The 72,089-nt window shown below is 47.2% G+C and overlaps 1 protein-coding gene and 1 long non-coding RNA gene across 2 annotated transcripts; one reads left to right on the forward strand and one right to left on the reverse strand.

Annotated features, from left to right (window-relative positions):
* Positions 1-3,392: 3,392 nt before the first annotated feature.
* On the reverse strand, positions 3,393-50,326 carry LOC148453619 (uncharacterized). Its single transcript, XR_015874890.1, has 5 exons — positions 50,288-50,326; positions 41,393-41,516; positions 7,415-7,486; positions 7,139-7,316; positions 3,393-3,464 (listed from the first exon to the last, which is right to left on the reverse strand). It is a non-coding gene; the product is annotated as an uncharacterized LOC148453619 (long non-coding RNA).
* Positions 50,327-67,482: 17,156 nt separating this feature from the next.
* Positions 67,483-71,217, forward strand: LOC148453620 (ciliary microtubule-associated protein 2-like). The gene is made up of 5 exons (XM_088461911.1): positions 67,483-67,564; positions 68,060-68,223; positions 68,986-69,121; positions 69,188-69,335; positions 71,201-71,217. Exons 2-5 carry the CDS (start codon positions 68,171-68,173, stop codon positions 71,215-71,217), a joined length of 354 nt encoding a protein of 117 aa, XP_088318037.1. The 5' UTR covers positions 67,483-67,564; positions 68,060-68,170.
* Positions 71,218-72,089: the final 872 nt, after the last annotated feature.

Consider the following 72,089-nt stretch of genomic DNA (forward strand, 5'->3'; position numbering starts at 1 on the left):
TTTCTCCATCCACTGACTTTAGCTTTGTCCCTCACTATTCTATCTTCTCCATCCATCGACTTCAGCTTTCCTCCTCGCTATTCTACCTTCTCCATCCATCAACTTTGTCCCTCACTATTCTACCTTCTCCATCAATCGACTTCAGCTTTGTCCCTCACTATTCTACCTTCTCCATCAATCGACTTCAGCTTTGTCCTTCACTATTATTCTACTTTCTCCATCCATCGACTTCATCCTTCACATTTCTACTTTCTCCAACCCATCAACCTTAGTTTTGTCACTTAGGATTTTACCTTCTCCAACCCATCATCATCACCTTTGCCTCTTACGATTCTACCTTCTTCAACCCATAGACTCCATCAACCTTAATTTTGTCCCTCGCGATTCTACCTACTCCAACCCATCAACTTCAACATTGTCCCTCACAATTCTACCTTCTCCAACCCATCAACTTCATCCCTCGCAATTCTTTCTCCATACCAACAACTTCAGTTTTGTTGCTCACGATTCTACTAATTTTTCTGAAAACTTCTAAAACAAATTATAAATAACCAATACTTAAAATAAATTGTTTTTGCAGCAGTCACCTACAAGCAACTGTAGCAGCTATTTTGTCAACCGATACACAAGAACGCCGTTACGGAACCAGCGACACCACTGAGGAACTTCACAGCTATCCCGTATTGTACCTGTAACACTCTTTTGGTAGTGTCTACAAAGCACCACGCAATGACCCACAGATAGCACTACATGTAAGGAATGAGACTGTGCTTTTGTGCACAAGTTACTCTATGCTATAATCCTATCTCGCTGCGGATCTCACCTTTTCTGCAGGGTCTGTGCTCGCTTTGTCAAACTTTGAGGGTTTAGGAGCCACGATGGATAGCAGCTGAAAGAAACCAAAGTCAAGTAATCGTTATCACGAGATATAGGTCGCTTCCAGGTATTTTCAAATCAGAGGCCCTGCGCATTTTCAAGAAATCACACACTACAATTATCGGGGCGTTTAGTGGATATCGGGTGGGTCGCTCCGATAATTGCATTCTAGGGTGTAGAAGTTAATTTTATTTATTTTAAGTTAAAAAAAAAAAAAGTATCAAAATCTGCACTAATGGTTGTTTTGATGCCATCTAGTGGTCAGTGTTAGAAAATGCCAAGTCCAGACAAGAGATAACAGGCCTGATTCATTACGGATCGCAATATTGCGCACTCATGCATGCAGTTCAACTGCGATAACATGCAAATCCATTGCAATCGCAATGCAAACTCAGCACTATATAAGGACGCCAACTTTACATTGCACACATGCGTAATACTTAGCAGAATAGCGAAACCATCGGTACAATCGAGTACCATCGCAGACTCATGCACATTTGAACAAGCCCTGACCTTACTCAGAAATTGCTAACAACCACGCACACTTTGAGACCATGTATGGTAATGGACAATTTATGCACGCCCCTGCAACGGCGTGCGAACTGGCACACCTGCGTTTCCCTGACCACCACCCCCAGTCACCACCCAGAAACGGTGCTTCCTGTCAGTCTGCGTAGCCTCTGCGATCGCAGTCCCGATCACAAAAGCTAGTTTGCGCACTGCAAAGCATATGCATGCGCGGACGCAACAATCAGGCGACTGCGTGCGTAATCGCCGTTGCGTACGGTAATGAATCAGGCCCAATGTTGGGTTTGTATCATGGAGATGACCAATCCAAGCGCATTCCGTATCTGAAACCCCTAATCCTGGTTTCCCCGGTTAAAATTTTTTAATTCTGTTACCTACACATCTCAATTCATATGTTCAGACAATAGTAGCCGTTTAGCATGTATGGTACACAATACACGTACAGGACCAGAAAGCCGTTTAGCATGTATGGTATACAATACACGTGCAGGACCAGATAGCAGTTTAGCATGTATGGTATACAATACACGTGCAGGACCAGATAGCAGTTTAGCATGTATGGTATACAATACACGTGCAGGACCAGATAGCTGTTTAACATGTATGGTATACGATACACGTGCAGGATCAGATAGCAGTTTAGCATGTATGGTATACAATACACGTGAAGGACCAGATAGCATTTTAGCAGGTATGGTATACAATACACGTGGAAGACCAGATAGTTTAGCATGTATGGTATACAATACACGTGCAGGACCAGATAGCCATTTAGCATGTATGGTGTACAATACACGTGCAGGACCAGATAGCCATTTAGTATGCATGGTGTACAATACACGTGCAGGACCATATAGCCATTTAGCATGTATGGTATACAATACACTTGCAGGACCAGATAGCAGTTTAGCATGTATGGTATACAATACACGTGCAGGACCAGATAGCAGTTTAGCATGTATGGCATACAATACACTTGCAGGATCAGATAGCCGTTTAGCATGTATGGTGTACAATACACGTGCAGGACCAGATAGCAGTTTAGCATGTATGGCATTCAATACACGTGCAGGACCAGATAGCAGTTTAGCATGTATGGTATACAATACACGTGCAGGACCAGATTTTGGGAGTAGCCTCAGTCACATTCATTTCATCCTTGACCCTTCTCTCACTGGTTGTGAGCCACAGAAAGAGTACAGGGTGGGACACACTCCCACCTATAATGGTAGGACCATTTACCATGTATATAATTTAAAAGACTATTTCTGTGCAAACTATCACTCATTAACGTGTGGAGGCAGCTAGGTTACAACTATTTATTTTATGTACTTCCCACCAGTGTTCCTCTCACGGCCAGGTCTGTTACGCATTATTTTATGTACTTCCCACCAGTGTTCCTCTCACGGCCAGGTCTTTTACACATTATTTTATGTACTTCCCACCAGTGTTCCTCTCACGGCCAGGTCTGTTACGCATTATTTTATGTACTACCCACCAGTGTTCCTCTCACGGCCAGGTATGTTACGCATTATTTTATGTACTTCCCACCAGTGTTCCTCTCACGGCCAGGTCTGTTACGCATTATTTTATGTACTTCCCACCAGTGTCCCTCTCACGGCCAGGTCTGTTACGCATTATTTTATGTACTTCCCACCAGTGTTCCTCTCACGGCCAGGTCTGTTACACATTATTCTATGTACTTCCCACCAGTGTTCCTCTCACGGCCAGGTCTGTTACACATTACTTTATGTACTTCCCACCAGTGTTCCTCTCACGGCCAGGTCTGTTACACATTATTTTATGTACTTCCCACCAGTGTTCCTCTCACGGCCAGGTCTGTTACGTATGCACAGCAACCCAACAAAATATAGAGCTCCCTTGCTCAGGGACGAATAACTAATACGCCATTTGATACAATGATCTCTCAGCATTTGGCGCTTTCTCACCCGTAGGGCAGCCGATAAACTCTGGATGACGAAGACGACGGGAATTCCAGCATTTTTAATGGCCTCCACAGCTTCATCGTGTCTGGTTTCTCTCAGATCTACACCCGACACCTGGAAATTATATTCAGAGGCAAATTATACACCTCAAATACAGGTTCTGTGTCACTATTCTATCATAGGAAACATTTTTAACAACTGAAACACATAATCAGTTTTATTGCAAATTTAGTAATGTACAAATTAGTACCAACATTTAAAACAATGCAACTGGAAGGGGGGAATGATCTACATAATGGCCAGACAGGGAGTACAATAATAAAATGCAATAATTCTAGATACCATAGCTTAAACTAATATTTAAATTCACTAGTTGATAACGAAGGCAGAGGTTTTACGGTACTCTGTGTTCGTGGGATGCAATTCCCACACTTGTCTGGGGTAAAAGAATGGTGAGAATGGTAACATGATGGTAACAGGATGGTTGTAATGGTAACAGAATGGGTAAAATGGTAACAGAATAGTTAGATTGGTAACAGAATGGTTAGAATGGTAACAGAATGGTGAGAATGGTAACAGAATGGTTAGATTGGTAACAGAATGGTGAGACTGGTAACAGAATGGTTAGAATGGTAACAGAATGGTTAGAATGGTAACAGAATGGTTAGAATGGTAACAGAATGGTTAGCACCTGTAAGTAACACCAGCGGCGATAGAGGCAGATAATTTATGTAATTGCAACTATTATCCAACAACTTGGTTACCTCTCCTACGGTCTCTGCTATGACTATGCTAGATACTAACAATACAATTATGTCATACAGAAGATTATGGAGATCGTCACAAATATTGGGGGTTGCAAAAAAAAGCTTTGAAGGGCCGCAGCAGACTAAAAGAGCCCTGTATCAGAACATAAGTCATCCGACAGGTCCTTATACTCCTGGCAAGAGACACATGAAGAACATTGAACCTGGTAAACGTCTCAATTGACATATGTAATACTTTAATATTTACAGATATTTTCAAACTTCGCTGCTAAGCAGATGCATGTAACCACACCCTATAGAGTCCTGCACTACACGATTAAGCTTCCTTGCAATGCAAGATGCTACCTAAATGAAGTTTGTATATTCATCATATTCTAAAAGGTCCTCCCACAAGTCAAAAATATATTGTTGGGTTATTGGGCTTCGCTTCTGACTAATTTTTCCCTATTGTTTGTGCGCACTTGTGTGCCTATGGTCGGGGGATTAGATCATAGGCTCCACAAATTGTACTGTACAAATGGTTAGATTGAAAAATACAGAAACTGTACAGGAACAAATCTTTAATGCCTTGAAACTTAGGGTAAGTTGGTAACTATGCCATGGAAGTCCCAGGGGTGAGGAACCGGTAGGCGTCCAGCTCAGTGGAATAAGACGGGAAGGCGACGTCACCAGGAGGAACAAAATTTACAGAACTGTTCCACAAACTATTAGTCCCATGGTGCATTTACAGTGCATCCGGAAAGTATTCACCACGCTTCACTTTTTCCACATTTTGTTACATTACAGCCTTATTCCAAAATGGAATAAATTCATTTTTGTCCTCAAAATTCTACACACAATACCCCATAATGACAACATGTAAAAAGTTTTTCGAGATTTTTGCAAATTTATTTAAAATAAAAAAAACTAAGAAATCACATGTACATAAGTATTCACAACCATTGCTCAATACTTTGTTGATGCACCTTTGGTAGCAATTACAGCCTCAAGTCTTTTTTGAATATGATGCCGCAAGCTTGGCAACCTAACTTTGGGCAGTTTCGCCCATTCCTCTTTGCAGCACCTCTCAAGCTCCATCAGGTTGGATGGGAAGCGTCAGTGCACAGCCATTTTCAGATCTCTCCAGAGATGTTCAATCGGATTCAAGTCTGGGCTCTGGATGGGCCACTCAAGGACATTCACAGAGTTGTCCTGAAGCCACTCCTTTGATATCTTGGCTGTGTGCTTAGGGTCGTTGTCCTGCTGAAAGATGAATCGTCGTCCCAGTCTGAGGTCAAGAGCGCTCTGAAGCAGGTTTTCATCCAGGATGTCTCTGTACATTGCTGCATTCATCTTTCCCTCTATCCTGACTAGTCTCCGAGTTCCTGCTGCTGAAAAACATCCCCACAGCATGATGCTGCCACCACCATCCTTCACTGTAGTGATGGTATTGGCCTGGAGATGAGCAGTGCCTGGTTTCCTCCAAACATAACGCCTGGCATTCATGCCAAAGAGTACAATCTTTGTGTCTCATGGTCTGAGAGTCCTTCAGGTGCATTTTGGCAAACTCCAGGCGGGCTGCCATGTGCTTTTTACTAAGGAGTGGCTTCCGTCTGGCCACTCTACCATGTAAGCCTGATTGGTGGATTGCTGCAGAGATGGTTGTCCTTCTGGAAGGTTCTCCTCTCTCCATAGAGGAATGCTGTAGCTCTGACAGAGTGACCATCGGGTTCTTGGTCACCTCCCTGACTAGGGAGGTGACCAAGATCCCCCGATCCCCCGATCGCTCAGTTTAGACGACCGGCCAACTATAGGAAGAGTTCTTGTGGCTCCGAACTTCTTCTTTTTATGGATGATGGAGGCCACTGCTCATTGGGACCTTCAAAGCAGCAAATATTTTTCTGTACCCTTCCCCAGATTTTTGCCTCGAGACAATCCTGTCTCGGAGGTCTACAGACAATTCCTTGGACTTCATGCTTGGTTTGTGCTCTGACATGCACTGTCAAGTGTGGGACCTTATATAGACAGGTGTATGCCTTTCAAAATCATGTCCAATCAACTGAATTTACCACAGGTGGACTCCAATTAAGCTGTAGGAACATCTCAAGGATGATCAGTGGAAACAGGGTGCACTTGAGCTCAATTTTGAGCTTCATGGCAAAGGCTGTGAATACTTATGTACATGTGATTTCTTATGGAGCATACACATGGTCAGATTTGTCAGATCTGTCAGATGAACGATTGAACGATTTTTGACCGCATTAAAATGAATGGAATCGTCCAAGTCTGACTGCAAACACATCAGATGTCAGATATAGTTATCTGACCATCGGGAACGCGCATCATTCAAATCGTTCATCTGACAGATATGTCAGATTTTCCTTCAGATATGACCGATTGAACGATTTTTTAAATCATTATCGTTCAGATCTGAAGAAAAGTCTGACCGTGTGTATGCTCCATCAGTGTTTTTTTTTTAATGAAATTTGCAAAAAAATCTCAAAAAAACTTATTGCACGTTGTCATTATGGGGTATTGTGTGTAGAATTTTGAGGACAAAAATTAATTTATTCCATTTTGGGATAAGGGTGAACATAACAAAATGTGGAAAAAGTGAAGCGTTGTGAATACTTTCCGGATGAACTGTAGCTGTAAGTTTTGAACATTTCAATTTTGGAATTTACTCTTAAATTCTCTTATTCCCAATCCAACCACATCACCCGGTAGAATGAAATGATCGTGGCAGTTCTGCAAACCATACTGCAAATTTACAAATACAGTGCAGAATTGAAAAGGAAAAAGCTGGATAATGGGGCAATTCAATTAGCGGCCTGGCCGTGAAGTGCTGTCCAGGAAAGTTACATCGCGACCAGCAACATCGCTAGTTTCTCCTTGCACCCCATAGAAAACTAGCGATGCTCAGCCTACCCTAATAGGCAAATAGGAGCGCAGCCAAACATTGCGGGATGTGTACAGCGGCACAGCGTCTCCAATTCAATTGGTCGGTAAGACTGTATTGTTTGTATTTGCTATTACACTTACTTCTAGAATTTTATCTCCAGTCTTCAAGGCATTGGTTCTCCCCGCGGGACTGTCTTCCAGGACCTGCTTAATAAAAATCCCTTTCAGCTCCTCCCCATTTTTGAGGCGTTTTATAACGGTTTGCCCACCAACAATGCTGATTCCAAGGGAAACTTCAGGCTCTCTCCAAATTTCTACCCTGAAAGGAGATCAGAAAACAGGAGATGGTTGGACAACAGTAATGCAGTTATTGGAAGTGGTTAAAGACAGGGACGCACACTGACAGCTATGACATACACACGTGGGGCGCTCCAGTGGCTGAGTGTTGGGGTCTCCTCTCCTTCCCCTTCTTCCCGTTCAGGTAGTTTCCTATAGATAGAATAAAAGTGACAAATGTAATACAGAGTACAAGACAGCAGTGCATCTTACTGCAAATGCCATTACTGCCATGCAAGTACCATGTACCAGTACATCCATGCCCTGCACCTGGGGCGAAGCTGGGAAGATAGAGAGCACTGGGCATCACAGGAATTTTTTGAAGTGGCCACTAACTGACTTCCATCGTTTTGTGCTGTTCTGCATAGCACGGCTATAGGCTACATGAGCTATCGTATACTACTGGAAAAGAAGGATACAACCGTATATACTCGAGTATAAGCCGACTTTTTCAGCACATTTTTTGTGCTGAAAAAGTACCCCCTCGGCTTATACTCGAGTGAAGTGTAGCGCTGACCGGACGGAGTTCGGTAAGTGCTACACACTGCCAAACACACAGCCACCGGAGCCGGCAGCTGCGTGTTTGGTGTAATCAGCAGCGGCTGAGAGTCTGTCAGACTCTCAGTGGCTGCTGCTGCTCCCACTGCGGGAGCCATCTTCCGGCTCCCGCAGTGGGTAATGGGAGACACGTCGTCATGACGACGTCTCTACCATGCAAAGCGGCCGGAGGAGTGGATAGCGGCGGGACCAGGAGCGGGAGTTTCAGGTAAGTGATTTTTTTTTTTAATTCTTATCACGTCTCTCTCTATTGGGGGGGGGACTACAGGGGGCACTACCAGGGGGCGATTACTACAGGGGGCACTACCAGGGGGCGATTACTACAGGGGGCACTACAAGGGGGCGATTACTACAGGGGGCACTACCAGGGGGCGATTACTACAGGGGGCACTAAAAGGGGGGATTACCACTGGGGGCACTACAAGGGGGGGATTACTACAGGGGGCACTATAAGGGGTGATTACCACTGGGGGTACTGCCAGGGGGGGATTACTACTGGGGGCACTAAAAGGGGGGGATTACCACTGGAGGCACTGAAAGGGGGGATTACTACTGGGTGCACTACCAGGAGGGATTACTACTGGGGGCACAACCAGGGGGAATTACTATAGGGGGCACTACCAGCTGTTGCCATTTCCCACACTAGGCTTATACTTGAGTCAATAAGTTTTCCCAGTTTTTTGGGGTAAAAGTAGGTACCTCGGCTTATATTCGGGTCGGCTTATACTCGGCGTATATACGGTAATACAACATTAAAGGCACTGTACCATCATTAACGTAATGTCCAGACAAGTTATTATCCTGCTTTAAAGAGACACAGAGGAGAACACATTTGGTGCTTCTTACAAAGTTCGTACAGTGAATATAATGGAGAAAATAACTTCATATTAACTGCTGGCTCGTAAAATAAGTTATTAGACTTCCAATGAAAACCTGGGAAGAGTAACTGTGCAGCCTTTGGCTAATCACTATTGGTACCTGCGATATGGGACCGTTAAAGTGCCCCCCCTTCGTCTACACACAGTGAAGACCGACAATTTTGGGGCAATATTCATCACCGAGGCAATAGGCAAAAAAGTGCCTTGTGCCTCAGTGATGTCACTGATCATTAGGAAATAGCTAAATCAAATATGGGCTCTTCATGCAAAATGTTCCAGGCGCCCTGCAAGTGTGTAAGCGACATTAAAAAATGCACAGTACAGGCAACATTATTAACCATGACAAGGAATTAACGCTGCTACTACAGAAAAAAAAACTTCCAAAATACTAACAGGAAGCAAAATTACAACAAAACTCTACATCTATCTATGTTAAACAAAATTGAATCAAAGACGCAGTCTCACAGCTTTAACATTTAATGCGATCATGCCCAATATATTATTAAGTGTGACACCTACTGTATTTGCCTGAATGTATAACCGTTTATTAGATATCTAGATAGAGCCAGGAGCAATACAGGTTGAGTCTCCCATATCCAAAATGCTTGGGACCAGGGGTATTTTGGATATCGGAACATTCTGTATTTTGGAATAATTGCATGCCATATTAAAATATCTTAGCTATAGGGCCCAAATCTAAACACAGAATGCATTTATGATTTATATACACCTTATACACACAGCCTGAAGGTCATTTTATACCATATTTTCAATAATTTTGTGGCTCAAACAAAGTTTGTGTACATACATGAAATTTATTTATGTGTCATATACACCTTATACACACAGCCTATTGGTCAATTTATACTTTATTTTTAATAATTTTGTGCCTTAAACAAAGTTTGTGTGCATTGAACCATCAAAAATCAAAGTTTTCACTATCTCAGTCATGCTTAAAATATTCCGTATTTCGGAATATTTGGATATGGGATACTCAGCCTGTATCAGAAATGCATTCTAGAGAAGGCAAGGCAGACAGCACCACCTAGAGGAGACTAAAGAGCCAACAAATTACAACTAAGGCCCGTATTCAATTTGAGGTGAAAAGTCCAGACTTTTCGCCTGCTGGACTTTTCGCCTCCTTCACCTGTTTTCCAGGCAGAAAAGTATTGCGCGCGTGCCCACTATTCCCCGTATTCAAAGGACGCGAAAACGAGACCCGGCAAAACTGGGAGCGGCAAAAAAAATGGGAATTTTCGGGAAAACATCCTTGGACCCACCTAAAGATGAAGACATGGGGGTTCACTATGGGTACCCCCGTTTTTGCCTGCTGAAGGGAAGTCGGGTTTTTAAATAGCCGCGGCAGGTGCATAAATGCGGCTTTGAAGAAGGTGATAGAGAAGAGGATTTAGCAATTTTTTTTTGGGAAAAAATAACTATGCCCATCAAATTTGGGGTACATGAAAATGGGTGCAAGCATATTTTTAACTCCCTAAAATGATTTTTTAAACATTCTTCAATAATATACCTGCCGCTACCACCCGCAATGCAGAAAACACCTTCCGCATATAAGGGAACCCTTGTGGATTTATTATCGCTATTTTAGAAGTGTGTTCCCTATTTTTTTACAACCAAAATTAAAAGTTCATTTTTTGGGGTGCCCCTTTTTTTTTTTTATTTTACATACATTAATTTGAGGGGCCATTCCCAGTGGTGCAGGCTATTTTTTTTTTAAAGCCTGCACCCCTAAACCCCAATTCTGCACTTTTTTTCACCAGCTAAAGGAAGGAGAAAACTTATCCCTGTTTTTTTACAAAGACTTTTCGCACCTAAGAAAAGTCTTTGAAATTGAATACAGGGATAATGCAAACAGGCGAAAATGATAACGGGTTTTCGCCTCAAATTGAATATGGCCCTAAATGTGCAACTTTTTTAAAAAAATGTTTCATTTCAGTAACTCTCCAATAGTCATTTTGCTGCAAATGGAGTACCCTCATTTTAAAGTAGGTGGACAAAGATTGGTACAGTAATTTTAATAAAGGAAATTCTGTTTGAACTAATAATGATGCACAGTGATTCAGTAAAAGTTGATGCAGTAATGTAGGGAGGAAAAATAAAGATTACACTGAAAGGATGAATAGTTAACGTGCCCTATTTATACCAACTGTGCATACTGTACTTAGGGGCAGATTAATACTACATCACGCCATAGACCCAAAGCCAAATATTTATTTTATGCCTGATAACCCCCTACTTTACACCATTTATTCTGTATGACGCACAATAAGCCTCATGCTTCCAGTATTTGCTGCTGCATCTCCCCAAGTTCATTGTAATATTCTGCACACCAAGATCATTTACATTACTCTGGCAGTCTGAATGGGTCCGGACATTGTGTACAGCAAGTTCCACTGACAGGCGTCACTTGGAGACGTGTTGGGGGTGCTGTCCCTCCAGGAAGGCACCTGAGCAGGATATTTATTTGGATACGTGAGTGCCGGGGTTTGCCAAAAAGTCTATTATATATATATATATATGTATATATATAAAAATTATCGGCACTCACCAGGTAAAGAGGCATAGAAAGGTTTAATTTACCATTAAAACAATAAGGTGCATAAGATCAGTCGACGTTTCGATCCCATTTAAGGATCTTTATCGAGACATAACAGCAGTTCCCAATAGCAAGACAGCCAAGTGCAAAGTCTATATATAATATATTTTTATATATATACATATCTTGGAGCTGTGGCTGTACATTGTTGATATGTCTGATTGTCGCTATCGTTGATATGTGCTATTGGCTTGAAAAAGGTCTGGATATGACCGAAACGTCGCTATGCTATTTCAACTTTTTGATAATATTGGAAAAAATCATCTTTTTGCTACATCTGACTGGTGAGTGCCTCCATTGGGATATAGATATATATATACACACACACATATATACACATATATATACACACATATACATATATACACACACATATATATATATACACACATATATATATATATATATACATATACACACATATACATATATACACACACACATATATACACATATATATACACACATATACATATATACACACATATACATATATACACACACACACCTGTGAATGTTCAATACAGCTCTTTATCACAAATATACATTTAAATTCCGGCAGGACCATTGTACGCGGACCCAAAAAGGGATGGGGCTTCAGAGGGTGGGTGTGGCTATTGTGCACTAGGGTGAATAAGAGGCACAGACAGTGTAATGGTTAGCGTTACTGCCTCACAGCACTGAGGTCATGGGTTCGATTCCCACTACAGCCCTAACTGTGTGGAGTTTGTATATTCTCCCTGTGCTTGTCTGGGTTTCCTCCGGGTACTCTGCTTTCCTCCCACATTCCAAAAATATACTGGTAGGTTAATTGGTTCCCAACAAAAAATTAATTCTAGTGTGTATATGTGTGTGTACATGTGATAGGGAAAATAGAGTGTAAGCTCCACTGGGGCTGGAAATAAATAAATAAATAAAATAAATAAATGGTTTCCACAGATTATTTTGTCCTGATTTCTCCTGGATAAATGTTAGGAAGTATGACATAAGGCAAGCTGTACCTTCGGTAGGGATTTCCATTGAATGCAATAGTGAGGGGGTATATTGTGCTTGTGTGGGCGCTTCCAGGGTCAGAGCAAGCCTAAACTATGACTGTGATGAGTATCCCTAGTATAAAACTCACAGGAAGGTCAATACTGGCAATGAAAGGGTGTCATCCCATTGAGTGCTCTGCCATCAATAGCTGAAGGTTTTGAACTATAGTCGGACAACAATTTATGGCTGAAACATCAATAGTTCGCAGCCACGCATGCGCAAGCCTCTGAAACCAATGGTAAAACTAGGGGTGTTAAAATGGTAATTGAAGGCTCCATAGCAAGAGTTTGTAAGGGGCCCTTTGTACCACCCAATGGTGAAAAATATATAACACACTTAACTTTGAGAAGGAAGATGAGCCCCCCTCAGCTCTGGGCCCCACTGCAGCTGCATCCTTTACACCTATGGTAGTTACGCCCATGGGTAAAACCATCTACCTTTGCCAGCTAACCATTGATGGTCAACCCTAATTTTTGCCACCTACATAGGAGACCCATGGGATTTCAGGTACCTTTACCATAAGGGTCTTGTGTTATTTATGGTCCAATTCCAGAATTTAAGCAAAGGCTTTGTTCTGTCTCTTTCTGTGTGATCGATCAGGATCTACGAGATCTGCTTCACTTTCCTGCCAGCCCTGATTATCACCTTCACCAGTCCACTATCTGCTCCCAAGGGAGATTACTACAATAGGGGCTAGAACAGGGCAGCCAGTCCGCTAATAAACTGCACTAGAAAAACATTGGCCCTCATTCAGAGGCGGTCACAAGAAGCGATCGCTCTCTCTGAATGAGGGTGGCCGCTTCCCTTTTTTTTTTAGTGTGGCCTCCTGGTCGCTAGCTAAGCTGTGGGTTACCACCCACAGCTTAGCAACCGACCAGGGTGATGGTCGCGATGGTGAACACCATCGCGACCTGCAACGAGACCCTAAGGTTGGGTCTTGGCAAACGCAAGCCCCAGGGAGCTTCCTGCTCTGATTGAGGTCAGTGCGGCCGCCCACAAAACGGCAGGAGTCCCTTAAGGAACGCCTCCATTTGTGAAATAACCCCTCGCCCCCAAAAAACAGGGTGAGCTGTCGATCAACATCGACAGCCGCCCCTTTTGTAGAGAGCTCCGGAGTGAGAGAGATTCTCTCTCGCTCCGGGGCTTGCGCACGCACAGCGCCGCACATGCTGCGCATGCGCAGGGCTAACCATCGACCAGGTTGCGAGCGCATCGGTGCTTGCGACCGGGTCTGAATGAGACCCATTGTTTCTTATTGTCAATAACAACTTTTTTTTTTTTTTCAACAGTTTCTAAAATTGGCCCCTACAGTGTATCACCGGTATAGGGGCATATTCAATTAGATGCAAAAAGTCCCGTACTTTTCGCTGACATCACTGGTTTTCAGTGCGAAGAAGTATCGTGCTCGTCCCCGTTTATCCCCGTAATCAAAAAGAAATCAGCGAAAACGGGACCCGGCGAAACTGTAACATGCGAAAAGTGCTGTCAGATTTGGGGAAATCAGCCTGACACCCCCCAAAAGATGCATCGACATTGGGGATCACTATAGATACCCCCGAATAGCTCTGCTGAAGGTATTTGGGGTTCTTAAATGGTCTCAATAGCTGCTATTTAGTGTCTTTGCATTAGTGGTGAAGAAAATTATTTAGCAGGTTTTTTTGGTGAAAATAAGTAGTCCCAGCAAATTTGGGGTACATGAAAATGGGTGCTAGCATATTTTAAAGTTGCTAAAGTGAACTTTTAATAAACGTAAAAAATCCACCTGCCGCGACCACCTGCAAACTTAAGAACACCTGGGGCATACTTGGGGACCCCCTGGAGTCTATTTTGCTAGTTATTAAGTTTGTAACTCAACTTTGGACTTTTTCGCCCCCAAAATGAAAACACTTTTTTGGGGTGATCTAAAGTATTTTTTAAACTTTTTTTACGCAGTTTACCTTTGGGGGACTGTCCCAAGGGTGCAGGGAGGTTTTCCGAGGTTTGCACCCCAAAACCCCAATTCTGTACTTTTTTTTGACACCTATTCATAGGCAAAACTTTTCACAGGTTCAAATACATTGGAGTTTCCGCACCGGTGAAAAAGTCTCCAAAATTGAATACGGAGGAAACTTTTCGCATGGCGAAATGTCACTCGCGATGCAGTTTTCTGCGAAAAAGTTTTTCGCACCTAAGTGAATATGGCCTATAGAATGGTCGATGTAACCTCCATAGCTGCATCAGTCATGTACCCAGCATCCCAATGCACCCGATTTAGGGGACTGTCCCGCACATCAGGACTATTGTCCCAATTCCAGGAGAACTGTGCCCCACTAATGGATTCCCCTCAATGCTGTGTGTGTGAGGGACAGGTGGGTGGGCACAGCAAGGGTGTTTGTAGAGCAGTATAGAGAGGACTGGGAGTGACCCAGCACTTTGGAAACTCTGGGTATACCCAAGGGGCACATGGCCCTGTTCTATTCTCACACATGGTCCTGAATACTATAATATATAATCTGTGAGGATCTGCCACCTCTTTATCTGGCCTAAGTTGTGTTTTTTCTGTCATTTATGTACCTTGCAATGCCCAAATAATTCTCCCCCCACCTTCCCCCCAAAAATTATATTACAAAAATCATATAACTAGGCCATTCCTTCAAGCTATTGTATGAAGAGGCGATGATCACAAAGAAGGCAGTACAGCAGCAGGATTTACTGTAAACTGAGCATAGGGAAGAGAAGGCAAACAATGGCACCTCTCCTGAACGAGAGCTCAGCAAGCAGATTATACTAGCACCAACAGAAGTTGTTCAATAGCATGAATAATTATTATTATTATTAATCATTTCAGTTTATATTAGACAAATTATAGGGTTACAGTTCTTTTAAATATTTTTCTTACGGATACAACTTTGGTAAAATAGACGACAGCTCATTAATTCTCAGCTTGGAGGTTTGTCCTACACGCTCATGCTGTAAGCAGATCTACTTGTGTCACTCAGAGTCTTCAGATGCCCTCCTGATTAGGTCATAACAAAATAAAATAAAATTCTACCCAAGGGAGATGAGAGAGCATAAAACTCGATTGGCAAAAAAGACGTTAATGGCACTGCACGATACCCTTCTGAAACCGAATTTATCATTCCATTACCGAGTCAGAAGTAGGGAGCTCATTATATCGTAATAAAATTATACACCTTCTGAAATGTTGTTAACGAAAACACAATAATGTTTTATGTGCCATCCTTACAAAAGCCAAATAGATCAAGCCTCGGAAACCCTTGCCGCTCTGTTGCCTCTTCTAGATCGTCAAATGATTGATCAGACTTCAACAGAATACGCATAAATATACCGGCACCTCCAGATTTTATACCCAGTTTTTAAACTGAGAATATGCCAAGTTTAATTTCAGTCCAAAAAAAGAGTAATAAAAGTACAGAAGCCTTTGGCCCATTTTTATTAATGATGGAGGAGAGACAAATATACAGTTACAGAAATTGGCTATTAATGGTTGGTGTAAGGTTCTATACCAGGGGTCTTCAACCTTGGCCCTCCAGCTGCTGTGGAACTACACATCCCAGCATGCACTGCCATAGTTTTAGCATGCTGTTATATCAAAAAGGTGGCAGTGCATGCTGGGATGTGTAGTTCCACAGCAGCTGGAGGGCCAAGGTTGAAGACCCCTTTTCTATACTATATTACTGGGTACTTTGCACTGAAATTTGTCTTTTTGTGATCAGTCTACAACAGAGGTTTTCAAACAGTTCCCGATTTCCAGGTCACCCAGCAGGTGCACAGGTGTACTCATTACTCACTGACACACTTTAAACGAGCCACAGTTGGAGCTAATTATTTCACTTGTGATTCTGTCAGGAGACCTGGCAAACATGACCCGTTTGGGGTCCTGAGGACCGAGTTTGAGAACCTGTGCTCTACAAAGATGATGTTCAAACAATTGCTTGAAGAGCCTTCAAAATACTACAAAACTTCTCCTACTAATAAAGTGTGTTTCAATGTTTTTATTTGGATGACACGTCAGGCCTGAGCCAAGTCTGTCCCTTACAGCCAATATAAAAAGGCTTCAGGGAGATAGATGTGTTCTCCTAAATCTATCCTCAATACGCCATGCAGCGCGACATGCCTGACGTGAGGGAGCCGTCAGGTCCTGTGCAGCACTGGTCGCATCGGTAGTCTTTTTGTGCCGAAAATGCAGATCCTACAATGTGACCCCTTCCACCTGGTACAAAAAGCTCTGCTCCTGGATTTCTCTCTTAATTGATGACTGCAGCTACTTGTGGTGAAACACCTGCCTCATCTTTTAGCTAGCTCTACACAGGTGTCTGTAATCATTAATTAAGAGAGAAATCCAGGAGCAGAGCATTTGTACCGGGTGGAAGGGGTCATGTTGGAGGGTAGGAAAATGCATCTAAGGGCCGTATTCAATTAGGCTGCGAAAAACCCGTTATTGGCGATACTTTATCACCGATGACGTCATTTTCTCAGTTTTCACTTTTCCCCGTATTCAATTTCAAAGACTTTTCACAGGTGCGAAAAGTCTTTGGCAAAATCTAGGGATAAGTTTTCACAATAGAATAGGTGGCGAAAAAAAGTACAGAATCGGGGTTTTGGGGTACAAACTAAAAAAAAGTACCCTGCACCCCTTGCACTGTCCCCCCAAAAGTATTCTGTGTAAAAAAAAAAAAAAAAGAGTTCCACAGGACAGGACACTCCACAAAATGCAAAATGTATTTATTTTTGGGAGCAAAAAATAAAAATTGGGGTGACAAACCTTTTAAACTAGCAAAATAGACTGTGCGGGGGTCCCTAAGTTTGCCCCAGGTGTTTTTTGATTGCGGTTTGTTGCGGCAGGTGGATTTTTTCACTTTAGGGACTTAAAAATATGCTTGCATCCATTTTCATGTACCCCAAATTTGATGGGACTAGTTATTTTTCCCAAAAAATGTTTGTCAAAGACGCATAAAAGCACCTGTAGAGACCGTTTAAAGACCCCACATACCTTTAGCAGGGCTATTCGGGGGTACTCATAGTGAACCCACATGTCAGAGCATCTTTTGGAGGGTGTCAGGCTGATTTCCCCTAAAATGACAGCACTTATCGCAGATTTCCTTTTCGCCGGGTCCCGTTTTCGCCAAAATGCAACGGAATACGAGGAATCGCGTGGACGAGCGCGATAACTTTTCACTTCCAAAACCTCCTTTGGCTCCGAAAAGACCGGCAACTGACTTTTCGCCTCAAATTGAATATGGCCCTAAGTCGCAATGCAATGTCACTAGGAAGCACCAGGAGACTGTGCTGATTAATATAATATGTGACACTTGTATATCTGTGTCTGCGACTGAGAATGTAAACGGTGCTTGGCGTGGGAAAAATCAGTGGTCGCTGCATTGTCGCACTTTGCGCGCTGATTGAGACAGCCAGTCGCACACAGAAATACAAGTGTCACATATCAGACTAATCAGCACACTGTCTCCTGGTGCACCCTAGTCGCATCGCATTGCGACTTAAGGTGCCCACACACATACCGATGTCCTCACGATACGATTTTATGGCCAATTTCCTCATGAACTTTCACGGAAGCTCCCTTGCCGTCGTGATCACTATTTTGGAAAGAAGACACCCAATCTGTGTTGCGATCTCACGATCTATCGGATCGTACACATCGTGAGATTGGCCATAACAAATCGTGAGTTAAAAAAAAAAAAAAAAACAGGCTCTTGACTATTAGTGGGAAATTTAAATAGCCATAACAATGGGAGGGGCTATCTAGGGAGTATAAAAAGCAGGCATCCTTTAAACTCTGTGTACATTCTGCTCTGCTACTAGATGAGGCTAGGTGTATTCCTGCTGAATCCTGTACATTGCTACTGTGCTCTTTGTATTTGGCTTGCCTTTTATAAAGGTTATTCTACCTGCAAGTGTGAGGTACCTACCTGCATTCTAACCTGTTCCTGAATTCTGTACTGATGCATCCCTATCGGTATAGAGTGTTGGTCGCTGAAGCTGGCGTCCTGGAGATTAGGAAGAGGGCCCAGCGAAGAAGGACGAGAGCATGCTGGACCAAGGAGTGGCTGCTACAAAGGGATACCCGCTCTCACATGTCCCTTCTGATGGAAATCAAGGAGAATAACCCGGACGACTATCGGAACTACCTGCGCATGGATGACGCCAGCTTCCAAGAATTGCTGCATCTGGTGACCCCCCACATCCAGAGACAGGACACAAGGTGGCGGAGGGCAATCCCTGCTGAAGACAGACTGGTGGCTACCCTAAGGTACCTGGCTACAGGAAGATCACTGGAAGACCTAAGTTTGGGACACTCATCTCACCTCAGTCTTTGGGCGTCATCATTCCGGAGACCTGCAAAGCCATCGTAAAAGTGCTACAGTACCAGTATTGCAAGGTAAGTTAAAAAAAAACACCACACATTGGTTTCTTGTGCAAAGAATAATTTTTATTTTTATTTTTTACTCAACATAAAGCAAAAAATTGCCTTCTTTTAGTACAATGTGCACTGACCTGCAGGCAACTGAAAGTGTGCACTAAACTGTGTGCAATATACTTTTTTTGTAGCAAGTTCACAAAAGAACATTATCACCAAATTTTATGAATCCCAATAGGTAGCCGGCTGTATGTGATAGGGTGGGTCAGACGCCAGTTTGAACAGGCCAATACACATATGGCACAAGTGTACATTGTGGCCCCAGCTTCCAGCAATGTGTACTTGTGCCATGTGCGTAGTGACCTTGTCCAAATAGCGTCATCACCACCCTATCCCATGCAGCAAGCACCTATTAGAATTCAGAAAATTTGGTGACATTAAAAGCAAGACAGAAAAAACAACCAAATTACTTATCAAATAAATTTACATCTCTGTATATTGGGGCGACTCATCTGCATCCAGCAGAGCATTATACAAGGTCGTGCTGGTGCTTGGTGGGGGAGTAATATCTAACTGGGCAGGGGGGGGGGCGGACATACCTATTTGGGGCAGGGGAAAATAGCATTGGATCTGCAATGTATGTAGAATTTGTGAGATTTTTGCTCATATAGCGACTCAATAGGTCGTGGGTTAACTTTAGAAAATTTCTTTGGATATCTGTATCCATATTTCTCAATGTGCTGTTCACATGAGCTGTGAAATCATCTATTGCATCTGGGGGTTTCTGCAGAAGCCGTTCTGCGTTTTGTAAAATATTGTCCTCACGTTCAGTAAGATTTTCCTTTCTCCCTTGTTTTTTTTTCTTTTTTTGGGGTTGTTGAGAAGATGAGGGTCCAGGTGGAAGTGGAGTTTTCACTTGTGTGCTATTCTCCGGATCACTGTCACCACCGAGCAGACTGAGGTCCGGTGTGGATGCTAAATCAGGGTGTTGGGTGGGAGTCTATATAGGAAAAAAAGATATGAAAAAAAATTATAGTCATGTTTTAACCCCTTTTTTACTATTTTTACAGTTTCCTAACATCGTGGAGGAGTGGACCAGCATCGCGGAAGATTTTGAACAATGTTGGAATTTCCCTAACTGCGGAGGAGCCATCGATGTGAAACACATCCGCATCAACCCACCTGCCAACACGGGATCATACTACTACAACTACAAAGGATTCTTCAGCATCGTTCTCATGGCAGTGGTGAATGCCAACTACAAATTTCTGTTTGTGGATGTCGGCAAGAATGGCCATGCTTCAGATGGTGGGTCCTTCAAAAAGACGGCTTTCTACCAGAGACTCGCCAACAAAACCCTCAACTTGCCCTCACTGGACCAGACAAAGCACGGCCTAAATTACGTTTTCGTTGCAGACGAGGCTTTTGCATTACATGAACATGTGATGAAGCCATTTGCACACAGGGGCCTGACCAGAGAGAAAAGGATCTACAACTACCGTCTATCCCGGGCACGACGCATTGTGGAAAATGCGTTTGGAATAATGAGCAACCGCTTCCGCATTTTCCACACCACCATCAATCTACATGTGGAGAAGATAAACTGGGTCGTGATGGCGTGCTGTGTGCTGCACAACTTTCTGCGAAGAAAATCTACTCAACGAGGACCTGTCCCAGCTAGAGCAGAAGATGTAGGACCCCTGGAGGACATTGAACATTTGACATCTGCGTCTGCACCACCAATTACAACAACATCCACCGCACGTGCCAAAGAAGTGAGGGAGGAGTACATGACCTATTTCAATGGACCAGGTGCTGTACCATTGCAGGAGGACTGTCTGTGAACTACTGACTAAATTGGACATTTGGGATTTAACAACAAAAACATTAAGGATTTTGGTTTAAACTGTGTCACTACTTACCAAGACTTCTGCAACCTCCTCTTCTCCCTCACGCTCAGACATCAAGATGATAGATTCCCTTTGAGGCTCTTGTTCACTGATGAATGACATCATATGGTAGTACCACAGTGCAGGAGTATATATTTCATCTGTGCCCGCTCCTGATTTTTTGGAGTCATCCACCTTCTTTTTTTCTTTGATGTACACTGTCCTGAGATTTTGAATCTTTTGCCGTGCAGTTTTCAGGTCTGCATCAGATATGTATTTTTTCGTATACACCAAAAGTTCCTCTAGTGCGGCCAACTTGTGCGACTTATTGTGGTACTTCCGAGAACTGATCTTCCACAGACACTCTTTCGAGTGCAGGATTTCAATGAATCCTGTAACAAATTCACGTTCAGAATCCATGGACATTATCTATGAATAAGAAAAAAAAGGAGATTTAAATATTTGTGTATATAGTTTTGTTAAATGTAATGTTGTTATAGTTCACATTTTTAATGTTTTAATATTATTTTTTTTACAGGTTTTTAAAGGTTTGTTATGGTATTCTAATCATGCTTTCTTTTACAGGAATGTGATGTGTTTATTGTTTTTCTTTGTTTGACAGTATGGGTTTTCCACCTTTGGGCCTGTTGTTGTGGTAGAACTACAGATCCCAGGATGCCCTAAAAACAGTTTCAAAGGTGGGTGGCAGGTCATCCTGGGATCTGTAGTTCCACAACAGCTGGAGACCGAAAGGTAGAAGACCCCCAGCTTTAAATAATGTGTTTTTAAATGTAATGTATGGTGATTATTTTGTAAAATACGTGTTTATTTATTTTTTTGTTATATTACACACATTGGTGTGTAGTGGGAGCTTAAATGCATGACCCAGCCACCGCCCGCCTCAATACGGCGGGCGATGGCTGGGTCATGCATTTATTACCTGGGGGCACACATTGGTGGGCAGTGGGAGCTTAAATGCATGACCCAGCCACTGCCCGCCTCAATACGGTAGGCGGTGGCTGGGTCATGCATTTATTACCTGGTGGCACACATTGGTGGGCAGTGGGGAGCACATATTGGTGGTCAATGTGGTTGTATTTCAACTGTACCAATACTCACCAAAACTTGTCCAAAACAAGAATCCAGTGTGCAGGCTCCTCAATGTGCGACTGTCTTGCTCCATACACGATGCTGCACAAGATGGCGATGGGGCGTGTCCAGGCTTCTGTCAGTCAAATTCCGCATTGTGTGATGAATCGTACGATTCATCATGAGGGAAAAAACCCTCACGATCTGCTTCCATCGTGTTCATGGTTGGCTAATCTGCCCTACAGCACGGCAGATCAGAAAATGCGATGTACGACGAGCGGGGACGTGCATCGGCATCGTGCCCGTGAGTATAAACTCACGATTTGTACTTTTTTTTACCCGATTCGTCGTCACGATTCGTCGAAATCGGCCAGATCGTGTAAAATGTCGCTATATGTGTGGGCACCTTCAGTGTCTTCCCTCACATGCTGCCTGCAGGAGAGAGAGCCAGTCCAGGCAGAGCAGGAAGGGGCGGGGACTCGGGATAGGGACTGGAAGGGTGCAGGGAGGCGGGGCTTCACACTCAGCTTGCTGGGGAGGACAGGCAAAGCAGGAAGGGGCGGGGACTCAGAGAGGGGGTGGGGAGAGGGGATTTATCTGTCTCATGATCATCCCCTGCAGAGGAGAAGTATGGACAGGTCATGCAGAGACACTATAAAGCTGGGATGATGTCGGCACGACATGTCTCTTACGAAAACAAATCGGAATGAAATATCGGCCGGATCGTACGATCGCGTGTACACCCAATCCATGCCCTCCCGTGGTCGCATGCGATATCGTCTGGTCGGCCATGCTACTCGGTCAACCAGATGATATAGTTTGCGGCGCCATTGCAGGTAATCGGGCGTTTCTAGAGAGGAGGGGGCCCGCGTGCAGTCTCCGACACGGGCCCCCTCCTCTCCGCCCGGCAGCGCACTGAGCTGTGCGCTGCCAGTGCCAGAGTTATAGACTCTGGGTACTAGAGTATGCCCAGAGTCTACAGTGTCTGCACAGATCACCGGGAAAATGGCCACGGTGGCCATTTTTCCTGTACTGCGCATGCACAAATGACGGGAAAATGGCATGCCGCAGCCATTTTCCAGTCGTTTTACAGCGCCGGACCCCCGCGCCGACATGGGACTTCGGAGAGGTAAGATTATGGGTGCAGGGTGTGCAATGCGGGGCCCCCCTGGACCCAGGGGCCTGCATCCATTATAGATACGCCCCTGCAGGTAATGAAGAACGGAGCAAGGGATCATTCTTTTGTTCATTACATCTCTCTAATGTGCACTCGCGGTACTATATCTCGACCTGTTGGGCCAATCTATTGTCCAGGTACACATCGTCCAGGGTGTAACCACCTTAAGTTGTGCAGTCTTGCAGCCTCTGCTTTGCTCTCCTATGAGAAGGGGCACACATCTTCCGCTAGCCAGTAGTCACAGTGACTGACACTGATAGGGGGGCCCACAGCTTACCACCGATCCTAGCTGCAAACTGCTTTGTCCTCACAAGCAGACATGTGTCTGTGACTAATGCTAGGTACACACACTAGACGATATATCGCCCGTTCCCGCAGATCGGAGCCACATATCGGGTACATTGTCTAGTGTGTACCCATGATATGTGCGCTCCCGCAGGTCGTTAGCGACATCGCCTGTCGAGGATGTTGTTAGGTCCCATTGCACTAGGTATACATCGTCTAATTTGTACCCAGCATAACAAGCCGTTCACAGGCTGTATCATCTGCACTCTGCGGGCCCCCCTCTGAGTACGGGCCCAGCACATTAGTACCGGCAGTACCCCCCTGATGCTGGCCCTGGGACTAAATGTAATAATGAGTATAGCTAGGAAAGCCAATCCCGCCTCATTTTTTTAATCCCAGGATTCGGGATTGAAAAAAATCTCAATCCCGGTAATCCCGGGATTGAGTTTATCAATGAAAATAGGCCGCCAGCCCCACAGAAAAAAATAATTATTTCATGGCCTCCAAGCCCCATCATGGCCCCCATATACAGAACAGTCACAGGAAGCCAGCCAGCCCAGCCCTCACACTCAGCCCACACTGAGAAGAAATTGTGAGCGTCTGTGTGTGTGTTACTGTCACACATTGACTCACCCTCCTCAAGAAGAACAATTACAGGCACAGCATAGTCATTTTGCAGAGTACAGGACCAGGCAAGCAGTGTGTCACCGTGGTTCTTTCACAGTCACTGCAGTCCTCAGGCTCAGACAGAGAGAGTCAACCTCCACTTTGAGGCGTACGTCTGCGCAGCATGACCCCTATGACGTCACACACAGTTGCATAGCTGTAGGAGGCCCGGGGGCAGCGTCTGAGCCCTCTGGACTGGTGCTGCCCAGGGTGAAAAAAGCCGCACAGCCTGCACTGGAGCATTCCGCAGTGGCCACTGAGTTAATCCCGAAAATCCCGTGAGTCGAGGCACCAATCCTGGAATTTAAATCCCAGACTTTGTAACGGTAAATCCCAGGGTTCCCGCTGATACCAGGATTGGCTTCCCTAAGTATAACTGATCTCTATGTGGGCTTGAAGGGCATAGACAATGCCGGAGAAAATGGATGCAATTTTATGGGCCGGATTCAGATATTTATGCGAACCTGATGGTTTGCGCACATCTCCAAAGGCGGGGAAACTGCGCATGTGCAGAATGGTCCCTGTGTCCTTGCACGCAGAGATTGACAGGCTGCAGCCATTTTGGGGGATGTGATCGTCACGATGCTGATCTGATCCTGCAGGTGTCGGATCTGAGATGCCGACAGGAGGCGTCTTTTCCTTCCTCTGCAGACATTAGACTATTTTTGCACAGCAGCTGCGTCCAAAGTCACAGCTACTGTACAAAATCGTCCATCTCTGAATCAGTCCCTATGATCCCTTTTTTAAATATGACCTGTGTGTAAAGCCCACATTTATTAACCTAGGATTTGTTATCTGCCTGCTGCTACCATAACCCAACAAAAGTCAAACCCACCAGTGTTGAGAGGGTTGGCACCAGGGAGTGAAAGTTTGGGTACACACTAGGCGACCCGCCTACACAATGCCTGATCATCCGATGGAACGATATATCTACACGATCCGGTGAACGACCATCATGCACGAATGATGGAACGACCCCGATGTCGGTGTGTGGGAGCACACCTAGGGCCTGATTCAGCAAGCATCGCACCTGCGATTACGCACGCAATGGGATGATTGTTGCGTACTGCACATGCGTATGCATCACAGTGCACGAACACTCCACTGCGATCGGGACTGCGATTGCAGTTGTCGAAGCCGGATGATTGGCTGAGACAGAGGGCCTGATTCAGACCCGCTCGCAAGCGCTATGGGCTCGCGAGCGGGTCGATGTTTGGCCACTGCGCACACCGGAGCCGGCTCCGACGCGCGCATGCGCGAGACCCGGCTAGCGACGGGTGCTCTGTTGCTCCGAGTCTCTCACCAAAGGGGGCGAGCTGTCGATGGTGATTGACAGCTCGCCCCATTTGGGAGGCGGGCATGGGGGGTGGCTGGCCAAAGGGAGGCGTTCCCGAAGGAATGCCTGCCATTTGGGGGCGGCCCCAATGACATCACGAGTGATGTCAGTGGTGAGCTTCCGTCTCTATTTAGAGCCGGAAGCTCACTGGGCCTTGCGGGAATGAGACCCTACCGCAATGGTCTCGTCGCAAGCCAAGATGGTCGCGATGGTCTCGACCATCGCGACCATCACCCGGCCACTCGCAATAACTGTGGGTGGTCACCCACAGCTATGCGAGCGGCCAGGAGGCCGCACGAAGAGAAAAAAAACGCCCTGATTCAGAGCGAGCGCTCTTTCAGACAGTCTGGCTCTGAATCAGGCCCAGAATCTGTTAAAATTAAAGTCTGCATGACGCCATTTTGCGAAAAGTCACACAGGGCCATTTTGCGAATCCCACATAGTATCAGTAAATATACAGCACTATGTTATTATTTAGCATTGTGCGTTTCCTACGCAACAGAACACTGTTAAAAGTCCTTACTAAAACAATACACACATTTATTAATACACATAATATGACCAACCCCGCAAAACACGTGCCACGGTGTACTCCACAAACACGTAGATGCACGACACATACTAGCATCTTTTATCTAATATCCCCACACTTACATATTGCATACTAAAAACACTGAAAGGTTCCCCAGCATTAAGGCCGGGCTTCGGTCAGCGAAGTTGAATAGATGAGGCTTGGGACTTCAGTGAGGTGAATGGGCAGGGGATAAGCTAAGGACAGCCGGGGTTAGTGGGTTGAATGGGCGTGGCTAGGGACTATTGGGGGAGAGTAGGAATTAGACTTTGCAATGCTGCTAAAGCTGATGGGACAGAAAAAAAGTAATAAACTGTCAGCACTGGCATTTTCGTTCATATGGGCCTATTTTCATTTGGGGCCTGGAGCTGTAGCTCCACCCGCCCCATTGTTAATCCGGCCCTGTATATAATAGCTATAGAAAAACTTTCTATAGCTCCACCCCCATTTCCTGAATCTATTTTTCCAGTTAAGCAGCCCTGTTATGTATATATCGATAGATATAGAATATATTGTATCAGCGGTACTCTCCTTCAATATTCTAATGTCATGGTGACGTCCTATAGCTCCTACTGTACATAGTGACAGGACATAATAAAATCCTTAAACAGGTGGCATATTGCAAGTATAAAACAAACATGAGGCAAATTAACCCACTTTACCCTGCCTCATGTTTCTTTTATTTGTACAAGTGCCGTCTGTTTAAGGATTTCCAAATATAACAATTACATTGGGTGCCAGGATGCAGTAGTAAATATATATTTGCAATATGCAGTAATAGACACTCAGAGCCTGAATCAATTAGCACCGAAAACAAACGTTTCTATCGCCATTTGTGAAAACGGGCGTTTCCGCCCAAAAAACGACAACAGGCGAAAAAAAACTGGAGAAAAGTTTTCTCCATCCCAGACCAGGCAAAAAAAATGCAAAATCCCTATTTTTACCTAAAAATGTGGGGATTTCTTTCAGAACCCTGTGGATACCCCCTAATCATAAATTACCGTAAAAAAAATTGTAAGTTGCGCACTTTAGCCAAAAAAGAAGCTCAAATTTTGGGCAAAAATAAATAAATTTGAAAATGGTTTGAACGTATTGGGTCTGATTTTTCGATGGGCGATATGGATGCGTCAAGTGTTTTAAACATCGCACGCAGTCGCAGCAGGCGGTTTTTTAAGTTTTTAAAACTGTGTTTTTACAACATGAAAATATACTTGTACCCATTTTAACGTACCCCCAATTTACATGGAACAGTCATTTCCTGGAAAAAAAATAGCTTTCAATCTTTTTTCAACGTTTTTTTTTTTGCCCAAAATTTGCAACTTACGATTTATTTTTCTGGTAATTTATCATTGGGGGGGAGGGGGGGGGGGGGTGATAACCTGGCAAAAAAAGAGTCGGTCTGTTTGCATTTTTCTCTGTCTAAATGAATTTACAAATACACAAATGTAGATCTAATCTGTCCTGCGGCTGGAATCATGACCCAATAGCCGTAGTATATAATATAATTGTACTAAAAAGAGGTTCATATGGTTAGGACTTATGAGAGCTGCCCCATACTATTAATGGTAGTGCCCAATGCTCCTTTTACATTATTGTGCAAGTGCTGCAGCAGCTGCAGGAGACCTGAGTGGGCAGGCAGGAGCCGGAACTCTCAGCACACGGGCGGCAGTTGGCAGCTGCATGCGCTGCTGTATAGGGAACCACCATCCTGAGCGTCTCCTTCCAGAGGTCACCCGCAGGAGAAGGCTGTGTCAGAGATGTGAGGGTAGGATTTAAGGTGGAGCCAGTGAGAGTGACAGGCTGTGGGCAGAGATATCTGGCAACTGAGGGGGCGGGGCTGGAAGTTACACTGGGCCCTATCAACGCTGATGAGTGGTCAGACAGAAGAGGACGGCTTCCGGCTGTGAGACGCACCCTGAGGTACAGTGCCCAAACTCAGTTACTTATCCTCATTGTATAAACCATACATTCATTTATTGGTATTGAGGTAAATTGTTGTATCAATCAACTAAAAGATTAGTACATATAGTGCAATGCACATATCAATACAATTACAAAAATCAATGTAAAAAAATTACACTTAAGTTACAAAATACCTTTAGTGCAAAATTAACTGTTGCGTCACGGTGACAACACTTTACAAAAAATAAGTTGCCTAAACCTAGTGACCAGTATGGGAATTTCTTCTTGAAAGGCTGGGGTAATTCGGGAAGGTTACCGCATATATGTGATACGATACACATTTTTTAAACATTTATTTATATATATATATATATATATATATATATATATACTATACACACACAGTATATCGCATCGTGCATGCAGCACAGTTCAGAATTCAAACACCAACTGTCACTCCAACTGCTGCCACTCAACACTGGCAGTTGGTGTGGCTCCCCTACGTCAACAGTGAGGGAAGGGATTGCGTTACTACAGAGGTGAGAGAGGAAATGTCAAATGTGTACTACGGGGTGAAGGAAGGGAATGAGTTACAACATGGATGACGGTGGAGAATGTGTTACTAAAGGGGTGAGCAGGGGTAATGTGTTTTACTATAGAGGTGAGGGAGTGGAATGTGTTAGTACATAGGTGAGGGAGGGTAATGTCTTACTATGGCAATGATGCATAACTATTAGAGATGTGCGGGTTCGGATTTACTCGGTTCTTTTTGCCACATTACCGCAAGTTCGGATTAGTTTGGATTTATCTTATTGGCTATCAAAAACACGTCACAGCCGGATAGCCAATATCATGCCGTTTTTAAAATCCGAGTAAAACCGATCCGCACATTTAGGATTAATGTGCTACTGGAGAGGTCTGTTTCCATCTTGGAAATGGAAACAGTAAATAGCTACCTGAGCAAAACTGGGTACATCTGCTAGTGTCTTTCCGCTGAGTCCAGAACGAGGCAAAACATTATCTTCTGTGCCAAGATGTCCGTGAAAGATGACATTTTGCCTCGTTCTGAGATTTGATTTTGGGGGGATGATCCGATCCATAACCGAACCCCTCATCTCTAATATTTATCTTTGATATCCTGAGTATATCTTGTAATCGGACAGAATAAGAATTACAATTGTAATGCAGCTATTACTATGTGTATCATAATTATCCTTCTGTATTTTCATCATTGTAATATGTGACCTCTTACAGGGAAACTAATTGTCTCAAACCCTTATTCGGGTCCAAGAACCAAGAGCTTGCACTCACATTCCTGACTGATTTGCCATTTCAGAGGGCGTTTAATAATATGTGAACTTTTGCATTACAATTTATAGTCTTAAAAAATGACTGTAAGACAGAATTTCTATCTGCTATAAATATTGCAAAATATAGTTAGTATATACGATATATATATATGATGACCAGGGCCCTATCTGTGTGGAGTTTGTATATTCTCCCGGTGTTTATATAAGGGTTTCCTGTGGCTGTTCTGGTTTCTTCCCACATACCAAAAACATACTGCTATTTTATAAATGTACCCCATGGCACTGTTTCCCACCTCCATTCCTCAGTTGCCCCTGACAGTGCATGTTTTATGGATCTCCTAGATGGTGCACAGGTGTATTAATTACTGGCTCACACAAAAGGTGCAAATTATTTCACTTGTGATACTGAAAATATCTGTAAAACATGCGCTGATGAGGTTCCTGTGTACTGGAGATGGGACTCAAAACCTTAGTGTGTATACATTCTGAGAGAGGGAATGTAGAGTGCAAGCTCCAATTAGGCAGTAAACTGATGACAGTGACAAATAATCTATTTGTACAGTAACACATTACTTTATACACTGTACTTATGAATAAAACAATAATAATCACGCAGAAAAAAAGCAGAGGGGGGACCTGCTGAGAACCCCAAAGAGGCAGCCGAAGCGCCGACACACATTGAAACAGCAGAGGGGGACCTGCTGAGAACCCCAAAGAGGCGGCCGAAGCGCCAACACACATTGAAACAGCAGAGGGGGACCTGCTGAGAACCCCTAAGAGGAGGCCGAAGCGCCGACAAATATTGAAACAGCAGAGGGGGACCTGCTGAGAACCCCTAAGAGGCGGCCGAAGCGCCGACAAACATTGAAACAGCAGAGGGGGACCTGCTGAGAACCCCTAAGAGGCGGCCGAAGCGCCGACAAACATTGAAACAGCAGAGGGGGACCTGCTGAGAACCCCTAAGAGGCGGCCGTAGCGCCGACAAACACTGAAACAGCAGAGGGGGACCTGCTGAGAACCCCTAAGAGGCGGCCGTAGAGCCGACAAACAATGAAACAGCAGAGGGGGACCTGCTGAGAACCCCTAAGAGGCGGTCGTAGCGCCGACAAACATTGAAACAGCAGAGGGGGACCTGCTGAGAACCCCTAAGAGGCGGCCGTAGCGCCGACAAACATTGAAACAGCAGAGGGGGACCTGCTGAGAACCCCTAAGAGGCGGCCGTAGCGCCGACAAACATTGAAACAGCAGAGGGGGACCTGCTGAGAACCCCTAAGAGGCGGCCGTAGCGCCGACAAACATTGAAACAGCAGAGGGGGACCTGCTGAGAACCCCTAAGAGGCGGCCGTAGCGCCGACAAACAATGAAACAGCAGAGGGGGACCTGCTGAGAACCCCTAAGAGGCGGCCGTAGCGCCGACAAACAATGAAACAGCAGAGGGGGACCTGCTGAGAACCCCTAAGAGGCGGCCGTAGCGCCGACAAACAATGAAACAGCAGAGGGGGACCTGCTGAGAACCCCTAAGAGGCGGCCGAAGCGCCGACAAACATTGAAACAGCAGAGGGGGACCTGCTGAGAACCCCTAAGAGGCGGCCGTAGCGCCGACAAACATTGAAACAGCAGAGGGGGACCTGCTGAGAACCCCTAAGAGGCGGCCGTAGCGCCGACAAACATTGAAACAGCAGAGGGGGACCTGCTGAGAACCCCTAAGAGGCGGCCGTAGCGCCGACAAACATTGAAACAGCAGAGGGGGACCTGCTGAGAACCCCTAAGAGGCGGCCGTAGCGCCGACAAACATTGAAACAGCAGAGGGGGACCTGCTGAGAACCCCTAAGAGGCGGCCGTAGCGCCGACAAACATTGAAACAGCAGAGGGGGACCTGCTGAGAACCCCTAAGAGGCGGCCGTAGCGCCGACAAACATTGAAACAGCAGAGGGGGACCTGCTGAGAACCCCTAAGAGGCGGCCGAAGCGCCGACAAACATTGAAACAGCAGAGGGGGACCTGCTGAGAACCCCTAAGAGGCGGCCGAAGCGCCGACAAACATTGAAACAGCAGAGGGGGACCTGCTGAGAACCCCTAAGAGGCGGCCGAAGCGCCGACAAACATTGAAACAGCAGAGGGGGACCTGCTGAGAACCCCTAAGAGGCGGCCGAAGCGCCGACAAACATTGAAACAGCAGAGGGGGACCTGCTGAGAACCCCTAAGAGGCGGCCGAAGCGCCGACAAACATTGAAACAGCAGAGGGGGACCTGCTGAGAACCCGTAAGAGGCGGCCGAAGCGCCGACAAACATTGAAACAGCAGAGGGGGACCTGCTGAGAACCCCTAAGAGGCGGCCGAAGCGCCGACAAACATTGAAACAGGAGAGGGGGACCTGCTGAGAACCCCTAAGAGGCGGCCGAAGCGCCGACAAACATTGAAACAGCAGAGGGGGACCTGCTGAGAACCCCTAAGAGGCGGCCGAAGCGCCGACAAACATTGAAACAGCAGAGGGGGACCTGCTGAGAACCCCTAAGAGGCGGCCGAAGCGCCGACAAACATTGAAACAGCAGAGGGGGACCTGCTGAGAACCCCTAAGAGGCGGCCGAAGCGCCGACAAACATTGAAACAGCAGAGGGGGACCTGCTGAGAACCCCTAAGAGGCGGCCGAAGCGCCGACAAACATTGAAACAGCAGAGGGGGACCTGCTGAGAACCCCTAAGAGGCGGCCGAAGCGCCGACAAACATTGAAACAGCAGAGGGGGACCTGCTGAGAACCCCTAAGAGGCGTCCGTAGCGCCGACAAACAATGAAACAGCAGAGGGGGACCTGCTGAGAACCCCTAAGAGGCGTCCGTAGCGCCGACAAACATTGAAACAGCAGAGGGGGACCTGCTGAGAACCCCTAAGAGGCGTCCGTAGCGCCGACAAACATTGAAACAGCAGAGGGGGACCTGCTGAGAACCCCTAAGAGGCGGCCGAAGCGCCGACAAACATTGAAACAGCAGAGGGGGACCTGCTGAGAACCCCTAAGAGGCGGCCGAAGCGCCGACAAACATTGAAACAGCAGAGGGGGACCTGCTGAGAACCCCTAAGAGGCGGCCGAAGCGCCGACAAACATTGAAACAGCAGAGGGGGACCTGCTGAGAACCCCTAAGAGGCGGCCGAAGCGCCGACAAACATTGAAACAGCAGAGGGGGACCTGCTGAGAACCCCTAAGAGGCGGCCGAAGCGCCGACAAACATTGAAACAGCAGAGGGGGACCTGCTGAGAACCCCTAAGAGGCGGCCGAAGCGCCGACAAACATTGAAACAGGAGAGGGGGACCTGCTGAGAACCCCTAAGAGGCGGCCGAAGCGCCGACAAACATTGAAACAGCAGAGGGGGACCTGCTGAGAACCCCTAAGAGGCGGCCGAAGCGCCGACAAACATAGAAACAGCAGAGGGGGACCTGCTGAGAACCCCTAAGAGGCGGCCGAAGCGCCGACAAACATAGAAACAGCAGAGGGGGACCTGCTGAGAACCCTAAGAGGCGGCCGAAGCGCCGACAAACATTGAAACAGCAGAGGGGGACCTGCTGAGAACCCCTAAGAGGCGGCCGAAGCGCCGACAAACATTGAAACAGCAGAGGGGGACCTGCTGAGAACCCCTAAGAGGCGGCCGTAGCGCCGACAAACATTGAAACAGCAGAGGGGGACCTGCTGAGAACCCCTAAGAGGCGGCCGAAGCGCCGACAAACATTGAAACAGCAGAGGGGGACCTGCTGAGAACCCCTAAGAGGCGGCCGAAGCGCCGACAAACATTGAAACAGCAGAGGGGGACCTGCTGAGAACCCCTAAGAGGCGGCCGTAGCGCCGACAAACATTGAAACAGCAGAGGGGGACCTGCTGAGAACCCCTAAGAGGCGGCCGTAGCGCCGACAAACATTGAAACAGCAGAGGGGGACCTGCTGAGAACCCCTAAGAGGCGGCCGTAGCGCCGACAAACAATGAAACAGCAGAGGGGGACCTGCTGAGAACCCCTAAGAGGCGGCCGAAGCGCCGACAAACATTGAAACAGCAGAGGGGGACCTGCTGAGAACCCCTAAGAGGCGGCCGTAGCGCCGACAAACATTGAAACAGCAGAGGGGGACCTGCTGAGAACCCCTAAGAGGCGGCCGTAGCGCCGACAAACATTGAAACAGCAGAGGGGGACCTGCTGAGAACCCCTAAGAGGCGGCCAAAGCGCCGACAAACATTGAAACAGCAGAGGGGGACCTGCTGAGAAACCCTAAGAGGCGGCCGTAGCGCCGACAAACATTGAAACAGCAGAGGGGGACCTGCTGAGAACCCCTAAGAGGCGGCCGAAGCGCCGACAAACATTGAAACAGCAGAGGGGGACCTGCTGAGAACCCCTAAGAGGCGGCCGTAGCGCCGACAAACATTGAAACAGCAGAGGGGGACCTGCTGAGAACCCCTAAGAGGCGGCCGAAGCGCCGACAAACATTGAAACAGCAGAGGGGGACCTGCTGAGAACCCCTAAGAGGCGGCCGAAGCGCCGACAAACATTGAAACAGCAGAGGGGGACCTGCTGAGAACCCCTAAGAGGCGGCCGAAGCGCCGACAAACATTGAAACAGCAGAGGGGGACCTGCTGAGAACCCCTAAGAGGCGGCCGTAGCGCCGACAAACATTGAAACAGCAGAGGGGGACCTGCTGAGAACCCCTAAGAGGCGGCCGAAGCGCCGACAAACATTGAAACAGCAGAGGGGGACCTGCTGAGAACCCCTAAGAGGCGGCCGAAGCGCCGACAAACATTGAAACAGCAGAGGGGGACCTGCTGAGAACCCCTAAGAGGCGGCCGTAGCGCCGACAAACATTGAAACAGCAGAGGGGGACCTGCTGAGAACCCCTAAGAGGCGGCCGAAGCGCCGACAAACATTGAAACAGCAGAGGGGGACCTGCTGAGAACCCCTAAGAGGCGGCCGTAGCGCCGACAAACAATGAAACAGCAGAGGGGGACCTGCTGAGAACCCCTAAGAGGCGGCCGAAGCGCCGACAAACATTGAAACAGCAGAGGGGGACCTGCTGAGAACCCCTAAGAGGCGGCCGTAGCGCCGACAAACATTGAAACAGCAGAGGCGGACCTGCTGAGAACCCCTAAGAGGCGGCCGTAGCGCCGACAAACATTGAAACAGCAGAGGCGGACCTGCTGAGAACCCCTAAGAGGCGGCCGAAGCGCCGACAAACATTGAAACAGCAGAGGGGGACCTGCTGAGAACCCCTAAGAGGCGGCCGTAGCGCCGACAAACATTGAAACAGCAGAGGGGGACCTGCTGAGAACCCCTAAGAGGCGGCCGTAGCGCCGACAAACATTGAAACAGCAGAGGGGGACCTGCTGAGAACCCCTAAGAGGCGGCCGAAGCGCCGACAAACATTGAAACAGCAGAGGGGGACCTGCTGAGAACCCCTAAGAGGCGGCCGAAGCGCCGACAAACATTGAAACAGCAGAGGGGGACCTGCTGAGAACCCCTAAGAGGCGGCCGTAGCGCCGACAAACATTGAAACAGCAGAAGGGGACCTGCTGAGAACCCCTAAGAGGCGGCCGTAGCGCCGACAAACATTGAAACAGCAGAGGGGGACCTGCTGAGAACCCCTAAGAGGCGGCCGAAGCGCCGACAAACATTGAAACAGCAGAGGGGGACCTGCTGAGAACCCCTAAGAGGCGGCCGAAGCGCCGACAAACATTGAAACAGCAGAGGGGGACCTGCTGAGAACCCCTAAGAGGCGGCCGTAGCGCCGACAAACATTGAAACAGCAGAGGGGGACCTGCTGAGAACCCCTAAGAGGCGGCCGTAGCGCCGACAAACATTGAAACAGCAGAGGGGGACCTGCTGAGAACCCCTAAGAGGCGGCCGAAGCGCCGACAAACATTGAAACAGCAGAGGGGGACCTGCTGAGAACCCCTAAGAGGCGGCCATAGCGCCGACAAACATTGAAACAGCAGAGGGGGACCTGCTGAGAACCCCTAAGAGGCGGCCGTAGCGCCGACAAACATTGAAACAGCAGAGGGGGACCTGCTGAGAACCCCTAAGAGGCGGCCGAAGCGCCGACAAACATTGAAACAGCAGAGGGGGACCTGCTGAGAACCCCTAAGAGGCGGCCGAAGCGCCGACAAACATTGAAACAGCAGAGGGGGACCTGCTTAGAACCCCTAAGAGGCGGCCGAAGCGCCGACAAACATTGAAACAGCAGAGGGGGACCTGCTGAGAACCCCTAAGAGGCGGCCGAAGCGCCGACAAACATTGAAACAGCAGAGGGGGACCTGCTGAGAACCCCTAAGAGGCGGCCGAAGCGCCGACAAACATTGAAACAGCAGAGGGGGACCTGCTGAGAACCCCTAAGAGGCGGCCGTAGCGCCGACAAACATTGAAACAGCAGAGGGGGACCTGCTGAGAACCCCTAAGAGGCGGCCAAAGCGCCGACAAACATTGAAACAGCAGAGGGGGACCTGCTGAGAACCCCTAAGAGGCGGCCGTAGCGCCGACAAACATTGAAACAGCAGAGGGGGACCTGCTGAGAACCCCTAAGAGGCGGCCGTAGCGCCGACAAACATTGAAACAGCAGAGGGGGACCTGCTGAGAACCCCTAAGAGGCGGCCGTAGCGCCGACAAACATTGAAACAGCAGAGGGGGACCTGCTGAGAACCCCTAAGAGGCGGCCGAAGCGCCGACAAACATTGAAACAGCAGAGGGGGACCTGCTGAGAACCCCTAAGAGGCGGCCGAAGCGCCGACAAACATTGAAACAGCAGAGGGGGACCTGCTGAGAACCCCTAAGAGGCGGCCGTAGCGCCGACAAACATTGAAACAGCAGAGGGGGACCTGCTGAGAACCCCTAAGAGGCGGCCGTAGCGCCGACAAACATTGAAACAGCAGAGGGGGACCTGCTGAGAACCCCTAAGAGGCGGCCGAAGCGCCGACAAACATTGAAACAGCAGAGGGGGACCTGCTGAGAACCCCTAAGAGGCGGCCGAAGCGCCGACAAACATTGAAACAGCAGAGGGGGACCTGCTGAGAACCCCTAAGAGGCGGCCGAAGCGCCGACAAACATTGAAACAGCAGAGGGGGACCTGCTGAGAACCCCTAAGAGGCGGCCGTAGCGCCGACAAACATTGAAACAGCAGAGGGGGACCTGCTGAGAACCCCTAAGAGGCGGCCGAAGCGCCGACAAACATTGAAACAGCAGAGGGGGACCTGCTGAGAACCCCTAAGAGGCGGCCGAAGCGCCGACAAACATTGAAACAGCAGAGGGGGACCTGCTGAGAACCCCTAAGAGGCGGCCGTAGCGCCGACAAACATTGAAACAGCAGAGGGGGACCTGCTGAGAACCCCTAAGAGGCGGCCGTAGCGCCGACAAACATTGAAACAGCAGAGGGGGACCTGCTGAGAACCCCTAAGAGGCGGCCGAAGCGCCGACAAACATTGAAACAGCAGAGGGGGACCTGCTGAGAACCCCTAAGAGGCGGCCGTAGCGCCGACAAACATTGAAACAGCAGAGGGGGACCTGCTGAGAACCCCTAAGAGGCGGCCGTAGCGCCGACAAACATTGAAACAGCAGAGGGGGACCTGCTGAGAACCCCTAAGAGGCGGCCGAAGCGCCGACAAACATTGAAACAGCAGAGGGGGACCTGCTGAGAACCCCTAAGAGGCGGCCGAAGCGCCGACAAACATTGAAACAGCAGAGGGGGACCTGCTGAGAACCCCTAAGAGGCGGCCGTAGCGCCGACAAACATTGAAACAGCAGAGGGGGACCTGCTGAGAACCCCTAAGAGGCGGCCGTAGCGCCGACAAACATTGAAACAGCAGAGGGGGACCTGCTGAGAACCCCTAAGAGGCGGCCGAAGCGCCGACAAACATTGAAACAGCAGAGGGGGACCTGCTGAGAACCCCTAAGAGGCGGCCGAAGCGCCGACAAACATTGAAACAGCAGAGGGGGACCTGCTGAGAACCCCTAAGAGGCGGCCGAAGCGCCGACAAACATTGAAACAGCAGAGGGGGACCTGCTGAGAACCCCTAAGAGGCGGCCGTAGCGCCGACAAACATTGAAACAGCAGAGGGGGACCTGCTGAGAACCCCTAAGAGGCGGCCGAAGCGCCGACAAACATTGAAACAGCAGAGGGGGACCTGCTGAGAACCCCTAAGAGGCGGCCGAAGCGCCGACAAACATTGAAACAGCAGAGGGGGACCTGCTGAGAACCCCTAAGAGGCGGCCGTAGCGCCGACAAACATTGAAACAGCAGAGGGGGACCTGCTGAGAACCCCTAAGAGGCGGCCGTAGCGCCGACAAACATTGAAACAGCAGAGGGGGACCTGCTGAGAACCCCTAAGAGGCGGCCGAAGCGCCGACAAACATTGAAACAGCAGAGGGGGACCTGCTGAGAACCCCTAAGAGGCGGCCGTAGCACCGACAAACATTGAAACAGCAGAGGGGGACCTGCTGAGAACCCCTAAGAGGCGGCCGTAGCGCCAACAAACATTGAAACAGCAGAGGGGGACCTGCTGAGAACCCCTAAGAGGCGGCCGTAGCGCCGACAAACATTGAAACAGCAGAGGGGGACCTGCTGAGAACCCCTAAGAGGCGGCCGTAGCGCCGACAAACATTGAAACAGCAGAGGGGGACCTGCTGAGAACCCCTAAGAGGCGGCCGAAGCGCCGACAAACATTGAAACAGCAGAGGGGGACCTGCTGAGAACCCCTAAGAGGCGGCCGAAGCGCCGACCCACATTGAAACAGCAGAGGGGGACCTGCTGGGAACCCCTAAGAGGCAGGCCGAAGCGCCGACCCACATGGAATCAGCAGAGGGGGACCTGCTGGGAACCCCTAAGAGGCGGCCGAAGCGCCGACCCACATTGAATCAGCAGAGGGGGACCTGCTGGGAACCCCTAAGAGGCGGTCGAAGCGCCGACCCACATTGAATCAGCAGAGGGGGACCTGCTGGGAACCCCTAAGAGGCTGCCGAAGCGCCGACCCACATTGAATCAGCAGAGGGGGACCTGCTGGGAACCCCTAAGAGGCGGCCGACGCGCCGACCCACATTGAATCAGCAGAGGGGGACCTGCTGGGAACCCCTAAGAGGCGGCCGAAGCGCCGACACACATTGAAACAGCAGAGGGGGACCTGCTGGGAACCCCTAAGAGGCGGCCGAAGCGCCGACACACATTGAAACAGCAGACCTGCTGAGAATAGAGGCCAAAATATGATAATTCTGTCAATGTCCCAATATTTATGCACCTGACTGTATATTACAAAATTCTCCGGTGTACATCCCTTTGTCCCAATTTAAGATGATTACCAGCTGTATAACTTCATTTATTTGGGGAAATAATGCTCAACGTATAGCTTATAAGACACTGTCGACCTCGAGGGGAAGGTGGACTAGCGTTGCCTGATTTATATCTTTACTACCTAGCAGCTCAGATGTCCCAGATGAGGGAGTGGGTTACTCCGGTGGATCGGGGAGATCTTCCCTTGGCTCTCCTTGCAAAAGCGTGCCTGAAGCTTTCCCCCTTACAATTTTTGTTGGCTTGTACACCTCTCTCACGGTGTCCACCATTGCTGCAACAGGCTCGTAGAGTGTGGCTGGCCGGGAGAAGCTATTGGGGGAGACTCCAATTGATCTATGTTCCCCACTTTGGGATAATCTCTCTATTTCTGAGGTCAGGGGATTACAGGGTAGAGAGGCTTCGAGGTCATATGAAGTGGTAGCTATTGGGCAGCTGTACCAAGATGGGGTTCTTTATTCATTTACGTATTTGTCCTCCAAATATGGTCTTCCAGCTCACTTCTTTTATAGATACCTCCAGATTCAACATGCTCTCTGTGCAGTGGAGGGATGCAGTTCCTAACTTTAGTGAAGCCCCAAAGCGCCTATTGGTGCGTACTCTGCCCTCTAGTAGAACAGTTTCGGTAGGCTATTCCTTACTTTTGTCTTCTGGGGGAGGAGGGAGTTTGGCTGGCCTTAGAGCCCGTTGGGACAATGATCTGGGTACTGTCTGATGATGACTGGAAGATTGTTATCGGGTCTCCTCAGGTGGCTACGGCATATACAATATTTCAGCAGATACAATTGTATATTCTGCAAAGGGTTCATTGGACCCCACTTACACTTTTTGAGTTTGGAGGTTCTGCCGTGGACTCCTGTCCCAAGCGCCTTGCTCCGTCTGCTGATTTCTGGCATCTCCTCTGGTCATGCCCCTGTATTGCTTTGTTTTGGACTAGTGTGGTTACTGGTGTGCGAGATACGGGTATTCATGTACCTCTATTAACTCCACGTATCTGTTTATTTGGCCTGGACTTGGAGGATTCACTCTCTGGTTCCCATAAATTATATGTCAATAACCTTTTAATTGTGGCAAGGGTTTGTATTCCCCTCATGTGGATGGCCCCTGATCCGCCCACCTTTGCATCCTGGGTCGCCTTGGTTAATTTTACAACATCCCATGAACGCTATTTGTATCAGAAACGTGGCTGTCCGAGTAAATTTAATAAAGTCTGGTCTTTGTGGCAGAGATCCCGTCACGCCCTCTCTAATTAATAGTGATTATGATTTATTAGTTTTTGTGTTTGGAGTGCCTCGTCAGCCGTTTATTTATAAGTGCTTTTCACACAGTATTTTTGTAAGTCATACATGCAAGAGTGATAATGTAAAAATTGAGTGATTGTAATTGTTCACCCTCTGCTTTAAAGTATGTACTATAGAAATATTATTTAGATGTTTGCCGGAATGTCAGATACTCTGCTACTGTACTGATTTGTATGTAATGCTGTACAATACTGATCGTTTATTTCTTTATTATATGTACTTTGTTTTTCTTTTCTATTGATAAAAGAAAATTTATTAAAAATATTTGTTTAAAAAAAAAAAAAAAAAAGCACATTGAGGCAAGAAAATCCCTCAAGTATTTCCCAGAAGGTACAAAAACTTGTACCTTCTCAGTGAACCATCCCTGCAACTGTGTTTATTTTATTAAAGACAGATGCATGCATCATGGATCTCCCCGTGCGTGCATCAGTCTATTTTTTTTTAACAAATGACGCAGCTCGAGCGCATGATGCACCGCATACTGAAAAGCACAGCACGATCAGCATACGACGGATAATATGGGCTGCACATCTGATCATACGATACATTTTAAGAGTAGCGGGAGCGCGCATCGCATCGTATCCTACCTTAAAAAGTACACGATTTCCACACGATTCATCGTACGACGTGTCGCATATCGGGCAATCGGCTTGAAATCGCACTAGAGTATGGCCAGCTTTACATTAAGGATGACCTATGAGTAATCTCCTGTACACACAGTACGATAACATGTCAGATTTCAATGATAACGATCCTATCGTTATTGTTAAAATCTGACAGTTTCTGGGCCCTGCTAACGACCATACGATGGACGATGCGCGTCCACATATGTTAGTTGACGACGAACTACCGTCGTCTGTGCAAGCAGGCAGACCTGGCCGATATCGACCAGGTAAGCCTGTTTACTATAGGGACCAGTGATTGTTGATCGGGGGTCATTATAGTAGTGGAGGGTCTGCTGCATGTGCTGGATGCCCGACCCAGCACATGCAGAACATTCAGACGATCGTCTGATCGTTATCTGATCGTTGCTGTCGTACCGTGTGTACGCAGCATAGCAATTAGAATGTAACACAATGTAACATTGTATATCCTCAAAATCTAAACATATAGGCCCTCATTCAGAGGCGGTCGGAGGATGCAAGCGGTCGTTCAGAAACTGGGTGGCCACTTGCATCCTGACCGGCCGCCTGTTTCGGTCGTTAGGCTGTGGGTTTACACCCACAGCTCTAATGACCGCTAGGGTAATGACTATCGGGGCTTACGACGAGACCCTAGGGTAGGGTCTCACTTGTCATAAGCCCCGGAGAGCTTCTGGCTCTGTCAGAGCCGGAAGCTCTCCACTGACATCACTAGTAGACCGTACGGCCGCCTCTGAATGAAGCCCATAATCTCTGCCAGTATATAAAATATTCAGTTTAAAGGCATTTGGTGTATTCTTTCATCAGGACAATATATGCCCACGAACTGTGTTATGCACTACATAAGGAAAAGAAAAACAATTATTATAGTTCATGCTACCAGACTCTTACAAGCTGAATAGGCTACCTATTACAATAGGTTTATTCCTATTAGTGTGTACTAAGTGCAGGGGCGGATTGGAAAACTTAAGTGACCCTGGAAAATTTTCATAAAGTGGCACACGTTGGCTAACAGTGATAGCAACCAGCACTATTCACTACTTGCATGGACGGGCCTACACCAAGTAGAGCCAGGGGGTGAAATGTCTGAAGGAAAAAAAATTAACTATTTTTTGTGTGTACTAAATAAAAATACACCTTAATTGTATTGTGGTTTCTCTGCAACGGGGGAACCTCTGAAGAATAGATCCTTCTTGGACTGGCAGTGTCGGTATTCACTATCCATGCAGGTGTTCAAATGGTGCGGAAGCCGCCCGATTGCCTAGGAATAAAGCCAACATCATCATCATGCAATAGCGATTCAACCAGATAATCCCACAATAACAGAAGTTTTGGGGCAGGGCAAAATGTGAGTTTCTCTGATCTAACAATTTTATATTAATAAAATATATTTGCTAATTTGGTGCCATTTGTATATATGGTTTTAAGAATTGATGTTTTAATGAAGATTATTGACCCGCCGGCCTTTTTTTCTAATCCTACCAGCGGTCCGGGATGCGGTCATAATACCGACTGTGGGTATTCCGCTGGTCAGAATGCCGGCGCCGGAATCCCAACACCTGACAGAATCTCGGCGCTGGAATCCCAAAGGTAAGTAGTGGCATTGGGGGAGGGTTAGGGGTTGGTTTAGGCGCTAGGGGGAGGGTTAGGTTTAGGGTGCGGGGGTGGGAGGGGGAGGTATAGGGGTAGGGAAAGGGGGGGTTAGGATACAGACCAACCGATGTCGGTATCCTAACCCTGTCGGGATGCCGGCGTTGGGATTTTGTCCGCCGGGATCCGTGCCCAACCAAGTGGTCCTAATGATCGGGTGGGGGCGGAGAGAGAGAGTGATATATGGGAGGGACACTGGGCTAGAAGAAGGGACAGTGAGATGGGGGTGCACCTGTCTAGACGGGAATGAAGGGCAGTGAGATTGGGGGTGGGAAGGGGGAACACTGGACTCAATGGGGTGGGCACTGTTACTGGGCTGGCTGGGTTTTTTTAAGAGGTGGAGCAGTGATTGGGGAGATGGTTGTGGAGGGAAAGGGGAGACAATGGGACTGGGGACGGTGAAGGGGTCAGTGAGATGGTGGGGGTTTGAGAGACACTTGGCTGAAGGGGGGTGGAGACACAGAGAAGGGAGTACTTACCTGGGTTGTTGAGCATGCCTGGTCCCCGCAAACTCACTGGAGCAGCATCCGTAGCCACAGCAGCCTCCAGAGCACCTCAGCTGGGATTTGGGAGACAGGAGCTGAGGTCCAGGAGCAGAGTTGAGAGTGGAGTGGCATGGCATGGTGTGGCGGTCAGGAGAGCCGCACCGGGCCATGGGGAAGGGGTGTGGCCTAACTGCGGGAGGCATGGCCACACCCCCTTAGAGAAAAAACAACACAGTTTTGCAGCGCCACGGAGGTGGGCTTTGTGAGACCCGGCACATAGCCAGTGGAGGGGGGTGCAATCAGTATGATTGCTCTCCCCACAGGCACTGGAGACTGCTGTGGCTGCTGTTTTAATGTAAGAGGGAGGGGGAGGCAGCACCGGGCCCCTCCATCAAGGCAGGGGTCGGGTAATTAGTACCCGCTCCCCCCCCTCTCGGGAGCACTGGTGGCATTGTGGCCCGGTGGGGTGGGACTGCCGAGCCGTCAGTCTAAGGCAGCTGTCTGAACAGAGGCTGCTGAATTCATTGGAGGCAGGCCTCTCTCCAGCTAAGGAACATGATATGAGGGCGGGCCTCCTCCCGATCAGTGCTGACCGAAACACTGGACCTCAATCAGAGCCGCTCGCAAAATGCGAGCGTTCGCTCTGAATGAGGGAGGCTGCTACTTTTTTATGAGCCGGCCTCCTGGCCGCTCGCTGGGCTGTGGGTGACCACCACAGCTCTAGCGAGCAACCAGGTTGATGGTCGCGATGATCAAGACCCTACCTTGTATACAGCCTGGCTACACCCCTTCATCATACCCTCCCAGCCTAGAGTCACCTTGTATACAGCCTGGCTACACCCCTTCATCCTACCCTCCCAGCATAGAGTCACCTTGTATACAGCCTGGCTACACACCTTCACCATACCCTCCCAGCATAGTCACCTTGTATACAGCCTGGCTACACCCGCTTGAGAGATATGGTAAGAACTTACCCTTGTTATCTCTCTTTCTTCGAAGTCCACAGGGTTGACCTTTAGGTATAGCTGGATCTGGATCCACGGGCACCACACAGTTAAAAGTTTTAGCTCTCAGGATGCACTTGGTCCATCCTCCTTTTTACCCCGCCCCCGAGCCACAGGCACCTCAGTTGATAAGTAGCCAAGGCCGGCGGAGGAACAACAGAAAGAAGGAAGACTGGAACACACAAGAACCATACTCACAGAAAGTGAGATGGAAAACCAGTGACCAGTAACACAGCCCATATGAAGCCAGGTGCATCAAGGCGGGTGCCCTGTGGACCCTATGGACTTCGAAGAAAGAGAGATAACAAGGGTAAGTGCTTACCATATCTCTCATTTTCTTTTTCAGGGTCCATAGGGGGTCCACAGGGTTGACCTTGGGGATGTCCCAAAGCAGTCCAATTAAGGATGGAGACGCTCCTGCGCTGAGAGTAGAATCCAGTGCCCAAAGGAAGCATCCTGAGAGGCCAAGGTGTCAAAAGCATAGAACCTCAGGAAGGTCTGGATGGAAGACCACATAGCCGCCTTACACAGCTGACAGCCGAGGCACCACGGCGAGCTGCCCACGAGGAGCCCACAGACCGAGTAGAATGAGCCTTAACAGAAACTGGAACAGGCAGGCCCGTCTGTGTATAAGCCTCAGAGATAGCCAAACGAAGCCATCTAGCCAAAGTGTGTTTGCTTTCTGGCCATTCCCTCTTGTGAAATCCAAAGAGTACGAATAAGGAATCAGATTTCCGAAGGGAACCGGTCCGGTCCCATAAATTTTGAGAGCACGGACCACATCCAAGGAGGCCTCACCAGCTGTGAGGTCTGGTGACTGAAAGGCCGGTACAACAATTTCCTGATTAATATGGAAATTAGAAACAACTTTAGGTAGAAAACCAAGATGAGTGTGAAGCACCGCCCTGTCCTGGTGAAATATCAGAAAGGGAGGACGACAGGAAAGCGCCCCCAATTCTTATACCCTCCTGGCCAAAGCAATTGCTAGGAGAAAGAGTCTTAGTCGTCAACCACTTGAATTCCACCGACTCTAGTGGTTCAAATGGAGGGCCCAAAGAACTACTGCAAAATCCCAAGGAGCCACTGGGGGGACAAAGGGAGGTTGAATCCATAAGACACCTTGGAGGAAGGTGTGGATATCCATTAGCGGAGCAAGTCTACGTTGGAACCATACTGACAGAGCAGAGACAAGCACTTTCAATGAGACCAGGGTCCAATCCAGCTTGAAGGAAGGCCAGGACTCTGGAAATCCAAAACACCTGGAGGTCGTAACCTCTGGGACGAAACCATTGGAAATACCTATGCCACACTCTGTGATAGATCTTAGCAGAAGCTGGCTTACGTGCTCTAAGCATCGTGTTGATGACAGAGCTAGAGAATCCTTTGGACCTTAGGAGGGATGTCCCAAGAGCCATGCTGTCAAAGACAGACGACCCAGGTCCGGGTAAAGGCAAGGACCTTGAGACAGCAGGTCCGGTCGTTGAGGCAGCAGGAACTGTGTTGATGGAGAGACTCCAAAGATATGAGTACCAATGACGCCTGGGTCAAGCTGGAGCCACTAGCCGGACAGTGCCTCCGTCTTGTCTGAAATTGCGAAGAACTTGAGGAAGAAGAGAGACTGGAGGGAATAGGTACGCAAACTGGAAGGTCCACTTCACTGATAATGCGTCTACAAAGGTTGCCTCGGCATCTCTTGTTCTGGACCCGTACACTGGCAGTTTGTGACTGTGCCGGGAGGCTATGAGGTCCACCTTTGGGAGGCCCCATCTGTTCACTAGGAGTTGAAATGCCACTTGGTGAAGAGACCATTCCCCGGAATAGACGTCGTGACGGCTGAGGAAGTCTGCTTTCCAATTGAGAACTCCCGGAAGAAACCCAGCAGAGATGGCTGGAAGGTGACCCTCAGCCCACGTTTGAATGTGTGACACTCCTGTCATTGCTGCCCGACTTTGAGTGCCTCCTTGTGAGTGATGTAAGCCACTGTTGTGGCATTGTCGGACTGAACCTGTACAGGTTTTCCGTGAAGTATGTGCTGGGCTAGTTTGAGGGCCCTGTAGACACCTCGAAGTTCCAATATGTTGATTGGCAGGGTTGATTGGACTGATGTCCAACGGCCCTGAAAGGAATGCGGACTGGTCACTGCGCCCCAGCCCCGGAGACTAGAGTCCGTTGTTAGGATTACCCAGTCCGGGATCCAAAAGGGGCGAACCCTTGATTAGAATAGATGTCTGTAGTCACCAAGATAGAGACAGAAGCACCTCCGGAGAGAGCACCATCGTTTGAGCTTTGATCCGATGTCTTAACCTGTTCCATCTGGAGAGAACTAGCCTCTGCAAAGGCCTGTAATGGAACTGAGCATATTCCACCATGTCGAAGGTGGACAACATGGATCCCAGAACTTGCATTGCTGAGTAGATCGACACTCGGTGACTGTGAAGACATCTGTGCACTCGTACTCGAAGTGTGGAGATCTTGTCTGATTTCAGAAAGATTCTCTGATCCTGAGAATCCAGCAGGGCCTCCAGATGAATCATTCTATGTGAGGGATTCAGGGAGGCCCTTATTTCCAGATGATTAACCAACTGTGCTTGTGAAGGAAAGCAATGATTAGCTATAGATGGCTTTTTAAGCCCCTCTGGGGATTCTGCTAATAGCAGGAAGTCGCCCAGATATGGTAGCAGTCGGACACCCTGACCATGCAGGTGGGCTGCTATGACAGCCATAATTTTTGGAAACACCTATGGAGCTGTGGACAGTTCAAAGGGCAGAAAACTGGAGATATCGGTAATGAGAGGGCGCTATAGGTACATGTATGTACTCGTCCTGAATATCCAGCGATACCATAAAGTCTCCCAGCTCCATAGCTAGGATGATGGAGCATATGGTTTCCACCCTGAACCTTAGCACCCTTAGGGATTTGTTCAGGGATTTGAGGATAAGCCGATGAGACCTATTCGGCTTCTGAACCAAAAAGAGTAGAATTATATTCAGTCCCTCGCTGAGATAGCAGGACTGGCACAATTACCCCTGCTTGCAGCAAGTACTGTATGGCCTTCTGGATTTGTATAAAAACTGGTGGGGAGGCAGTCTGAGAAAGTAGAGGGCATACCCATGAGAGACCACTCCTCTCATGGTCTCCAAGCATCCGTGGTGGTTTGACACCAATACTGGGCGAACTGAAGAAGTCGGCCTCCTTCTCTGGGAACCCCTAGAGGGAGGCCCGTCCCACCAGGCTAAGGGGTTTATCCTCGGGTTTTGAAGCAGGGCGTCTGCTTGGTTCTGGTTTTGGGGAGCCCTCGTGGAAGCCAAATGCCTAGAAAAGGATTTCCTTTAGGCTTTCCTTGAGGAGGAAAGGACTTAAAAAGATTTAGAGCCTGATTCAGACCCGCTCGCGAGCGCATAGCACTCACAAGCGGGTCGATGTTTGGCCCCTGCGCATGACGGGTGCTCCGTCGCTACGGGTCTGGTACCAATACAGGTCGGCTGTTGATTATAATTGACAGCTCGCCCTGTTTTGGAGGTGGGCAGGGGGGGTTGGCTTGACAAACGGAGGCGTTCCAAAGGGAACACCTGCCGTTTGTAGGCAGCCCTACTGACATCACCAGTGATGTCAGTAGGTGGACTTCCTGCTCTATTAGAGCAGGAAGTCCACTGGGACTTGCGATGGATGAGACCCTACCTCAAGGGTCTCGTCACAAGCCCGATGGTCGCGACCATCACCTGGCCGCTCGCAAAAGCTGTGGGTGGTCACCCACAGCTATGCGAGCGGCCAGGAGGCCAACACACACAAATAAAAGAAAAAGGCCCTGATTCAGAGCGAGCACTCTGAAAGAGCGTCCGGCTCTGAATCAGGGCCATAGTCCGAGGCCTTGTAGTAGAGGTAGCTGAAGGCAGAAATGCCGCTTTGATACTACCAACGTGGTTACGATATTTGTCAATGGGTCAAACAAGATCTCCCCATTATAGGGTAATCCTTCAAGGCCTTTCCTGGAATCCACATCTGCCTTCCATGATCACAGCCACAGGGTACGGCAGGCAGACAAAGAGGCGGCCGAAACTGTGGAGGTTAGGAGACTGGCATCTAAGGTTGCTTCACCAATATAGGAAGCTGCATCTCGAATGTGAGCAACAAAAGACATCTGATTCCTAGAAGCTTCTGAGGGAAAAGTGTTTTCAAGTGCGTCAGCCCAGCTCTCTATAGGTTTAGCTACCCATGTGATAGCCATGGGTGGGCGGGCAACAGTCCCTTAAAGAGAGCATATCGATTTCAGGCAATCTTCCACCTTCCTATGTAGTTCAAGGAAGTAATTGTAGGAATAGGCAACGTATTTTAATTAAACACGTAACATGGGAATCCACAGGGGGTGTTTCTGACTTTGCACAATGAGCCACAGAAAAAGGGTAACATGAAGTTAGCTATTTTTGTGGTTGAAACCTCTTACCAGACCGATTGCCAGGCTGCAGCCATGTGTTCAGCTAGCTGATCCGATATAGGGAAATCTGCTGAAGTCCCTTTCTGCCATTTAAACAGCGGGTGCTTGGATTTAGGGGCTGGCTCGTCATCTTCTATTAATAAGATGGATCTGACAGCTCGCACCAAAGCAGGAATATTATTTTTGACCGACTCTCATTCTCCTCCAGAAGGGAGTCAGGTTTAAAGAGATCAGCATCTTTTACCTCATCGGATGATACCTCAGAATCTGAAAGTTGCGTGGACTGTGACGATACCACAGGACGCTTAAAGGGGTTACTGGGAAGGGGCTTCTTACCCTGCAACATGGAGTGAAAGCCATTAGATGTAGCCACCAGACTCTGCACCGAGTTAGAAAGTACATCTACCCATGGTGGCAGTACAGGGGGCTTGTATCGCCTGAACCTGTTGAGGCAACCCCAAAGGGGACATTACTGCCTGCTGTGATAACCCCATAGGGGGAATTACAGCCAGATCCGCTATGCGGTCCGCAATAGTGGCTAGTACCTTGGAGAAAATTAAGCTCAGGAGGGCCCTAGCACCGGCTCTGTCTGATGGGCCAGGTGGAGTATAATACTTACTACATAGCCCATCTTGTATGAAATCCTCCTCACTTAAGCCTGCAGCACATAACTTGCAAGATAGCAGTATGTGAGCAGATGCCTGTTGTTACTCTTGCCTTTGCTAAACATAGCTGCAGAGTAAATTGCACACAATATGGCACTGGGTATAATGCAACCTCTGTGTTATTGTAGGATACTAGTAGCAATGCAAAATACTGGTCTTGTCTTATGCTTGGCTAAGCAGCATGAGCCCACAGCCCAAATATGGCACAGTGCAACGAACTCCTGTATGTGACAAACCTCACAAATACTTAGTTCTATAGAAGTGAGGCATTGGAAACCCCCTGAATACACCTGTATGTTAGGGTAATAGTCAGAGAAAAGATAAGGATAAATTCCATCCCATCATGGTACCATAATAATCTATGGTATTTAGTGTTCCCTCTAGCTCCGGCGGCAGGCAGGGCGCCGGAGCTAGAGAGGGCAATGTTGTGCGCGCGACGAAGGCGCGCGCGTCCGAAAAGGGGGTGTGGTTACGAAAAGGGGGCGTGTCTATAAGACGCGTCCCCTTTTCGTCATACTTGGGGGCGTGCCCGGCGCTTACGGACATGCCGGGCAGTCCCCAAGCGCTGCAGAAAGGGAGAATAGACGTCGGGCGCATGCGCCCGGCGTCTATTCTCCGGCGGTGACCGGGTCACCGCATGTTTGTCCACCCGCGGGACACTGCGTCCCGCGGGTGAGAACGGCTCCCGCAGGCTGTTAGGGCAGGGTGCTTTTTGCCCTCCAGAAGGAGGGCAGGGCGCCGCGCCCCGCTAAAACAGCCTAGCGGGAACGCTAGGTATTCTAATGGTGCATACACACGGTCAGATGTGTCAAATGAACAATTAAACGATTTTACCAATGATTTGAATGATTTCTGACTGCATTAAAATGAATGGAATCGTCCAAATCTGACTGCAAAGACATCAGATATCGTTATCTGACAAGCGGGAACGCGCATCGTTCATCTGACCAACATGTCAGATATGTCAGATTTTCCTTCAGATATGAACGATTTTTAAAATCGTTATTGTACAGATCTGAAGGAAGATCTGACTGTGTGTATGCACCTTAACCCTATATTAGTCTTCTTTTGCATCCTGAAGATAGTGCATTAAAGCACTGAAACGAACTGTGAGTGGAGTGGTTCTTTATGGATGAGTGCTGCACCTATGACATACTTATTGGATTTTATGTGAAGGCACCGTCTGCAGTTAAAGGTTTGGTATTTGAAGCGCCAGACCACGATATATATAAAGATACAGTCAAATCCTGCATACTCAATAATCAAATGAATGATGGGTGCTCAGTCATAGGTGATAAATGAAAAAGTCCGGTATGCACTAAAAACAAGTAGTGTGTGTTATTGTTTAACTGTGATTTGCCCCGTGATGAATATGCCAGTGGCCACCGAAGCGGCCGTCGGGCTATCTATATATCATGATCAATTGCTGTTGTATCGGCTCCAGGCAGATGAAGTCCGTTAAGTATTAACTGGTATTTTCTGCATGTAGCACTTTGATTTGTGACTGAAGAATCATACTGGAGGCTGTTTTATGAGCATGCATTATATATAAATTACATTTTGGCATAGTTATTTGAAGTGCTGTTTTTTTTCAGTGCATACCGGCACTCTCTCTAATTCTATACTTCACCCCGCTGCTCTCATTATGTCATGTCTCCAACATGAGGATGTATGCAGGTATTGACTGCGGCACTCAGGGTTTCTCAAAAGAATAAAACAGCAGCCTTTGGTATGTCAACGTTTCAATGTTTAAACCAACATTTTCATCAGAAATAAAGAATAAGTGTGTATTCACCATTTATATGTGCTCCCCTTCACCATGCTCAGCCTCCTGCCGGGGGTCCTGTCAATAGGATAGAGCAGCCATAAAGAAAAATATAATATCAAAAAGTATAGTATGTAGTATACACCATATGAGGAAAGCAACACATATTCATGTCACTATCATTGATGTCAATGAGGGAATAGTCCCAGAAGAAACATATTGGCCAGAAGTATGTATGGGGACCGAACCAGGAGACTGCATCCATAGGCACCTCTCTCTGGTCTGCAACCCAGCCGTCCAAGCCAGTCTAACTGTCACAGAAAACATGAGTACGAAATACTTACATTTAGGCCCCAAGGAGCGACAACATCGAGTTTAAAATTCACTGTGCCTCCCGTCTAAGCAGCATCTTGCCCAGATCACCCCTATGTTTAAGTGGAGGGATGTGGTCTATCATTCTGTATTTTAGCGATGTAAGGGGATGATTATATTCTAGAAAGTGGCTTGCCACCGGTTGTTCACTAACACCAGTGCTGCCCGGATGGCTGATCTGTGGACCGCCATCCTTTCCTTTAATTTTCCTGTCCGGTCATAAAATAATAATAATAATAAAATACATAAAATACATAAAATATAACATTGTGCTTAGCTGCCATCCTTTAGATGAATGAAGTGGTGCTGTACACATGTATTTCTATGGTCTGCACCACTTCTGATGGCAGACACCAGCCATGGGGAGGTGGAATATGCACACATGATGAGGTAGCAGAGGTACTAGATGGGGAAAGAAGCATAGGGACAAATGGAGATGGTTGCAGAGGTACAGATGACAAAGGGGGTAGAGACATAGCAGGGGGAAGTATCAGAGGCACAGATAGAGGAGGACAGAAGGAAAATGTGGCAAAGGATGGGAAACAGGAATGAGGCATACCTGTAAGGGGAGGGGCAGAGGCACAGCATATAACGGTGGCAGAGGCACACATTGGTGGCGGTTTAGGGGAACACGTGGGGTGGGTAGGTGGAGAGGCACAGGTGAGGAACGTCTGAGTGCCTCTATTTAGCCCAGCGAGGGGAAGCAGGGGGCGGAGGAGAAAGGAGGAGCTGTGGGGGACCTTGGGGTGGGGCATCATGCAGAGTAGTCGGGAGAGGAAAGTGAAACTCAGCCGGACAGTGAGACTAAAGTCCCCTGCAAGAGTGGGGGAGGAGAGCACACACCACCAATGCCCCCATCTAAAATCTGGCTGGGTCTAATGATCAAAACTGAGGGGCCACTGGTGCTAACGATCCCAGCCCAAGCGGCTTCTGACTCACAGACAGAGACATGTGGCTGTGAGCGAGAGGCAGGCTGCAGCTGCGATCATCAGCACCAGCAGCCCATCTGTCAGATCTGTGCCCTGGCGCTTCCTTTACTTTCCTTTATGGGAGTGTTTAGATCCCCTTCAATATATGTACTTGGAAGTAGCGTTCCCGCTAGGCTGTTTTAGCGGGGCGCGGCACCCTGCCCTCCTTCTGGAAGGCAAAAAGCGCCCTGCCCTCCAGAAGGAGGGCAAAAAGCGCCCTGCCCTAACAGCCTGCCGGAGCCGTCTTCACCCGCGGGTCGCAGTGTCCCGCGGGTGAAGAAATTTGCGGTGACCCGGTCACCGCCGGAGAATAGACGCCGGGCGTATGCGCCCAGCATCTATTCTCTCTGTCTGCAGGGCTTGGGGGCTGCCCGGCGTGTCCGTAAGTGCCGGGCACGCCCCCAAGAGTGACGAAAAGGGGACGCGTCTTATAGACACGCCCCCTTTTTGATGACCACGCCCCCTTCTCGCTCCGGCCCTGCGTCACGCCGGAGCTAGAGTGAACACTATGGAAGTGACGTGGATTGAGTGCAGTAAGGAATGACATTGGACAGTAACTAATGTCAGGGTACAAATAATGAAAGGGATCTATCCACTACCCTTCCTTTATACCCCTCAGCTCCATCTGCCGCCCAGCTCATCTGTCAGCGTGGCCTCCCAGCACAACCGGCTGACTGACGTATGCTGCGTATACGCGCAGCAATTTAAATGAACGATTTGAACAATAACGATATCGTTCATATCGTTATCGATCATTTTTTGCCTACCAACGATCAGCGATGTGCGGGCACGTATGGACGATAGCGATACCGTCCATCGGCCATGCATGCTGGCCAACCTGCTCGATATCGAGCAGGTTACTATAGGGACCTCGCTATAGTCATTGGTGTGCTGGATGATCGATATCGATCATCCAGTACACCAGGACGATCAGCCAGCGATATCGTTATCGCTGGCTGATCGGTCCGTGTGTACGGAGCTTTGTAGAGCACTTTCCGGCCCACTTAGCTCCGCCCACCTCATTTGTCAGCCCGCCCCTCAGCCCCGCAGGATGACTGCAGACTGTAATATATGCCTGGCCTCACACTTTAGCCTGCCGTGTGTAATTTAATGTGGTCCGGCCCCACTGCAGGCTGCCTCGGCTCACCGGGAATCTTCCTGCTGACTCCAACAGCCAATCCACCCCTGGCAGAAGACACGCAAATGCAGAAGGTCAATGCAGCGATCTTTAGCATCTGTGAGATATGGCAGCAAAAGACCCACCAGAGTGCCCATTAACACTACGACACCAGACACAGCGCCTCACCTGGGCTCTTGACGTACAGTCAGGTGAATAAATATTGGGACATTGACAGAATTTTCATATTTTGGCCTCTATTCACCACCACAATGGCTTTGAAATGAAACAAACAAGATGTGCTTTAACTGCAGACTTTCAGATTTAATTTGAGGGTAATTACATCCAAATCAGGTGAATGGTGTAGGAATTACAACGGTTCTATATGTGCCTCCCACTTTTTAAGGGGACAAAAGTAATGGGACAAACTAAACAATCCTAAATCTAACTTTCACTTTTAATACTTTGTTGCAAATCCTTTGCAGGCAATTACTGCCTGAAGTCTGGAACGCATAGACATCACCAGACGATGGGTTTCATCCCTGGTGATGGTCTGTCAGGCCTCTACTGCAAATGTCTTCAGTTCCTGCTTGTTCTTGGGGCATTTTACCTTCAGTTTTGTCTTCATCAAGTGAAATGCATGCTCAATCGGATTCAGGTCAGGGGATTGACTTGGCCATTGCATAACATTCCACTTTTTAGCCTTAAAAAACTCTTTGGTTGCTTTTGCAGTATGCTTCGGGTCATTGTCCATCTGCACTGTGAAGAGACGTCCAATGAGTTCTGAAGCATTTGACTGAATATGAGCATATAATAATGCCCGAAACACTTCAGAATTCATTCTGCTGCTTTTGGCAGCAGTCACATCATCAATAAATACAAGGGAACCAGTTCCATTGGCAGCCATACATGCCCACGCCATGACACTACCACCACCATGCTTCACTGATGAGGTGGTATGTTTTGGATCATGAGCAGTTCCTTTCCTTCTCCATACTCTTCTCTTCCCATCACTCTGGTACAAGTTGATCTTTGTCTCATCTGTCCATAGGATGTTGTTCCAGAACTGTAATGGCTTTTTTAGATGTTGTTTGGCAAACTCTAATCTGGTCTTCCTGTTTTTGTGGCTCACCAATGGTTTACATCTTGTGGTGAACCCTCTATATTCACACTTGTGAAGTCTTTTCTTGATTGTTGACTTTGACACATATACACCTACCTCCTGGAGAGTGTTCTTGATTTGGCTAACTGTTGTGAAGGGGTTTTTCTTCACCAGGGAAATAATTATTTTGTCATCCACCACAGTTGTTTTCCGTGGTCTTCCGGGTCTTTTGGTGTTGCTGAGCTCTCCGGTGCGTTCTTTCTTTTTAAGAATGTTCTAAACAGTTGATTTGGCCACACCTAATGTTTTTGCTATCTCTCTGATGGGTTTGTTTTGATTTTTCAGCCTAATGATGGCTTGCTTCACTGATAGTGACAGCTCTTTGGATCTCATATTGAGAGTCGACAGCAACTGATTCCAAATGCAAGTGTCACATCTAGAATCAACTCCAGACCTTAATTGATAATGAAATAATGAGGGAATAGCCCACACCTGTCTATGAAATAGCTTTTGAGTTGATAGTCCCATTACTTTTGGCCCCTTAAAAAGTGGGAGGCACATATAGAAACCGTTGTAATGCCTACACCGTTCACATGATTTGGATGTAATTACCCTCAAATTAAATCTGAAAGTCTGCAGTTAAAGCACATTTTGTTTGTTTCATTTCAAAGCCATTGTGGTGGTGAATAGAGGCCAAAATATGAAAATTCTGTCAATGTCCCAATATTTATCCACCTGACTGTAGCTAATTTGACACTGGAGTACTGGCAACATGTGGCGTGGTCCGGTGAGTCACGGTTCCAGTTGTTTCGGGCTGATAGTAGGGTTCAGATATGGCGCAAACAACATGAGGCCATGGACCCCAGTTGTCAACAAGGTACCGTCTAGGTTGGTGGTGGTTTCATAATGATGTGGGGTGTGTTCATCTAGCATGGGTTGGGGCCACCTGAAAATGTCACTGACCGTTAACCTCTACGTTGCATAGCTTTATGACCATCTGCAGCCCTTCATGGATTTCATGCACCCCCACAATGATGGAATATTCCAGCAGGATAATGCACCGTGTCATCGGTCCCAAGTCGTCTAGTATTGGTTCGAGGAGCATTCTGGAGAGATTTGACAAATGGTGTGGCCACCATGTTCTCCCAACATGAAATCAAATCTAGCATTTATGGGACGTGGTGGAGAGGTTCATTCCTGCATCTACAAATATCAGGGAGTTGTGGGAAGCTATCCAGACAGCATGGGTCACATCTCTCCAGAAGTCTTCCGTCCACTTGTGAAATCGATGTCATGTCGAGTTGCTGCACTTCACCAGTCTAGAGGGCTTTCTACACGATACTAGGCATCTATCCCATGAGTTTTAGCACTTTTTGTCAGCAGGGATTTATTACAGACATTGCTGCTGCAAGGGAGATCTGTCTCAGGAGATGTCAGATGCTGTTAGCTCTGTCACATGTAATCTAGCAATTCTAACAGTAGGAAAGACCAGACAGAGGCTCCCAGACTAAGCATATGTACATAAGGTAAACTTTCTAAGGCTGCACAATAGAGCTGGCCCTAGCCAATTTGGTGCCCTAGGCAAAATTTTGACTGGTCTCCCTATCAAATAATCCCACCACCAATCTAAGGCCCCTATTTATCAATGAAGTATAACCCCTTTAGCGCTTGCTAAAGGGGTTATGCCATCTTTTCTAGAGAAAACAGTTATAATCAAAGATTACCGCTGTTTGTCATTATAGCTCTCGCTATCTTTTATATATACACACATTTACATATATACATATACAATATATTTATATATATATATATATTAGTAACAAAAGTCAGGTGGCACTCAGAGTCTCAGTAAATCCATGGTTGCATGGTTGTACAGTGGGGTAAGTGCATATTGTTTTATGTGTTTATATGCCTTGTTGTATGTGTTTCACTTTGTTATGTTGTCCTGAGGAAGGGGTGGATCACCTCGAAACGTCGACCATTGACCATTAAATCCCTCTGGTGAGGGTATTGGATTTACTGAGACTCTGAGTGCCGCCTGACTTTTGTTACTATTACATTTTGGGGGTGCTGTCCTCCTTGGAGGGCACCAGAGCAAGTATTGGGCTTCTTGCCCTATGACACGGATAGTGGGAGTGCCGGTGCGCAGTATTGTATGTATGTATGTATGTATATACTATACGGACAGAGGTCGGCGCCACAAAATATAAACGGCAAGGGTGCACATCCAGAGACCAAAGCTGACCCCAAACGCAGAGAAGCGCAGCACTCCATGAACTTCAAGGAAATGACCACAGCACAATGCATAATTTTACGAACATTAAGCGCCGTATTCAATCAGAGGCGAAATCGGCCGTTTTCGCCTTCGTTTGCGAATCGTCCGATTTGTGAAAAACTGCGAAAAACTGACATTTTTCACCTAAAAACTGGAGAAACCTTTTCTCCAGCCTAGAGCAGGCGAAAAAATTTACAAAATCCCTATTTTTGGGTAAAAATGTGGGGATTTCTTACAGAACCCTTTGGACAGCCCCCCTAATGATAATTTAGCGAAAACATATTTCGTAAATTGCGTACTTTGTCAAAAATCAGGCGCTGAAATTTCAGTCTAAATTTTTTTTCCCCGTAAAAAATGTGTTTAACGTATCGGGTCTGGTATTTCGGAGGGCCATAAGGCTGCGCCAAGTGTTTTAAACATCGCACGTGGCTGGCGCAGGTGGTTCTTTAAAACCACTAAAAAACCACCTGTGCCGGCAACGTACGATGTTTAAAACACTTGGCGCATCTTTATGTCCCTTCAAAATACCAGTCCCAATACATTAAATGCATTTTTCACAAAAAATAAATAAATTTCAGCTGTCATTTTTCGCCAAAGCACGCAATTTATGTAAAAATGTTTTGCCAAAGTATCATTGGGGGGGCTGTCCAAAGGGCTCTGTAAGAAATCCCCACATTTTTACACAAAAATAGGGATTTTGCCCATTTTCCACCTTTTTAAAAATGAAGGAAAGTTTTCTCCATTTTTACATGATGGCGATAATATCGCCGAAAAATCGGGTGATTGAATACGGCCCTATGCCTTGTGCCGTGGTTATTTCCTTGAAGTCCACAGAGTGCTGCAATTACTTCATTTGAGATAGATGAGAGAGAGATCTCTATCTATATATATATATATATATATATATATCTATTTGAGATACATTATATATATATATAGATATATATATATAATATGCAAATGGCCCGGCACTCTGCAAACCCTAGTCAGGGTATATACCTTGCTCCAGGTGCCCTCAGAGGGTAGAGATCACTCCCCTCAATGAAGTCGACAATGGATCAGCGGCACTCAGGAGTCTTTAAAAGTTAGTGAAGAAAAGGTGTCTTTATTTCGACGTTTCGGGGTCAAGTGACCCCGTCTTCAGGAACACACACAGGTTCCTAAAGACGGGGTCACTTAACCCCCGAAACGTCGAAATAAAGACACCTTTTCTTCACTAACTTTTAAAGACTCCTGAGTGCCGCTGATCCATTGTCAACATATATATATATTATAAATATCTATAGATATATATCTATATATATCCCCAAAAAAACAAAGATATCATAGATATGTTTGTGTGTGTGTATGTATATCTTTCTATATATAGATAGATATAAATACACACACACACATATCTATGACATTGTTGTTTTTTGGGGGGATATATATATATATATATATATATATATGACAGCTCAGCCCCCCTCTCTGCCAACATTGCCTGCCTACGCAGGTTACACTTACTTTTTGATGCAGGTAATGCTGCTGGGCAAGGGCTGGGCGCTGGGCAATGCGGGTGGAGCGCCGGCGGTTAGTCTGGGAGCAGAGCCGTGAGGTCACACATGGCTCTGCTCCGCAAAGGCACATGGGAAGAGTGGCCGTGACTGGGCACGCGCAGCATACCCTCCGCGGCCATCTTCTCTCCTACTGCAGCCAATAGCCAGAATGAGCTTCTATGCAGACGCTCATTCTTCTGACCTGGCTCACAGTCAGTCACCTGACTGGCTGACTACCGTACTGTAGTGCCCGATCGGAGCTGCAACGGGAGGGGAGGGGGTGAGGCAGCGTCGCGAAGGGTGTGGGGGCAGCATCAGAGCCCTGGAATGCCTCCCCGCCCCAAGGCGTTTCAGTCGCCCTAGGCATTTGCTTAGTATGCCTAGGGCCGGCTCAGTATTTGTGGGAAGGTACATAAAGCAGTTCATATTCTCTGTAGAGCAATCACAGTAAAATGCACTGACAGGTAGCCACTAGCCAGGGCAGGAGGAGACATCATCTGCAGGTTATGAGGAGACAGGCGCTAACACACACAGGACGCTGCATGGCATCTGACGTCACACCACTGTGCCAGTGCTCTGATTGGCTAGTGAGTGTCATCACGTGATGCGGTAGTAGCAGGGAAGGAGACAGGCGTCTCCGTTGTTATGGTGACCAGGCGCAGGTATGGCGGAGAAGAAGAAGTTTAGTGGAGCTCCCTTCGGCAGCCAGGAGGCCAGGTACAAATGTCCAGCCCAGGACGCACAGGCTGCGGGAATATAATGCTTTTGGGACAGTGGGAAACTAAAGCAAACAGAGACATAACAGCACACCTTGGTGTATGAGAAGGTCTATAATGTTACAGCCTAACTTTCTTTAATGTATCGTTAAGTCAGGGGCGTATCTACATCCAGCGCTATCACACACACACAGCAGCTGGCTGGTTAGTTCTTCTATCATGTATGTGAAACAATGTAGCTGCAGCATGACAGGACACGCTGTCCTGGAGCTGAGCAGCCTAAGCCCGTCCTCCCTCCTCCCTGACTGCTCTGTGTATCGTGTGTGTACTGTTGCTGCGGGGATCACTGATTTAGAGCAGACAGGCAAGAGGCAGCGTCTGCTCTTAGTCACAGGCAGCAGCTTCTATAGCACAAATCCTCCTCCCCAACGCATAAAATTGGCTGGCAGCAAAGTGTTAAACACATAAATTACATACAGTACTTGAAGTTGTCTCTGTCTCTGTCCTCTCTGTCACCCGTCCACTACACCCCACGCTGATTGGATAAGGTCCAATGGTGGGGGTGGGACAAACTTTAAATGACAGGCTACTGGACAAATGATTGCCTGTATAGTGGTGAGTGGACTTGTGCTGTGTGTACACAGGAAGGGAAGTAGAAAGGAATTATGCGTTCCACCTGCACATGGATTCTACTTCCCTATGCTGAGTCTGCATGCTGCATCTGGTTAGACAAGCAACCTGCCAGCCAGGGAGCCCAGCAGCCAGCACCAGCCAGGGAGCCCAGCAGCCCGCTTACCAGTGACAGGGCCCAGCAGTCTTCCAGCCCACCAGAGACCTGCCAGCAATCTGCAACCCAAGTAAGTGGAGTGGGTAGCCCCTGATAGCTTTGTCCTTATAGGGCGGTATTCAATTGTTACGCCCCTCGCAGCCCCAGCGGGTTGCGAGCTGAAATGTGCGAAAAGTGACCTGTTTGGGCACCCAAACATCACTTTTCGCGGTCGCGCCCAGCACTTTGGTCGGGGGAAGCTGCTTTACACGGCTAAACCTGAACACTTTGGGCGCGATCAGCGCGAAAAACTGCAACAATTGAAAAGCGCCCTGCGATCTCCTGTCACTTTAGACGGGAGATTGGGAGTACTATAACAATTGAATACCACCCATAGTGTAGTAAGGGGGATGAGCAGGAGGGTAACGGGGTAAGAAGTTTGTGCAGTAGTTAATTTCCTGTGTGCCTGTTATTCATAGCAGCCCCAGATAGCTTCATAAAGAGTTTTTTAGTTCTTTTAAAACTGATTAATTTTGTTTTTATTTGCAAATATTTAAGTTATAATTAGAAAGTATAATTATTCCTATAAAAAGGAGGGGAGCGGGAGGGGGGGCGCAGGTCCTTTACTTTGCCAGGGGTGCTCGGACCCCTAGATACACCCCTGCGTTAAGTAGATGGCTGAAATGAGCCCAAGGTATTTTAAAGGGGAGATAGACAATCATTTATAAAGAATAATAATGCCTACAATAGATAATATGGACAAATAATGTTTAGTAATTGAGTCCAAAATGTGGCAAAATATATGCAATAATGAGAATGTGACAACAGTGGGAATCACATAGATTATAATTGAAATGGCACCAGAATAATAGCAGCATCAATTATAGTAATAGAAGTTGCTTTCAAGTAGAGAACTGTTCTATAATGCCCAGATGTCTCCTGATAAAAAAAAGGTTTACACGGTACAATATTGGTGTAAGTCATTCATGTATAAGCAGCGCAAGAAATAAAGGATAATACTCTGTATTAAGTAAACACACCCCTATTTGCACTTTGGGCCTGATTCGTTACTGATCGCAACTGCGATTATGCACGAAGCCGGCCGATTGTTGCGTTTGCATTGCAGTGCGCAAATGTCACTGCGATCGGACTGCGATCGCAGTGACTACACAGGCCTATAACAGAGTGAGTGTTTGGGAGTGGTGATTGGGGGGGTGGTCGGCAAAACTCAGACATGCCAGTGCATTTGAACGCCATTACAGTGGCGTGCATAAATGCCACTTCGATGGCATATGCAGCTTGGGATCTCACTGCGTGCGATGAGGTTAGCAAATTCTGACCTTGTGCAAGTGTGCGTGAGGGTCTGATGGTACTCGTTGCTACCGATGATTATGCAGATTTGCAAAGTATTATGGATGTGAGTAAGGAGAAGTGGTCATCCTTATTTTAGGCTGCGATGGCACTGAGATTGCAAACATTAGCATATTTTCGCTGTGCAATCCGTAATGAATCAGGCTCTTTGACCCTCCACACTGTTCCAATAGTTTGGCATTTTGACATTACACAATGACAAAGTCCATTTATACTGAACTCTACCAATAATGATGTAAATTTGCCTTGATGACCTTGAAAAGACACTTTGAAAATTTTTAGGTGAAATGCCAGTTTCATGTTTGGTAAACAGCGAATCGAATTTTAAATGGAAATATAATTTTTTATGTTGTTGATAAATGTGCACTATTTCCCTAGAGTCTATGGCCCTCATTCAGAGCCGTTCGCTATTTGCGGTCGTTCGTTTAAAAACAAGGGGTGGCTATTCAAATGATCCGTACGCACATTGCTGTCTGTCCACACCTCTAAGTCTGAACGAGCGTGCAAAACATACGCTCGTTTATTTGTTAAAAACGCCCCCTGGCCGCACGCATCCTACGTCATGTCCGCTATTTATTAGATTAATCGAGTACATCGACCAGCGTATGAACTGCTCGCTATTCTTGTGGTTGGTGTTTGCTACCACAAATTTGCGTGCAGTTCTGGCTATAAAATAACCCAGTGACGTGGTCAATGACGCTGCTGTTTTAAATATACACACCCATAAAACGCCCGCTTTGACCTTTAAGCACGCCTGCGTTCGGATCTCCACTCCCCATTTTCAAGCACCTTCCCCTGTTACCACCCACATACGCCTCATTCTGTCACTCAAAATAGCAGGCACTCGCTATATAGCGTACAAAGGATTTTCGGCCGCACTGACTGGTTCGCGCATGCGTACTAAAACGCGTACGCATGCGCAGATGTGCAAACATCGCTCGGAACGAGCGTACAGCCGCTAACGAGCGGCTCTGAATGAGGGCCTATGTTTCTAAAGCATCATATACGGTTCTTTTACCAAAATAAAATGGGCAGACTAGATGGGCCAAGTGGTTCCTATCTGCCGTCAAATCCTATAGTGTATTTTAGCTAGTGGCAGGATTAGCAGTATGAAAGCTCCCACCCATGTTAATACATTTAAACGTGCAGTTGCAGATATGTTATGCAACTTAAAATTAGAACTAAATGTTTATAGAAAAATAAAGTGAAATTAAACCAACTTAGAAAAATATTTTTTTACCATGAAATGCTCTAGTGCTGTCCTTCTGTTGAGATCTTCCTGTCAGGTGTCATACAACAGGGCACAAAAAGCATTTTAAAAAATATATTTTTTTGGAATAACCGAAAAACTGAAATATGGTCTGGTAATTGATGTATATAATACTGCACCAACACTCATGAAGGGATACACCATAGTCTCCAGCTGAACTCTAACTTCGCACTATAGGGGCTTTATTTACGTAGTGGCAGGTTTTATAAGCTGACACTTCCAGGGCCGGCGCTTCCATTAGGCAGCTTTAGGCAGCTGCCTAAGAGCGTCGGGACCTGATGGGCGGCCCGCTGAGGCTGTCTTGGAGAGAGGGCATTGCCTTCCCTCTCTTAGAAGCCACTATTGCAGGCTGAGACCCGGTGAATCCCAGTGGCGGCGCCCATTACACCCGCTCCCTCCCACCCAACCGCGGAGAAGACAAACTAAACAGACACACATAGAGGGGAATTCAATTAGAGGCGAAAAGCCATATTCACCTGTTTTTTTGTGAAAATTTGCCTAAAAAAAAATTCGCCAAATTCAATTCCAGGACAATTTCGCCTAAGTGGAAACAATTCTCCAAAAATGATTCTCCAATCAATAGCTGGTGAAAAGAAATGCAAAATCTTTATTTTGGGGTGTAAACGTGGTGAAAAAACTCTGACCCCTTGGGACAGCCCACCAAAGGACAAATCTGCAAAAAAAACAGAAACAAAAACCTAAGAACACCCCAAAAAAGACATGTCAGTTTTGGGGTGAGAATTTAAAAAGTGGGGGGATAAACATTAAAAGTATCGAAATAGACTTCTTGGGGGTCCCCAAGTATGGGTCAGGGGTTTTTGGGATTGCAGGTGCATGCAGCAGGTGGATTTTTCACGTTTTTTAAAAGTTCACTTTAGAGACATAAAAACATGCTAGCACCCTTTTCAAGCACCCCAAATTTGACTGGTTTACTTAATTTCACCAAAAAATACAGCTTTATGCCATTCTTCACCACTTTTACAAAGACGCTAATAGCAAGCAATTTACACAACTTAAGTACCCAAAATAGTCTTATTAGGGCTATTAGTACACATTTATATTGATTCCCTAGGTTAATATATCTTTTTCTGGGGTACAGACTCATTTCCCCAATTCTTTCAGTATTTTTCGCCTGTTCCGCAGTCGCCTATTTCCGTTTTCGCCTGTCTTGCAATTGAATTAGGCGAAAAGCGGGGACGAGCATGGAATAAATTCGCCTCTGAAACAGGCGAATGAAGCGAACAGTCGGACAGGTGAAAACTACACCTCTACTTGAATATGGCTCACAATGCTAGAGGCTGCGGCAGCTGCCTGGGTCCTGTGCCGGCGATGTCATTGGCCGGCCCAGTCTGCTGCTCCGCCTCCAGTCTTCAATGTTCCCTGAGTCCTGGTGCTATGTATGCGCCCCTCCTGGACTGATTCCGGGGGTGGATGGGGGTGGATTGGGCTGCCGGGACGCCAGGTCAGTTCACACTCAGCCCGCCCTTCAATATCTGATCCCCCTCCATGCGATCAGGCAGCTGGATGCTTGATGGAGTTAAAAAAAAAAAATGGCTGACGGAGCCTTTGCTCTGTCTCTAGCCCCTGCGCCGTCAGCCTCAGACTTCAGACCAGGCAGCAGATGTAATGCAGCACTGAGCCAGGCTGCCAGCGCCCAGCAGCAAACTGCCCAATATTATTGTACAGTACTGCAGCACCAGGTATGCACCAGCAGAAATATATATAATTCTATAGTGTCCTGTGTGGGTGTGTATATATATATATATATATATATATATATATATATATATATATATATATATATTAGTGTCCTAGTGTTCACTCTAGCTCCGGCGGCAGGCAGGGTGCCGGAGCTAGAGAGGGCAACGTTGTGCGCGCGCCCAAAAAGGGTGTGTGTGTATAAGACGCGTCCCCTTTTCGTCATACTTGGGGGCGTGCCCGGCACTTACGGACACGCCGGGCAGCCCCCAAGCGCTGCAGAGAGGGAGAATAGATGCTACCCGGCGTCTATTCTCCGGCGGTGACTGGGTCACCGCACATTTCTCCCCCTGCGGGACACTGCGTCCCGCGGGTGAAGACGGCACCCGCAGGCTGTGAGGGCAGGGCGCTTTTTGCCCTCCTGGAGGGCAGGGTGCTATTTGCCCTCGTATTATACGTGTGTGTGTGTGTGTGTATAGATATATATAAGCAACAACTCCGGCACTCCTTCACGCAGTGTAACTTGGACAAACAGCCCACACCTTGCTCCGGTGCCTTCCTTATTAGGAGGACAGCACCCCCAATACACACTGTACAAAAAAATAGGCAGCACTCGGAGACTGGATAAGACTCGTGAAACCCTCAGCCGAGGGACTTTTAATCAATCATAGGTCGACCTTTCGGAGTCTTGCACCCCTTCCTCAGGACAGCAGAATAACACAATACAAACAAACAGACATATTTATATCATAACTACTCACCACTAAACAGGCGCCATGCACACCTGAGCTCCGTCCAGCAGCCGCACTTCCGGTCGCGGCAAGTCCGCAAAAACCGGAAGTGACGTCACCCGGGCGGGACCCAGCGCCATGGCAACCTGCAATAACATACACAGTGCGATCGTGAACAAACTTAGTCATTATCATAATGCAATAGATCCATAAAGTGTATATATCTCAGCACATGTACACTGTGTAAAAAACATAAGATCTGCGTACAAATATCATGCACAGAAAGGATTATACAAACTTTGTTGTGTATAAAAAGTGATACTTACAAAAAGTGTAAAGTGAATACACATACATATAAATACTCAAATAAAATACACATATTCTAACGTGGACATATAACTAAAGATAAAAAATGCATTAGTAACACTATAAAAAACATTTTGCCACTAATGACATTGCCTCTTATTGTCATCAATATGACAAGTAAAAAATCAATACTACATAATGGAGAAATGGAGCCATCTAGTGGGCAAAAAAACACCACTACTACCAAATTTAAATGCATATACAATCCTTAATGAACATATTCATGTCATAGAAGATCCACAACATTGGCATATAAAGCCATCCAAAATTACACAAATTTATAAGAAATTAATAAGACCCAAAGAGTCATTTAACCCTCGAGGAAAAAGAGTATCCAATCTACAGATCCACTGTGTCTCCAATTGCAGGAGTTTCCTTCCTCTATCACCACCCCTTAGTGACAAGGGTACATGGTCAATAATCTTATATCTGAGGGTCGCTATACTGTGTTTGTTATGCGCAAAGTGGCGTGCTACCGGTTGTTCACTACCATTAGTGGAGATAGCTGTTCTAATTGCCGATCTATGTTGAGCCATTCTGATTTTAAATTGGCATTCAGTTTTGCCTATGTAATATAGGCCACATGGGCATATAATAACATAGATGATGAATCTAGAGGTACATGTCAAAGGCCACTTAATTTTATATCTTTTCCCCGAGTATGGATGGAGTATGGTATCCCCGGTCTCAAGATATGAACACGTCGTGCACCCTAGGCACTTAAAACATCCATCTTTACGTGTCAAGAAATTGGGCTTAGGCATAGGTTTTAAAAAATTTGTCACATCAGTTTTAACCACCAGATCTTTGATATTTCTCCCTCTGGTATAGCTAGGTAATAGTTTAGTATTGTGCAAACACTTTAGCTCTGGATCAGATGTAATAATGGGCCATAACTTCTTAGCTCTTTTGTTGGTATATTTGCTCTTAACATCGTATTCATGGACCCATGGTAGCTGATTTAGCTTTTTGTCCTTAGGATCAATTCTCAATAACTCTTCCCTACTCAGACAATGCTTTTTGTCTAGCCTTAATCAATTCTTCCACCGGATACCCTCTCCTCTCAAATTTTTTAGACCTGATATCTAATTGTCACTTCCGGTTTTTGCGGACTTGCCGCGACCGGAAGTGCGGCTGCTGGACGGAGCTCAGGTGTGCATGGCGCCTGTTTAGTGGTGAGTAGTTATGATATAAATATGTCTGTTTGTTTGAATTGTGTTATTCTGCTGTCCTGAGGAAGGGGTGCAAGACCCCGAAACGTCGACCTATGATTGATTAAAAGTCCCTCGGCTGAGGGTTTCACGAGTCTTATCCAGTCTCCGAGTGCTGCCTATTTTTTTTGTACAGTGTGTATATATATATATATATATGTGTATGTATGTAAAAATGCGATGTCTGTCAGAAAACAGCTACAGGCGGCACTCCACGGTCTTTATAAATGAAGAAAAGTGACTTTATTCGCCAACGTTTCAAGACCTGGGCGGTCTTGTCATCAGGGTGCAAAAGTGTGACAAATAAGGAAGCTTACCTTAAATAGCGGTGTATTAACAATGGTGTCCATGAACATCCTCAATCCTGAATATTCAAAATATTCTCCAGTACAAACAGGAATTAGATAATCAACTTTTGGACACTGCAGTATATGAAAAATTAACATATGACCCTACTTTAATATATAAGTCGGAACTGGATTCCACTTTACACACGGCGGTACTTAATCAGCATCTAAGTTCTAATCTGCTAAACAACTGGTGCAACCATTTCCAAGAGTCCCGGTGATTTATACAGTCCGCCCCCCCCCCCCCCCCGCAGTAGAGAGAGACTTAACAAGAATAAAAAAAAAAAACACTTACCTGAAAATCCCGCTCCTGGTCCCGCCGCTGTCCGCTCCTCCGGCCGCTTTCATGGGAGAGACGTCGTCATGACGACTTGTCTCCCATCACCCACTGCGGGAGCCGGAAGATGGCTCCCGCAGTGGGAGCAGCAGCAGCCGCTGAGAGTCTGACAGACTCTCAGCCGCTGCTGATTACACCAAACACGCAGCAGCCGGCTCCGGCGGCTGTGTGTTTGGCAGTGTGTAGCGCTGACCGAACTCCGTCCGGTCAGCGCTACACTTGACTCGGGTATAAGCCGAGGGGGTACTTTTTCAGCACATTTTTTGTGCTGAAAAACTCGGCTTATACTCGAGTATATACGGTAGATCACCTGTGCTCAAGCATGGATATCCTTAAAACATGGACTGTATGGCGGAGTTTGGGAACCTCTATCATATGGTCAGGAAGCAATTAGTTACTTATGTAGAATCAGTCATGGTTTGCGATCACTGGGCCTGATTCATTACGGATCGCAAATCGGCCGATGGTACGTACTTCGTATGCATTGCAGTGCGCGTACGTGAGTTAGCATTGCGATCGATACAAAGCCATCACAGACTGAAGGACAGGAGGGTGTTTGGGGGTGGTGATGGAGGAGTGGCTGGAGAAACGTTGGCATGCCTGTCCGTTTGAACGCCGTTGCATGGACGTGCATAAATTGTCCACTGCGACGGCATACACAGCTTGAGTACTCACTGCGTGCAACGAGCAATTTATGAGTAAGGTCATACCTGCTGTAATTGTGCGTGAGGGGCCGATGTTACTCGATGTTCCCGATGTATACACAGCACTGCAAGGTATTACGGATGTGACATAGCGGTAGTGGGCGTCTTTATGTTGGCTGTGCGACGGCATTGCGATAGCATTCATTAGCATATTGTTTCAGCACACCTGTGTGCGTAATCGCAGCCGCGATTGCAATAGTTATCCGTAGTGAATCAGGCCCCACTGTTCTTTAATGTTTACACACTTTTTAGCCACGAACCAATGAGTGAACAACAAATACATTTTTTTACATAAATAGTTACATTTAGATTTTCTATCTTATCCCATAGATTTGATGTATCTGCGGTTTATCCTGAATTTAAGAAACCTGGTTCCTACACACAAGTACCTTACTGCAAGAGGGCAACTTCAGAGACAGTGAGTACATATATGATACACCACTGGCTAAGAAACTCTAAAGAACATATTTCATAAAATATTAGGAGGGGAACATGCAGTAGCCAATGGCAACTACATAAATTAATTTGTGTCTCTAGAGTCCTGTAAAGTGATATCTGGTTGGTTGCTGTGGATTGAAACAGTTCATGCTCATTGCACCATGTTATTAAATAAGATCTAGTTGATGAAGTTGATTTTAGATTCAAGAAAGTTTATGAAAGATGTACAGTTCAAGGCTACATCCGAATAACAATAATGTCCTTTTAGAGGTCACAGGACACCACTTACCCCCTCTGTCCCTCATCTACCTAAGCCTCTGTTGATTGCAGGGCTGTATTTTATAGGGTAAGACTGGTTTTCTCTATATGTTTTTCTTGAGAAAGAAAACATTTTTCACGTTTTTTCTTATTTTTAAGTAAGAATGTGAATGTTGGACATAAATTGTATCTGTAAAAAGACTGTGATTTAATCCAGGCAAGACGTTTAGGGCCTGGAACCTATAATCCCTATAATCCTTTCGTTCTGGAGCGAGTTGCATCTACGCCTGGATGGAAAAGAGCAGAAGAAACAGAACGGCTGACTGTGATGCCACATGTCCTGTACAAGGAAACATGGGAGAGGAACCGTTTGCTGGTGAGGTGAAGCTGTAATTTACACTCTGGGAAACATGAATCAATTTTCTGAAACGTTTGTATGCTTGATTACTTTAGAAGCAAAACATGGGGCCGGGTCGATACAACATAAAGTCATTTCTGGAGCTAATGGAAAAGAAACCTGCCAGCGTGCGAGGACTGTGTAACACTAAAGATGTGCGATTCAAGGACGAATTAAAGGTAGAGCATGTTAAACAGTGATAGAGGAGTTCTAGGAATATGCACAATGATCCTCTACACATTGTGGGTCAGCCAAACTGTAGGCTAGTTCTAGGTACACACTGTGCATTTATGGGACCGATTAACCAATTCCCAGCCTAGTGCTGCCGGCGAACGGTCACAGTAATATAAGCATGCCCTGGCAGCGCCCCCTCTGTTTTACACGGTAGCTTGACCCGATGCTGGCGAAGCAAAGTATTTCCATTTTTGCATGTCCCCGTTGTCGGGTACAGTGTAACGCAATCTGAATAAATTACAGTAAGCTGCCATCTCCATAGAGATTTATAGGGGCGGGGGTAAGCCTCACAAACTGATTTCACTGGTGCTAATCTGTTAATAATGTAATAAAAGCACAGAAAAGCCCTTTGGTGAAAACACCAGAGAAAGGACTTTTCTCATCTTAATAAATAGACACCTGAATCAGTTCTGTACCCCCTTCCTGGCAGTGTGTGAATGATGTCACATGCAGATGAATGTTTGCTATGTGATCTATTTTGTTCATGATTCCTGTTTCTGTCCTCCACACAGAATTGTACCCCAGGACCTGGAACTTACGGCAAAGCAGGGAATCCACACACTCATAGAAGAGAGGGCTTCAGAGTCTGCCAGCTCCAAGGGTATAATGGACAGCGAAACGACTAAATGTGGCTCAGCAAGCAGCAATGTAAGTGATTATGGGATGAGAGGGGCCGTGTGTCATTGCTTTCCTAATGCACTGCTCATATTTCAGGAATGTGTGCCGGGACCAGGAACCTACAACCTAAAATGCTCCATAGATGAAACCTTGAAGCACGTTGTGGGTAAAAGAGGACCTTATGACCTATTCACCGGGCCAAGATCACAGCACATCCTGTACGGACACTTTGCTACACCTGTAAGTATGCTACAAAGTGGAACGCTTCCATTAGAGGTCATTGAATGGAAGATGCTGACCACATATAGTATGTACATGTATAAAACTGAATATAAGAAATTAGGGAACCAGTATATGACGAACGGTACAGGAGGTATACAATAGTATATGCCTGTACTTTTTTATTTTCAATTATTATATAAATGGTATACTTCTCTTTAAGTATTGTTTGTGATTTATGGCTACCATGTAATGATCACAATATTCCCTTGTTTAAAAAAATAAGAAAAAGCAATCTTCTCTGTTCTGTGGCCAACTTGGAAATCCAGAAGACTCTGGGCCTGATCAGAGATGGGTGATAATGCACAGACTGCGACTCTGCATGCAGCGGCTGTGCAATAATATGCTTATGCCACAGGTGGCGTCTAGTTTAAAATGACGCCTACTGTATGCATTGCAGATCCGAGGGGTGCAGCATCGGCTCACTCTGTGGGAACATCTGCCATCTGAGTAACCCTGTGTTGCAAGACGCAGACACTGGCCACGGCGTGCCTCAAAAATGGGGCCGACACATCTGTTTTCAAGACCACCCAGTCCCCAAACTGCCGCAGCTTGTCATTCATGTTGTGGCTTAGGGGGCACTGCTAGCGATCTCTCAGAACGAGATCTGCACATGCACAGATCTCACACCATTGGGTTTGCGTACATCTCTGAATAAGGCAGATCTGACCATCAGGAGGTGAGGTTGAATAACTGCACCCTATACAATACAATACAGTACAATAAAATACAGCCACCCACAAGATTTTATGACCTCTTGATCAAAGACACTGCAGGGGTGGTAAATGAATAAATTGTATGTGGAAATTGCCAGATTTGGCCAACTTTATCTGGAGAAACTTGTAACATTGTAGGTCAAATTGGTGTTATTATTGTCCCACTTGGTGCAGTTATGGGTGGAATGTCTATAATTGTTTACGATTAGGGAACTAATACAGAAAACAACATTTGAATTTGTTTATTTAAAATATATTTATGCAGCAGGCTCCATAGGGTATCCACAGGGTTACCTTGGGTTATAGTCCTGGCTTGGCCATCGGGCACCACACAGTTAACTTTGTGCTCCCAGCATGCACTGGGCCCCCCTCCTATAACCCCGCCCCCAGGCCAAGGCACCTCAGTTTCAGTTGGTACCCGGCCATAGTCTGGTCACTGCATGGGGGCTGCTGGCAAAAACAGCCCCGAAGTTAAGAAGACTGCAAGTGCGGCTAGTGGGGACAGTCCAGCGGAAGCCCCCACTACCCCCACCTACACCCCTGCTGGCGCTGAGCCACCGGTACTGAACCAGGGAACTCGGCAGGCTTTTCTGGGGGTCCCAGCTAGCAGGACTGTGGTCAGGTGCACAGGGAGCAACAAGGTAAGCACAGGGGGCGTCTGCGGACGGAGCCCACTGTGGCACAGTCCAGTGTCCTCAGGGCTGGGGGCTACCTGAGGGGTGCAGTTAGTGGAGCCAGGTACTCATCCTGCGCTACCACTAGACCACCAGGGATATGGGGCTGGAGCATTAAGGAAGCGCTCCAGCATCCTGAGGGTTAATGGCCTGCCAGAGAGGGTGCTTTTCCGGTTTTAGACTATGGGAAAGACCCCTCTCTCACTGCACCAGCTGCCTTTCTACTGAGGCTTGGCGCGCTGGTGCTTGGGATCCTTCCCCACGGCTCCGCCTACAGAACGCACGGTGGCCATCTTGGATGCACAGCAACGCTGAGTAGGAATGTGGAGCCTGGGTCCCCCACCATCCTACCTCTCCTACAGCTTAATGTTTGGTCAGGTAGCGCTATTCCCACTTCAGACTTAGCATCTGAGTGGTTGATGATAGCGCTGTTCGTGCAGGCAAGCGCCGGCTCTGACGTGCGCACGCGTGAGACCCGGCTAGCGACGGGCGCTCCATTGCTCCGGGTCTTGCACCAAAACGGGGCGGCTATCAATTTTGATCGACAGCTCGCACCATTTTGGAGGCGTGGCGGGGGGGTGGCTTCACAAACTGAGGCGTTCCCAAGCGAACGCCTGCCGTTTGTGGGTGGCCCCACTGACATCACCAGTGATGTCAGTGGGAGAGCTTCCGGCTCTATTAGAGCCGGAAGCTCTCTGAGGCTTGCGTCCACAAGACCCTACCACAAGCCCCGATGGTCGCGATGGCCTGGCCGGTCGCAATAGCTGTGGGTGGTCACCCACAGCTATGCGAGTTGCCTGGAGGCCGCACAAAAAGAAAACCGCCCTGAATCAGAGCGAGCGCTCTTTCAGAGCATCCGTCTCTGAATCAGGCCCTCGGTCCGCCACAGTACAGAACTTAACGGACGTTTTGCAGGTGCCCGCTCTACGGCCTGCTGAGAGACCATTAGTAGCGCCACTGTTACCACATTATGACGATGATGATGTCAGATGAAGGGGAGCTCCCGGAATCTGACTCTGAACGACCCACTTAAGCGGTTGAGTATAAGTGCAGGATTTATGTATCCGGGCTAATTAAAGCTTTCCGCAGGGTTATGGAGGATGACTGTCTCCCTGAGACTGCATCGTCTTACGCATACTTTAAAAGGTAAGGCGTCAGTTTTTCCTCTCTGGTCAGCTGGTGGACCATATGGAGGAAGCGTGGAAATTCCCAGGCAGAATGTTTCAGCCCCAAAAGAGACTCATATTCTTATCCCTTTGCAGAGGATTACTTCACTAAGTGGGACACCCCTCCTCAGGTGGATTCCCATGTGACACGCCTGATTAAGAG

Source organism: Taudactylus pleione, unplaced genomic scaffold, assembly GCF_031769625.1.
Source record: "Taudactylus pleione unplaced genomic scaffold, aTauple2 ptg001123l, whole genome shotgun sequence".
Lineage (NCBI taxonomy): Eukaryota > Metazoa > Chordata > Amphibia > Anura > Myobatrachidae > Taudactylus > Taudactylus pleione.

What these genes read in the sequence shown, in the direction of transcription:
- LOC148453620 (XM_088461911.1), top strand. Translation starts at nt 68,171, where the DNA reads ATGCCACATGTCCTGTACAAGGAAACATGGGAGAGGAACCGTTTGCTG. An exon ending in AGGAACCGTTTGCTGGTGAG is followed by an intron (nt 68,224 to 68,985) that starts GTGAAGCTGTAA and finishes TCCTCCACACAG; the next exon opens with AATTGTACCCCAGGACCTGG. An exon ending in GTGGCTCAGCAAGCAGCAAT is followed by an intron (nt 69,122 to 69,187) that starts GTAAGTGATTAT and finishes CTCATATTTCAG; the next exon opens with GAATGTGTGCCGGGACCAGG.